This window comes from Theropithecus gelada, chromosome 2 (genome assembly GCF_003255815.1).
Source record: "Theropithecus gelada isolate Dixy chromosome 2, Tgel_1.0, whole genome shotgun sequence".
In the NCBI taxonomy this organism is placed as follows: domain Eukaryota; kingdom Metazoa; phylum Chordata; class Mammalia; order Primates; family Cercopithecidae; genus Theropithecus; species Theropithecus gelada.
The window spans coordinates 148,252,039-148,324,127 of NC_037669.1; the positions used below are offsets into that span (position 1 = coordinate 148,252,039).

General features: G+C 36.3%; 1 protein-coding gene across 4 annotated transcripts; it reads right to left on the reverse strand.

Annotated features, from left to right (window-relative positions):
• Positions 1–2,838: 2,838 nt before the first annotated feature.
• On the reverse strand, positions 2,839–29,344 carry C2H3orf58 (chromosome 2 C3orf58 homolog). 4 transcript variants are annotated; one of them, XM_025377307.1, is made up of 3 exons: positions 28,153–29,344; positions 9,027–9,330; positions 2,839–5,710 (listed from the first exon to the last, which is right to left on the reverse strand). In XM_025377307.1, exons 1-3 carry the CDS (start codon positions 28,807–28,809, stop codon positions 5,379–5,381), a joined length of 1,293 nt encoding a protein of 430 aa, XP_025233092.1. In that variant the 5' UTR covers positions 28,810–29,344; the 3' UTR covers positions 2,839–5,378. The 4 variants fall into 4 exon arrangements, with proteins under 4 accessions (XP_025233092.1, XP_025233095.1, XP_025233093.1 ...); XM_025377310.1 differs by having other exon boundaries at positions 29,243–29,338; XM_025377308.1 differs by lacking the exon at positions 28,153–29,344 and adding an exon at positions 27,580–28,061.
• Positions 29,345–72,089: the final 42,745 nt, after the last annotated feature.

The following is a 72,089-nucleotide window of genomic DNA, read 5'->3' on the forward strand; positions in this document are numbered from 1 at the left end:
AGTCTCAGAAAATAAGTGAGAGTGGGTATGTTTTCCTTACCACTCCTCCCACCCAAAAATATTACTAAGTGATTCTTCAAAAAATAGAAGGAAAATTTACATGGAGTCCTTAGGATACGGTTGAGTATAATTAGAGTAGCTTTAAAAAAAAAAATGAAAACATGACAAGAAACTAAAACTAGTAATCAATGACTTCAAGTACAAAAAATAAATAAATAAATTAGTTCACTTAATGATACTGGAGCACTATTGGTTTTGTTCCAGGATTAAAATGAAATACTAAAAGAGCACTGCATCTGCTACTCCTATCTTCATCTAATAGCCTATAGGTGACCTCTTTCAATATACTAAGTTACATAGACATCTGATATACAGACAGAAAAGGCAGGCTAAAATTAACAAAATAACAAGCCTGATTGAATAACTGTCAAGCATATTTTTAATCATCCGTCACTTTAAAAGGTAGTTTTTTTTTTTTTTTTTTTTTTTTTTACAAGTCTATACTCCTAGAATTTAGGGTATAAAGCATGGCCTGCAGTTTCAACACTATTCATAGATAAGGGGAAAGAAAAGGCCGAGGTAGATCCCTAGAGATAGAATACATTAGTAGATCCATGTTGAGAAGAGTAATCTAAACCATCTGTATACATATGTGAGAAGCCTCAAGTTTTGAGGTCAAAGGGAACAAGATCTTACCCTTTCTTTCCATGAGATGTTAATTCTCTCATTTTCTACCCTCTTCACCCCTCCCTCTAACTCTTTCTTTTTATCTTGTATGTCACTTGATTCTTCTACCTCTTCTTGTCTTCCCAAATCTTCCCTTCCCCTAATTTATAATAATTGAAGAAATTATTTTTTTTCTTTACAATTGTATGATTTTGCCTTCAACTATATACTTCTAGGACTTCAAGCTGAAGAACTTGGGCAGTAGAAAAATTGTTGAAGTCAATCAAAAAATCAATCAGAACACTGAACTCCAGCTCTACTACTACCTATTTTTGTGACTAGGGGCAAATAATCTTTGGGGGAAAAAAAAGGAACCCTACTAAATATTCTTACCCAAAATTTAGACTTACAGTTAACAATATAAATTAGTAAACTATGAGTTACTTAATATAAAGTAGGTACTTTGTGGTTTTTTGACATGTCAAGATGCAAAATTAAAATGGATGAGCTTACCCAAGACATTCACCTTATTGTTCAGTTGTTCAAATTTCAACTTTTTCAAAAAGTTGATTTATTCAAATAAGTATACAAAGGTAACACTTGCATTTTTGTGCTTCTTAAATCTTTTAAAAGTCCCTCCTCCTTTTCCCTACAACTTGTTAAAGAAAACCGAGTCATTTATCCTGTAGAATTGCCTGTTCAGAATTTTGTTGACTGCGCCCCCATGGTGTTCTTTAATGTGTTCCTTTGTGCTGTTCACTCTCCATTTACAGATAGGTGTAGGAGCTTGATTCGATTCAGGGGTTTTGTGCTTTGGCCAAACACTTCATAGGTGGTGCTGGGTACCTGCTGAGTCTTATCAGAAGGCACATTACTGTAAGATTGACCAGTGGGTTCAGGTATTGCCATTCTCATCTATCCTTACAAGGTTTCTCATCAGCTTTTCAACTAATACTCTCTGAAGCCATTGATGATCATTGCTTAGATTTGTCAATTTAACAGAAATTGGAAAACAGCGATATTCTAACACTTCTTCTGCATTTGTTAATTGCAATAATTCTATGTAGTCAACAAAATTTTCCCTTCATAATTTGATCATCCTGAAGTAAGGCAGGATAAATGTTTCTTTTTCTCCAAGTTAGCAGTTTTCAGAATGATTTTTTCAATATCCTTTCAAAGGTTATCGAGGTAGTTTGCTGTCTGTGGTTGCTGGTTTTAGTAGCATTTTGAATGCATAGGTTTACATATTTATAATAGTATGTTGGAATCAATTTCAGTTATTACTCTTACTGATCATGAAATTACTCCGTCCATACAGCCAGTGGTTCAGAATCCCTGTAGTTGGATCCAGTGTTTCTGAGAAAAACAATGGTGTTTAAGTTTTCCTCCTTTGGTGATACTGAGTTTGTATTGTAATTTTTTAGATGTAAAATAATATTGTAAGGCCAGAGCAGTGGCTCACACCTGTAATCCCAGCACTTTGGGAGGCCTAGGCAGGCAGATCACTTGAGGTAAGGAGTTTGAGACTAGCCTGGCCAACATGGAGAAACCCGTCTCTACAAAAAATATAAAAATTAGCCGGGCATGGTGGTGGGCGCGCCTGTAATCCCAGCTACTCAGGAGGCTGAGGTACAAGAATCGCTTGAACCCGGGAAGCAGAGGTTGCCGCGAGCCGAGATCGTGCCACTGCACTCCAGCCTGTGTGACAAAGCGAGACTCAGTCTCAAAAAAAAAAAAAAAAATAGTATTGTGTTTTACTAGGAGAAAATGCCTAATATAAATCTAATAATACATCTCAGATGTGCTTCAAAATAAGCTGGAAGCAAGTAGTTTAGAGATGAAACTAGTTTGGCCACATGTTTTTAACTTTTGAAGTTAGTGTAATGATAGTTATACTACTGTTCATTATGTTATTCTCTTGCATACATTTGAAAATTTCCATAATGAGGTTTTTTTTAAATTCCATTTTACTGGTAAAAATTTTTTAAAAACTCACTACTACAGAAAAAGGAAACACACACAACCTTAAAGCCTGGTGTACAACCAATCAGTAGTTCCCTCAAAATTCTAATTAAAGTGCATGCAAGAGGAAACTAGTAACTTATCTAACTCAAACTTACTTTCCACTCAAGAAAAATGTGAATATCTGAAATTAAGAAATAGTCTGAAAAGTGTCATTCTTAAAGTATTCTTTATTAAGATCATTAAAAGTTGTAGAAACAACTTCATATTATAAAGGCACAGGGAGACAGTTTGATAAAATATTCAAATTAACAGTAACTTACAGTACAAAAGACAATTTTAATGCACATACAAACCCCAAATGTCTGATTCAAAAATATTTTACTGCGTCTATTAATGGGCAATGATTAAAAATATAAATTGCTGCCATATAATAAATATCTGATAGTGAACTTCTTGATAGCAAAGTGAACAAAATATTTATTGCTTTTCACTTACATATTTTTCCCTGTAATTTTAAATTCCTAATTCTTTTACTATCTTCTCAACTTTTCCCAAAGATAAAATAAATTTCACATAATTTCATGGAGGGGAAATGGTAGTTATAAAAAACTACCTCAAGTAGCAATCACTGCTGGCAGTGTTTTCTCACTTTCTGTTCTGCAATTGCAATCACACTTCCAAAAAGAAAAGCAAATGTTTGCTAAACCATAGACAGACAACCTCTTTGTGACTGGTATTGTAAGATTTATAATGAAAACTTATCAAATATAAAAGGTGCTCCCTTTTCAAAATGTGTATTTTATTTGAAGTTTTGAGTAAGAGGTGTTTGGCAATTTTAACTACTCCCCTCAAAAATCTCCCAAAGTTGCAAAAAAGTCAGTTTAGTAAAATTCCAAGCACTTAAATGTTTCATTGAGGGCCAGTTGATATATGCAATGCACTAATATGTAAAAATTAACATAATGCAACTATTTTGTAATGGAGAGCTCTTACCTTTTCCTTCCAGTTTTTAAACTGGAATTAACTTTATTGACTTCATCCTCCTATTTTTATAGCAACCTAGTTTTAGATGGTACAAGTTGAATTTCTATCACAAGACAATAAAATAACATGAATGCATTATCCTAGTTAATGCTATTTCAACTTAAGAAATATGTACATTGAAGTATTTGATAATAATTGTAAAGTTACTTAACCGTATGTAATGTTCAGACAGTATGTAGCAGCTAGTAACGTGCCTGGCACTGAGTTGATGCTTAATAAATAGTTGCTGAATAAATGAAAAAGAAAAACGTGGCTTTGGTTGTGCGTACTTTAATCACTTTCTGATTTAGAAAAAGATCAGTCTAGAGCTCACTACTGCACACTACATCAAATTTTGCTGTAAACAAAAGTAACAACTTCAAACAGAAAAATATTACCTGTTAGTGATAGTCAACTTACATACCGTAACATTTTTTAAAGAGCCCACACATTTCTATGCAAATAATTAAATTTGATGTTTTCATGTTTAACCATTAGGTAAAGAAGACCAAAGTGGGCTGACTGGCTAACTTGTCTGCTTTACAGTAATAATGATTAGTTCCTCAACAAATAAAAGGTTATGATGCCCAATTAAATTCAAACAATGGCTACCATGTTACTTTTGCAAAACTACCTACTAGTAAAAGGTAGGATAACTTTAAATTACTTGAAAGCAGTAGTTTAACTTTCAACAGAAAGAATCATCAGGAAGATCTGAATTTAATAATGACAGAGCTAGAAAACTGGAAGTAGGGTGGTAAGAATAAGTAGGTGACCAATTCTATTTTAAATTCTAAACATGAGACTAGGTGTAATATTTCTTTGGCATATGCATTACTATCTTGGACTAGCTAACACTTTTTAGATACTGGGTTGTATTTTTTTTCTGAATCAAAATTAACATCAAGATACAGATTCTAGTATATTCTTCTTAAAGCCTTTAGTAAAAGATAAAATGACATTTTGCAACATATGCCAAACTTCATGTTTAGTGTATACTTGTAATTATTGGCATAGAGGGATGTAACTGTTAAATAACCTGAAATGATACCATGCAATGGTGAAACTACAGAAGGTGGTGAAAAGAAGTATTTACATAATATAATATTTAGCTTTCTTTAAAAAAAAAACACACACAGTAAACCTGGGAATCCTGCCCTAACAGTAAATACGTACCAAATAGCACTGAATGAGAACTAGTAAAAATTTAAATGAACACCTACAGTAACCTGAATTTTCAAAATTTAATTTAAAAGAAAAACAAAAATGGGAAAAAACCCTACACATCAGAAGGAAAAATCGGCCTATAAAACAGGCCAATCTGACTTGACATTCAAAGTAAATGCAAGAGATTCACAAAATCATGATAGTAAATGCAAACTAAGTACCAAGTACCCTTTGATACACAAGTCAATGTACTATCAGACTCAATTCCAATAGCTTAACAATATTCATTAATCCACTCAAGCATTCCGGTGTAGTGGGGAGCAGCTGATGACAGCTCAAGCCTCCAAAGTATAAGAACATACTTATTTGCAGAAGCATCATGTGATTTTTGAAGTAATGTCTTATTTTGATGGATGTTAACATTAAGATCTATCAGTGCAAGTTTATCATCCTCTGAATGTAACACTTCCAAATTTCATTTTTTCAGATAGTTTTTTGGTGGTTTAGTTTTAGCCAGTGCTGTTTAAATGAAGGAAAAAAGAAAAGGTCACCATAGACTACCTCACGTTGTTACTTAATTGTGCTAGGTATTCACGCAGTTCTTTTGCAGCCTGGAATCTGCCATAGCGCTTCTTTGGGTTGGCACACTCATCCAGCAAGGCCTCGAGCCGGCCATCTTTGGCAATTTCACTTGGTGGATCATGAAGGAGTCCTCCAGAAGTGCCACGCCAGGTGGCATGTCTGGATAAGAGGTTCTGACAAACAGCATAGTAATTGTGGTCCACAGTGGCACGAGCACAAAGAATTTCTTTTGAAAATGATAAGCAAGCCTCCTTATCACAGTCATCAAACTTGCTTTCATACCATACATCCCAATTTTCAGGTTTATCTGTGAAAGGAGGAAAAGCAGAAGTAGAAAAAAAAATTTTTAAATAGTTTTCATTGCTTCCAAAAATAGAATATTTCACTAATTAATAGTATTTGTTCTACACTTTTAGGTAAAAGTATATTATAACTTTAAACATTTAAATATATAAATTCATACAAACATTCACTGAGAGCCCACCAACGCTAAGCAGAAAGATTCAAAAAGGTCCCTACCACTTACAGGTTTAGTCTAGTGACTTTCCATGGTACACAGAAAGTGCCATAAAGAAAATGACACAATGCTACAGGAATAGTGGGGAATTCGCACTTATCCCTGGGGCTGTAGAAGACTGCAAAAAGGAGAACATCTGATTTAGGTCTTAAAAGTAACAAATCTGAAAAGAAACTAGGAAAAATAGCACTCTAGGTTCAGGACACAGTATATGCAAAGGCATGGACTTAAGAGATTGGTCCATTTGGTTGACGAGGCAATAAGTTCACTGTGGCTACAGTGTGAGAAAGGTAGGTGGCAAGGAGATACAGGTGATGCTAGAGGAATAGGTCGTAACTTGTGTAATCATGACCATAATTCATTTTATAGAAAGATAACTGTAGCCTGAAGACTGGAAGGATTAAGACCATGACAGCAACTATAGAGGGCCCAGAATGAAAAGCTAGATTGGGGAAACATTTCAGGTAAAAATAAGTAAGTATATGGGTAAAGTTTAAGGTTCTAATTGGATGACAAGGTATGTACAATTGCATAATAGTGTCAATATTTTATATATAGACAACATAAATATAAAGGAGCTATAAGGTATCAGGTGGCAGCATGTCATATGTGCAACTAGAACTACACTTGACACATGAGTTTGAGATAAGAGGGATAATAGGCATATTGAGAACACATAAGCACACACGTACTTGAAGGAGCCAAGGCTTGAAAAACAAATAGCTAGCTGTATATGGAAGGAAGAGACATTTTTGGAAGAGGAAACTGCATATGGGAATACCCAGAAGTGGGCCAATTCATTCAGGAAAACAAAAGACCATTGTAGCAGAAGCACTGAGGGCAACAGACAGAGGGGTATTAAAAATGAAACACTCGAAAAATACATACATACATAAGGCTGGGCGGGGTGGGCTCACATTTGTAATCCCAGCACTTTGAGAGGCGAAGGTGGGAGGACTGCTTGAGCCCACAAGTTTGAGACCAGTCTGGGCAACATAGCGAGATCCCACCTTTACAAAAAATTAAAAAATTAGCCAGGCATGGTGGTGTATGCCTGTAGTCCCAGCTACTTGGGAGGCTGAGGCAGGAGGATCACTTGAGTCAGGGAGGTCGAGGCTGCACTGAGCCGTGATCATGCCACTGCACTTCAGCCTGGGTGACAGAGACCCTGTCTCAAAAAAGAAAAAAAAAGAAAAAAAAGAATCAGAAGAGGGCCAAGTCACACAGATTACAGATTATGCCCTGGTAAGGTGTTTGGATTGTACTTCAAGAACAATGGGAAGTCATTAAAACCATTTAGGCAAAGGAGTAGTAAGATTAATGTTTTTTTAGGGTTACCATTCCAAAGGAGGAAAAAACTTCAAGAAGTTGATACTAGTCAAAATCACTTCACAAATTTGCCAATTAGGTGGTTGCTAATGGCAAGGCAGAGGTCTATGTCAGGTTTTAATGGACTAAGGAATGAACAGAGGCTGAGGAAGCAGAAAGGCAATAAATACTTTTAAATAAAACAGTGGACAAGCAAGGAGAAGCAGAAGAGAATCTTATATATACTTTTTATAGGGAGGCAAAAGAAACGTTGGATATTAAAGGAAGGAGGTGGGACACTGAAGAAGGTAACTGATGTAACAAATTCTCAAAGAATCTATCTGAAAAAGAAAGACCAATGTGTGTTGTTTTAATGAGGTTTAGACAATAAAGGACACTGAGGGAGTTGCCACAGCAAAATCTCAATTTCCCTGTGAAGAAATAAAATAAAGGTAATTTACTAGAAAGTGGAAAGAAAAGGGAGTGAATGAATAGACAGAGGCTTTTGCAAAGTGGCTACTTAGAGGACCCATGAGACATTTGAAAAGAAATGACCACACTTAAAGTAGCACTAGAGCAATGCTCACTGTATGAAATGCAAGAATACAGAAGCTATATGGTTGGATTCATCTAAGGTCAGGAATTAGTAATAATTATTCCAGGAATGTCTGCATAAAATGAATTATAAAAAAATTATTTTTATAAACACTGAAATAATTTTTTTAAGCTTAGGAAAATTGCACTCTGTGAATATAATAAAAACCACCTGCTTGTGTACACTTTAAAAAAGAAAACATAGTATACGCTGCTACAATATTCACAAATGTAGGAAGAGGTAAATAGAGAGTAGAATATTTCAGCAGGATATTCACCTCCCATAGGAGGATCTACAGGGCAAGTCAATAAATAATCAGAAAATAGTCTGGTAAGTATAAAATCTGAACAAAGGGGTGGGAAAATCAAGTATTTAATAGGATCATGCTAAGATCATGCAAAAAGTAAATGTCAACCTAATATATGGCTGTCACATAAACTTTTCCCCAGGTGCCACAAATTTTCAGCCTTTGTCAAAAGATATTCATATTACTTTTATTAGGGGGAAAGAAGGGATTAAAAAATATAAAACCCTCACCCTTTGGTTTTTCTAACTGAATTGGTTCTAGACCTACAGGCTTTGTCCCTGACGCTTTAAAACTTCCATGGCATTTAATTTTCAAAACACTTCAGACACTATCCATCTATCCTGTGAAGAACTCAAAAACAAACGGAGAGCAAAGTTTTGGGTGAGATGTAATAATCAGAATATCAAACCAAACTCACAGCTGCAGTGCCAGGAATCACCAAAATGGTTAAATAAAGTACAAACCATATTTCAAGAACCCATACGACCATTCTGTTTTTCACTTTCAGTACAGAATTCAACATATTACATGAATATAATTATATTCAACAGTTTATTATAAAATAAGTTTTACTTTATGCAATTTCCCCCAACTGTAGGCTAATGTAAGTGCTCTGAGTATGTTTAAGGTAGGCGAGGCTAAGCTATGATGCCCTGTATGTTAGATGTATTTCAAATAACAATATTTTCAACGTAGACTGGGTTTATCAAGATGTAACCCCCTAGTAAGTCAAAGAGTATCTGTATTCGTTTATTGACAGTGGTTATATAAAGCAAAGAAAGACGTGTAAAGTTGCCATCTAAGGAGGAAATTCAAGGCTCATTTCATACAAGTATAAACATTATATTGACATAGGAAAAAATGAGTAGAAAAAAGTCTAAAAACTATATACTTACTTTGTCTAATTAATCTTTTGTCAGCAACCAAAACATTTTCAGCATCCACAATGATTACCTTCCCATCTCTAGGACCAACTGCAAAATTGTCAAAGCTGACGTCCAGGAGGTAGAGTGCAAATTCAAAGTCATTGTTTGTAAGCTGTTCTGCTATTTCCATTAATTGCCAAGCGAGGTCAACTCGTTTCTCCCATGGCGCATTAAAGTAACTCCACAGTTCTTCTCCAACATAATTTACAGCCACCATTCTTCCACAAGCTCCAAGATACTTTGCAAATGGCCAACCTTCATCAGACGGAAAACTCTACAAAAGAATTATCTTAATATTACAAGAGATTCTGATGAATATATCCTAGGTCTATCCTCAGATCCTTTCAGTAGAAATTGCTACTAGGAATGACTTTGGATTTTCTTACTACATTCGACAGTTTATTAGAGACTAAATTCATTTTTTCCTAATTCATACCAGTACTATGGACCTGAAAAATATTTAAATAGAGAACTTTATACTATAAAGCTAAAATAGGATGACAAGTCTTGCTTATCAAAATCTAAGAACCAAATTGATCAATAAGAGGGAAGATACTGTCTTTATTACCAAATCTGAAAGTATTTACGCTTTCCCTTATCTTCTTCACTTGTGTAAATGTAGTCAACCAATCCTTTTATTTAAACCGATAGCACTGCAGCCTATTAACCAGCAGTTATTTACCAGGCATCAGGAACTGTGTTATGGTGGCAATTAAGGGTGAACCAAACAGTCTCCATTTAGCCATGGGCTTTTATTTTAGAAAAGCATGCAGACACCAAACAAATAATTATGAATATGAAAAGTGTTAGTTACTAAGCAGCAGTGCAGGTCCCAGGGGAGCATTTAGCAGGGGCCTTACCTAGTCAGGAAGCAGGTGGGGTGGAATTCAGGGAAAGATTCTTGAGAGGTGTCTTTTACCCTACATCCAAAGGTTTGGAAGGGACAAACTGATATCCTATTAATGCAACCTCCATTCTGAGCACATCTGGTCCAAGTTTATCTTGTTTCCCTTTCCCAGCCATATTTTCTGTTCTCCTTGGCCCAGCCTCAAAATTATTCTCATCTTAGCAAGGTTTTCTAATGGATTTTAAAACTACTGGGAGGATTATCATCCTAAATCAAAAGAAAAGTGTTCCATGGCCATGAACATTCATTTTCACCTTAAGTAAAATAATAGGCTTTATCTAAGGTACTTTCCACTGCTAAAATACATATTAGAAAATGAACATTGGAGAAAAAAAGGAATCAATAAATGTGTGTGTTCTGACTGATCCACCAACCAGCCGTTCCCCCAACTCTTCCCTCTTCTCGGGCCTCCCTGTTCCCTGAGACCCAACAATACTGAAAATAAGCCTATTAATCCTACTATGGCCTCTAAGTAAGCAAATGAAAAGAGTTGCAGGTCTCTCATTTGAAATCAAAAACTAGAAACAATAGGCATAGTGAAGAAGGCACATCTAAAACTGAGATAGGCAGAAAGCTAGGCTTCTTAACCCAAACAGCCAAGCTGTGAATGCAAGGGAAGTATTATTAAAAGAAATCAGAAGTGCTACGCCAGTGAACACACAAATGTTAAGAAAGCAAAACAGCCTTATTGCTAATAGGGAGAACGTTTTAGTGATCTGGGTGAAAGATCAAATCAGTCACAACATTCCCTTAAGCCAATACCTAATCCAGAACGAGAACCCAACTCTCCTCAATTCTATGAAGGCTCAGAGTTCAGAAGAAAAGTCTAAAGCTAGCAGAGATTGGTTAATGCAGTTTAAGGAACGAATTCATCACCATAATATAAAAGTGCAAAGAGAAGCAGCAAGTGCTGATATAGAAACCACAGCAAGTTATCCAGAAGATCTAGCTAAGATAACTGATGAAAGTGACTAATCAACAGATTTTTCAATGTAGATCAAACAGCCTTCTATTGGAAGAAAATGCTCCCTAGGACTTTCACAACTAGATCCAAGAAGTCAATGCCTGGCTTCAAAGCTTCAAAGCAAAGGCAGACTCTCTTGTTAGGGGTTAATGCAGCTGGTGACTTTAAGTTGAAAACAATAATTGTTTACCATTCCAAAAATCCCAGAATCCTTAAGAATGATGCTAAATTGATTTGCCTTCACTCTATATATGTAACAAGAAAGCCTGCATGACAGCACAATGGTTTACAGCATCCTTTACTAAATATTTTAAGCCTACCATTGAGATCTACTGCTCAGAAAAAAAGATTCCTTTTGAAACATTATTGCTCACCGACAATGCACCTAGCTACTCAAAAGCTCTGACGGGGGTGTGCAAGGAGATTCATGTTGTTTTCACGCCTGCTAACAACATCCATTCTGCAGCCCACAGATCAAGGAGTAATTTCAACTTTCATGTCTTATGATTTAAGAAATAATAATTTGTAAGGCTATCACTGCAATACATAGTAATTCCTCTAATGGATCTTGGAAGAATAAATTGAAAATCTTCTGAAAATAATTTGCCAATCGAGATGCTATTAAGTGTATCTGTGATTCATGGGAGGAGGTCAAAATATCAACATTAACACAGTTTGGAAGTAGTTGATTCCAAATCCCATGGATAACTTTGAGGGGCTCAAGACTGTAGTGGAGGCAGTAACTACAGATAGAGTGAAAATAGCAAGAGAAGCACAATTAGAAGTGGAGTCTGAAGATGTGGACGCTAAATTACTGAAATCTCACGATCAAACTTGAAAAGAAGAGGAGTTGATTCTTATGGATGAGCAAAAAAAGTGGTTTCTTGAGATGGAATCTACTCCTGGTGAAGATGCTTTGAATATTAGTGAAATGACAACAAAGGCCTTAGAATATGACATAAACCTAGTTGACAAACAGCAGTACAGTTTGAGAGTACTGACTCCAATTTTGAAATTCTACAGTGGGTAAAATGCTATGAAAAACATGGCAAGCTACAGAAAAATCCTTCGTGAAAGGAAGAGTCGACTGATGCACCAAACTACATTTGTCATTTTATTTTAAGAAATAACTGTCATAGCCACCCTGATCAGTCAGCAGCCATCAACATTGAGGCAAGACCCTCCACCAGCAAACAGATTACAACTCACTGAAGATTTGGCTCAGATGATCATTAACATTCTTTAGCCAAAAAAAAAGTGTTCTTAACTAAAGTATCTATATATTTTTTAGACATAATGCTTACATACTTTAGTAGACTACAGTATAATGTAAACAGAACTTTTATATGCACTGGGAAACCAAGAAATTCACATGACTCACTTTATCATGATGTTTGCTTTATTGAGGTGGTCTGGAACTAAACTCTTAATATCTCCAAGGCATGCCTGTATCAATACTCTATTGCTAGAAACTGAACAATCTACATACACTTAGTGACCCCAAAATCAGGCTCCTATTCTTGTATCTCTTAGGAAAACAGGCAATATTAATTTTGCCCTGAGCTTTATAAAACTGTCACAACTCAATATCCTTGCATTAAAATTTTATCAACTTTAAAACAAAAAACAAATCGAGAATTATACTTTATCCAGAATTACCAATTTCAATTGCTCCCTTTCAACTATAACAATGCACAATATCTGTACTTGTTCTTTGGGTATGTAACGTTTTTCTCTTAAATTTTAATATTGCAGCTTTGTGATGAAATCCTAATTATGTAAATGAAAAACTTAGATATATATGAATCATTAACCATAGTAATTTAATTGATTCCATTCTAGTTAGGAGGTCATAGGTACTGGTTCTTTAGAAATTAGAAGTAAACACATATCTAATTTTGTGCCTTGCCTGAGAATTTTAAAATTTATTTTGGGAATTAGAAAAAGAGATTACTTGTGTCCAATTAGAAAAAGAGATTACTTGTGTCCAATGTGCAATACAAAAACTGTTGAGGAACCAAACAGCATTCTCAGCTATTCCCCTAACTTAAAATACCTCCATGACCTTGAAATTTTTGTTAGACAATTACAAAAGATTTAACTATTTCCCAGAAACATTCAGGTATAAAGACCCTGACATAAAAATGAAAGCACTAAAATAAGAAATATGTAAGATTACACAGTTTTGTCATGCAAAAAGTAAAACAAAAAACTCCTCCATACACTACTGGTATACTATTCACATGCCATATTGTAGAACAGATACAAACGTATCTTTGTGAAAATAAAATGGTCTTTGACAACAGGAGAAATGAGGAACCGGGCCAACATCTGCACATGTATAAATGCTTCCTTGTTTTTGGAACCTTTCCAACTGACAAACGGCAGTCAAAACTACACTTCATTACCCAAGTTCCCTATAGAAGAGGGTAACATATATAAGTAAATGTCACATTGAGCAACTTTATATTCATAGAGTGCTTTCTGACAATGTTAACTGAAATTCTGTTATGCCTCATTTTAAGAAGAGCACTATAGTTCTTTCATATAGTTTGCTACCTAATCTTTCGGAAGAACTTTAATAAATGAATTCACACCATTTGCTCAGATGGTAAGAATTTTTCATTGTCTAATCAAAAGTCAGATTTCATTACTGATAATACAATTCTATCAAACACACTGTAGTCCAAACAAAATCCTCAAGGAAAGCCAAAAATTTGTAATTTGCTATTAATGCAATTCGGGCTTAGAACCAAATTACCATGGTCAAGCAGAGTTTGAGAGACAAAATTTATATACGTTAGAACTTGGATTTGTTAAACGTATCAAGCAGTCAGAAAATAACTTATTCCTGATTACCAAACTCCCACAGTGCATAAAACACATTAGGTAGGATAGAAAGTTTACTGCTAAGGTCTACATTTTTCTATTTAAAAAAAAATTTTAAATCAGATTTTTCAGATTGTCTAGCACAAGCATATAGTTTAAAGTAATAAAATAAAATGTGATTTTAATAAATTATTTACAACTGAACAAAATGTACAAATACTTTTCAAATGAAAAAAGGAACATTTAAATTTAGAATGATATCAGTCCTAACTCGGGATTGGAGGCACGTCACTTAATTTTGCTAGGCTTTTAATCAGGATTGAATATATGACATTAAGTGTAAAACATAGAATTTTTTAAAGTAAATATTAGTTAACGGTTGTACAAAGGCCCAAAACAATTATATATTTACTTTTCTATAACTGTATTTTTTTAAAAAATTAAGTTGGTAATAACTAAAGAAGATGTCTTTAGAAAAGCAGCATGGTTAACTGCTAAGAGCTGAAAAAATATTAAATGCTTTCACTTTTAATTTTTAAAGCAAAATTTGTTTTGAATTTGAAGTGTAATATAAATCATGTCTAGGCATCTTTTTTAAATTTGGTTACAAAACCACAACCTACTTCTTGGATAGCATACAACTCAAATAATACTAATAACAATATTGTACATACTGACAGTATCTGAAAGCCAAGATTTCAGAAACAAAACTACTAACGTCGCCTTAAGAGAAGGTGATATGTAATGTATGTAATCAATATTAAAGACTGGAAAATTTGGATACTTTATACTCTTTATAGGAATACAATATTTCATAAAATTTCCATATTTAACGGCCAATATAGTATATAAGTAGAAAAATGAATCTTAAATTACAATGCTAGATTGTGAAGTCCCTTCCACCCCTACATCTCACTAGCTATAACAATGGCAAAGCAGTAACTTTTCTGAGCTTTGGTTTTTTCCTCTGTAAAACTGGAATATTTGTATCACCATATTCATCAGGGCAATCTAAGGATCAAAGAAAAAAAGATATGAAAGGTACGTTGCACATTCAACACTATGTAGTAAGGAATTATTTACCGAAGTATTTACACTTTTATTATTATAAAGTTCTGGGATACATGTGCAGAACGTGCAGGTTTGTTATATAGGTATACACGTGCCATGGTGGTTTGCTGCATCCATCAACTTGTAATCTATATTAGGTATTTCTCCTAATGCTATCCCCCTCCCCCAGCCCCGTACCCCCTGACAGGCCCTGATGGGTCATGTTCCCCTCCCTGTGTCCATGTGTTCTCATTGTTCAACTCCCACTTATAAGTCAGAACATGCGGTGTTTGGTTTTCTGTTCCTGCGTTGTTTGCTGAGAATGATGGTTTCCAGCTTCATCCCTGTCCCTGCAAAGGACACGAACACATCCTTTTTATGGCTGCATAGTATTCTATGGTGTATATGTGCCACATTTTCTTTATCCAGTCTATCATTGATGGGCATTGACTGGGTTGGTTCCAAGTCTTTGTAGGGCATGTGCACCCATGCCCAGCTAATTTTTGTATTTTTAGTGAGACAGGGTTTCACCAGTTTGGCCAGGATGGTCTCAATCTCTTGACCTCATGATCCACCCGCCTCAGCCTTCCAAAGTGCTGGGATTACAGGCAGGAGCCACCATGCCCGGCCATAAATGTCTTCTTTTGAGAAGGGTCTGTTCATATCCTTCACCCACTTTTTGATGGGGTTGTTTTATTCTTGTAAATTTGTTTTTCCTTGTAGATTCTGGATATTAGCTCTTTGTCAGATGGATAGATTACAGAAATTTTCTCCCACTCTGTAGGCTGCCTGTTCACTCTGATGATAGTTTCTTTTGCTGTGCAGAAGCTCTTTAGTTTAGTTCTATCCCATTTGTCAATTTTGGCATTTGTTGCCATTACTTTTGGTGTTTTAGTCATGAAATCTTTGACCATGCCTATGTCCTGAATGGTATTATCTAGGTTTTCTTCTAGGGTTTTTACGGTTTTAGGTCTTATGTTTAAGTCTTTAATCCATCTTGAGTTAACTTTTTTATAAGATGTAACGAAGGGGTGCAGTTTCAGTTTTCTGCATATGGCTAGCCAGTTTTCCCAACACCATTGATTAAATAGGGAATCCTTTACCCATTACTTATTGTCAGGTTTGTCAAAGATCAGATGATTGCAGATGTGTGGCGTTATTTCTGAGGCTTCTGTTCTGTTCCATTGGTCGATATATCTGTTTTGGTACCAGTACCATGCTGTTTTAGTTACTGTAGCCTTAAAGTACAGTTTGAAGTCAGGTAGCATGATGCATCCAGCTTTGTTCTTTTTACTTAGCATTATCTTGGCTATACGGGCTCTTTTTTGGTTCCACATGAAATTTAAAGCAGTTTTTTTCTAATTCTGTGAAAAAAGTCAAAAGTAGCTTGATGGGGATAGCACTGAATCTATAAATTACTTTGAGCAGTATGGCCATTTTCATGATATTGGTTTTTCCTATCCACAAGCACAGAATGTTTTTCCATTTGTTTGTATCCTCTCTGATTTCCTTGACCAGTGGTTTGTTACTTCTCCTTGAAGAGGTCCTTCACATACCTTGCAAGTTGAACTCTTAGGTATTTTATTCTCCTTGTAGCAATTGTGAATGGGAGTTCACTCATGATTTGGCTATTATTGGTGTATAGGAATGCCTGTGATTTTTGCACATTGATTCTGATTTTGTATCCTGAGACTTTGCTGAAGTTGATTATCAGCTTAAGGAGATTTTGGGTTGAGACGATGGGGTTTTCTAAATATACAATCATGTCATCTGCAAACACAGACAATTTGACTTCCTTTATTCCTATTTGAATACCCTTTATTTCTTTCTCTTGCCTGATCGCCCTAGCCAGAACTTCCAATACTATGTTGAATAGAATGGTGAGAGAGGGCATCCTTGTCGTGTGCCAGTTTTCAAAGGGAATGCTTCCAATTTTTGCCCATTCAGTATAATATTGACTGTGGGTTTGTATAAATAGCTCTTATTATTTTGAAATACCTTCCATCAATACCAAGTTTATCGAGAGTTTTTAGCATGAAGGGGTGTTGAATTTTATCAAACGCCTTTTCGTCATCTATTGAGATAATCATGTGATTTTTGTCATTGGCTCTGTTTATGTGATGGATTACATTTATTGATTTGCATATGTTGAACCAGCCTTGCATCCCAGGGATGAAGCCCACTTGACCATGGTGGATAAGCTTTTTGATGTGCTGCTAGATTCAGTTTGCCTGTATTTTATTGAGGATTTTCACATTGTTATTCATCAGGAATATTGGCCCAGGAATACTGGCCTGAAATTTTCTTATTTTGTTGTGTCTCTGCCAGGTTTTGATATTAGGATGATACTGGCCTCATAAAATAGGGAGGAGTCTCTCTTTTCCTATTGTTTGGAATGGTTTTAGAAGAAATGGTACCAAGTCCTCTTTGTACCACTGGTAGAATTCGGCTGTGAATCCATCTGGTCCTGGGCTTTTTTTGGTTGGTAGGCTATTAATCACGCCTCAATTTCAGAACTTGTTATTGGTCTATTCAGGGATTCGGCTTCTTCCTGATTTCATCTTGGGAGGGTATATGTGTCCAGGTATTTATCCATTTCTTCTAGACTTTCTAGTTTGTTTGCGTACAGGTGTTTATGGTATTCTCTGATGGTAGTTTGTATTTCTAGCGGTCTACTTTTTTTAATATTTTCAAAAAACCAGCTCCTGGATTCATCGATTTTTTGAAGGGTTTTTCGTGTCTCTATCTCCTTCAGTTCTGCTCTGATTTTAGTGATTTCGTGTCTTCTGCTAGCTTTTGAATTTGTTTGTTGTTACTTCTCCAGTTCTTTTAATTGCAATGTTACGATGTCGATTTTACACCTTTCTCGTTTTCTCCTGTGGGCCTTTAATGCTATAAATTTCCCTCTAAACATTGCTTTAGCTGTGTCCCACAGATTCTGGTATGTTGTATCTTTGTTCTCACTGGTTTCAAATAACTTATTTACTTCTGCCTTAATTTCATTATTTACCCAGTAGTCATTCTGGAGCAGGTTATTCAGTTTCCACGTAGTTGTGTGGCTTTGAGTGAGTTTCTTAATCCCGAATTCTACTTTGATTGCACTGTGGTCTGAGAGACTGTTTGTTAAGATTTTCATTCTTTTGCATTTGCAGAGGAGTGTTTTACTTCCAATTTTGTGGTCAATTTTAGAATAAGTGCAATATGGAGCTGAGAAGAATGTGTATTCTGTTGATTTGGGGTGGAGAGTTCTGTAGATGTGTATCAGGTCTGCTTGGTCCAGAGCTGAGTTCAAGTCCTGAATATCTTTGCTAATTTTCTGGTCATTTATCTGTCTAATATTGACAGTGGGGTGTTAAAGTCTCTCACTTTTATTGTGTGGGAGTCTAAGTCTCTTTGTAGGTCTCTAAAACTTACTTTATGAATCTGTGTGTTCCTAGTATTAGGTGCAAGTATATATAGTTAGCTCTTCTTATTGCATTGATCCCTTTACCATTATGAAATGCCCTTCTTTGTCTTTTATGATCTTTGTTGGTTTAAAGTCTGTTTTATCAGAGACTAGGATTGCAACCCCTGCTTTTTTTGTTTTGTTTTGTTTTTTTGGCTTTCCATTTGTTTGGTAAATGTTTCTCCACCCCTTTATTTCGGGCCTGTGTGTGTCTTTGCATGTGAGATGGTGCTCCTGAATATAGCACACTGTTGAGTTCTAACTCTATCCCATTTGCCAGTCTGTGTCTTTTAATTGGGGCATTTACACAATGTACATATAAGATTAATATTGTTATGTGTGAATTTGATCCTATCATTATGATGTTAGCTAGTTATTTTGCCCGTTAATTGAAGCTGTTTCTTCACAGTGTCAATTATCTTTACAATTTGGTATGTTTTTGCAATGGCTCATACTGGTATTTCCTTTCTATATTTAGTGCTTCCTTCAGGAGCTCTTGTAAGGCAGGCCTGGTAGTGACAAAATCTCTCAGCATTTGCTTGTCTGGAAAGGATTTTATTTCTCCTTCGCTTATGAAGCTTACTTTGGCTGGATATGAAATTCTGGGTTGAAAATTCTTTTCTTTAAGAATGTGGAATATTGGCCCCCACTCTCTTCTGGCTTATAGGCTTTCTGCAGAGAGATCTGCTGTTAGTCTGACGGGCTTCCCTTTGTGGGTAACCTGACCTTTCTCTATTTAAAATTTTTTAATAACAATTCCAGACATTCATCAAGAGATATGCTTATTTTCATGCACCTACTAAACACCTACTAAAACGGCATCTACAAATAATGAACCCCCTTCCAAATAGAGTGAAGAATCACTAAATTAGAGAAACATCTTTACTGAGCTCTAGTAATTTCTAATTCATAATGAAATATATAGACTAGTCACTAAACCTTTAAAACCACTGATGCTATAAGAAATGTAGACAGCATCCACAAGCACTAAAAGTGCAAGAAATTTAAAAACTGGAAACATGTACACACATAAACACAGTATTTTAACTGGCTTTTTATTTATTACTGATAAGCACAAAACAAATTCCAAATGCTGAAATAACCTATAATCTACCAAGATCAAAATCAAGTATTTTATGTGATCAATAAAAAAAATGTAAAATCAAAGAAATTTAGAGTTTAATAGTACCTCAATTGTAAATCCCATTCAATCTTATTAGTACAGTGTTAAATGATTTACCTAAAGTCACACAGGTAGTAAGAAGCAAATTTAGGTCAAGCTATAATTACCTTTGCAAGAGTCAAAATGGATTCAAAAGATAGATTAATACAACCCCCTCAAGCCAATATCCTTCTGTTGAAGTTAAACTTTATTAGTTTGGGGTGGCTTTTTTGGGTTTTTTGTTTCTATTTTTGTTTTTGCTTATTTACCATCTATTTAAGAATTTTTCAGATTTTATAAAGGTAACAGGTTATATATTACATAGCAGCATTCCAGAAGCCATTATGCTGGAAAAATAATGTAAGATTGATTATTTACCCTAAGTGATCTCCACCTAGGCTGAGACCTAAAGGAAGATTTTAATATTAAGCAGACTGGAGATGGGGCAGTTTAGGCACATGAAAATCTTCTCAGAAATGAATAAAAGACCAAAGCAGCTGCAGTGAAATGAATGGAGAAATGACTTGAGGTAATGGAATCTGGAAAGTGAAGCAAGGACCAGATCATGTTGGGACTTACAGAATCAAACAGAAATCTTCAACACAGGCTTTACAGCGTGGTCTATGTGTATGTCATGCAAAAACAAACACATGTCAAAATCTTAATGTTCAAGATTATCTTACATACTGAAATCAAACAGTATGCTGTGGTATATTTATTCTAAAAAACAAGTCTTTAAAATATCACAATAATACCCTTTGATCAATATTCATCATCCTGCCAGGTTAATAAGGCCATTTCACTCTATCATGTTATAACACAGTCATGAAAAAGGTAGACATGGAATATATGAGTAAAGATACATAAACTAATACATTTTGGTTTTATTTATTTACTTACAAACAATAAATGACATAAGACTAATAGATTAAAATACAGTCTACTTAAAAGTGCTTGCATTCTTTTTTCTCCTACATGACCAAAAACATTATATACTAAATTTAAAAGATCAAAATTCCTTTTATACAATATAAAATATTTTATAATACTTCATTACCTCATACGATTCCACTAAAAGGAACATAGCTTTGCAGTTGGCCTTAAGAGAGAAAACGAATACAGACCAAGAGATGTGTTACCATGCAAGACTGATTTTTGTTAAAGTTGAAAGTTCTTAGTATAAATAAACTAACTTCAAAAAAACTATTAATAAAACATACAATCTAAAATGTGAATACCGATTTTCTACATAACTGGCATTTCTACAAAAAAATTAAAAAGTTTAAGCTTGAAAATACTCTTACAAAGTATATGTCATCAAAAGGATAGAAAATGTTTAAAGGGGCCAGGCACGGTGGCTCACACCTGTAATCCCAGCACTTTAGGAGGCCGAAGAGGGCAGATCACCTGAGGTCAGGTGTTCAAGACCAGCCTGGCCAACATAGTGAAACTCATCTCTACTAAAAATACAAAAATTAGCCAGGCGTGGTGGTGTGCACCTGTAATCCCAGCAGCTGAGGCAGGAATTGCTTGAACCCGGGAGGCAGAGGTTACAGTGAACTGAGACCATGCTACTACACTCCGGCCTGGGTGACAAAGAGAGACACCGTCAAAAGACAGACAGACAGAAAAGAAAGAGCGAGCTAACTTAAGTTTTAAAATTATTTTTTAAAGCCCAAATTTGAATGAAATCACATTGTAGTAACACACATGTTGTAACAGCTGTTCATAAAGATTAGTCAACTGTACTGGTGACAAACTAATGTGTTCACAGTTTGGTGAACTGTCTGGAGGGGAGATATAGTAAAATTACTGGGATGATTTAATGGTTACTGAATTTTTGCTAAAATTTCTCTAAGATCTTAGCTTCTTAATTTATACTGCTAAATAGCAGCCAAAATCCATGGCAAATACTGTAGAAGATTAACAATTTCAAGATTTTAAAGTCCTAGCATATGTCCTATTTATTTCATGAAATAATTTTCTGAATGCCATTTTCCACCCACCTCAAATTCCAACAATATTAAGCAATGCCTTGGAAATAGTAAAGTTGTGTTATTTTACTGAATATCATGTCCAACAGCTGTATCTAAAATTGGAAACTGATGTCAAAACACATTTTTAAAAAACTAAATTTAACAGAAATACATTATCTTTTAGAATCAATTGCTTAAGAAATGCTGCCCCCACCAAAAAAAAAAAAAAAAAAAAAAAAATCACTTGTTCACAGGTTTTAAAAATGCGTAAGTTTACTAGTGTCAACTGACCCTTACTGTGTCCCAAGGGTGTACAGATCAGTTCCTGGCGCTATTGACCAATTCCACATAATTACTGTCAGATCTTTTCACTTCAGAGTAAACCTCAAAAAAAGCATTAAAGAAAAAATACAAAGAAGACACTGAAGCATCATACTTACTTCAGATTACAAATATTTTAAGATTCTGTCTAAGTTCCAGACTTAACCTGTTTTTTTGTACTACCATTTACAAATGTACTAAATAGAATTATTAAACTATAATAATGATTTAGAGAAAAAAAAGTAACTATTTGCTTTTTATTTCTTAATCCTTATCTAAACCCTCTTTCCTAACATATTCATTCTATTCAGTATACTTCATATGAGACAAAACCTTAACCCCCTTTTAAACTGCTATTCTTAAAAAATTATAGCCTGAATAGGTACATATGATGTATGTATATGTAAGGACGGTGACATTTCAATGCCTGCAATAAGAAAAGTAGGATTTTTACATTTCTAAGACAGATATCAGCATAATGTACTAAAGAACTTTTAACTATTACAGCTGACTAAAAATGGAATAAGCTGATTTTCAAAGACATAATACACTGTAAAAAGCTTTACAGCTGAAAACATTTAACACATATTACTTGAATAATCCTTTCTCCTTTAATCTTTAAAACAATCCTGTTAGGTAAGTATTAACAACCCCATTTTACTGGTGGAAAAAACTTAGAATCTGAAACATTAAGTGACTTGCTCAATACCATCCAACAACTTTGTGGTAATACAGAATGTGAACCGGATGCTCTATCAGTACTGTCTCCTCCACCCTTCCTCCCACTCTCCACCTCCATCTATTGGCAAAATCTCTGAAACATTCCCTGGTACCATTCCTATCAATATACAATGAGATGTCCCTCCATGAGTCATGTGACAGTGTATATATACACCTTTTGTATAGGGCTTATTACATTACATGGATTGTATATTAATTAGTCACTTGTGTACCTACCTCCTACATAGTAAGCTACTTGTTTCCTAGGGCCGTTTTTCCATCTTTTCAATCCAAATGCCTTGTCACAGATTGTAAAATGAACAGACAAATTCAGTTCTTTTGGTTATAAATTCAAAGAGTTCCCAAGAATTTCACAGACAACTTCCTATCACCTTATACTAACCTCACCTTACACTAATAATTTTCAGTCATTTTACAATCATTTACTAAAGTTCATCAAGTGTATTAGAAAAATGCAAGATTTAAATTATAAGGCCATGATTTAACGTATAGGTAATGAGTGAAAGTGAAGAAAGAAAAAGTCAGCATTCTGTGAAGAGTCAGCAGCAATGACAGAAAAATAGGAAGTAAGCCAGAGACCACAAACCAGAAAAACAGAATAAAAACCAGTTTGACAATCCCCTGGGAAGCTGGACACCCATGTCCAGAAGACCTATAAAAACAAGCTTTCTATTTCCCAACATGTGTGAAGAATATGTGCTAACCTATGCAATGGAAATATAAAGAATAGTTCAAAGACTAGACAAAAGTATACAAAGAACAAAATTCAGAATGGTCAAAAAATATGGATACGTCCAGAAACTAGACCAGGATGCCAAATGACTTTGCTCTACTGATTCGGAAGTGATGCTTTCTTAAGAGTGATTGTCCGTTTCTAGGGTCTTTGTAAAATAAAAGTCCCCACCCCCTTTTTGGACTTGAGGTACACAGAATTGTTTTATTATTTTTGTTTATCTTGAACGGCAATCAAAAGTGTAGTATCAATGGACTCTCAGATGAAAAGCCACAAAAAGTCCATAAACTTACAAAATTCATTAGATTAAAAACTGCTCTACTAGGAATCATGTCCAATGTGTTTTGAAGCCGAAATCTAGGAATACAGTAACTAAAGAAACAGCCAGTGAGGGAGAAGTAGGTGGTTCCTTAAGCTGTTGTTTGAAAAGAAAAGATCTTGCACACTATTGCCTCACAAGATCCTTAGCTACCCTTAACTCCACATATTTCCCCTTAAAGGAAGGTTTTGGTTTTGGTTTTGGTTTAATCTGATTTCATGTGTGTAGGGGGTGAGAAAAAAGGCTTGAAAGACAGCATCCAACTCCCAATCCCCTTTCAGAAGAGCTTAATTAAACCCACTCGTTAAAAGTCAAGTTCAAAAGAAAACAACAACAAAAAAACCCCCAAATTTCTCAAGTCAAAAGTTTGGAAGCCCCAGAATGTTGGGGCTGAAAGGAGCTAATCCAATAGCTTCATTCTATAAAGAGGAGAGTGAGTCCAACAGTAAAAATCTATCAACTTTTCTAAAGTACCATTAGCTAAATAATCTATTTGTTTACTTCAAAAACTCTATTTTTACCAGTGAACTTAAAAAAATATGTTGTTCCCTATATAAATTACTTTTAAGGGCAAAAACATTCATTGGAGGTTTTCTACAAAAAAATAAAATAAAAATGGACAAAAATCAGTATAACTAAACTATGGTTGATATTCAAAATCACTGTTATTTTTAAGGTGATCCATACCCCACATGAGCTTCAAAACAGCTGATCAAATGCACCAGGCAGTTACAATTACCTTTATTTAATATCTAACATTTATGGAATGCTTACAATTTGTCAGATACTACGTGAAGTATTTTGCATGTATTACAGCATTTACAAGAACAGAAAAACAAGCTTAAAAGCCATAGCTTAATGATAGTCACATACTATAAAAATAAAGTAAATCCTACTAAAATTATGATTCAGAAAATGTAAGGCAAATGAAGTTCCACAAATAGTAAAACTCCCAGCTCTTCCCCCTAAACAAAGAACTTTCTCCATTTCCTACAAACAAGACCATCTTCACTACATCCAGGTTATAAAGTCAGAGACTCTGTCTGAACTTCAAGAAATCCAGACAGCATTTCTCTTTCTCTCTTTCTGTAAGTTCAATAGGTGAAATACAAATACTGATAGAAAAGTTATCAACCATAACTTGTCGTCTTGCCAATTACTTCAATAACTCAATTTTTGAATACTCCAAGACTCCTATTTACACAATATAAAAATCAACATAGTTCCTCTCCTCCATTTTTCTCCACAGGATTACAGTATACTTGGCACCAAAATACACCTCTTAGTAAAGTAAAAATGTGAAGACGAAAAGAGAGTATTAGAACAGAAGATAAAGGTACTACTAGCATTCTCTTGTTGCTTGATGTTTATAAACATTTTTTTGAAGACAATAATTCTATGGGTAAACTGTTGTAAACTAGTGAAACTATCCAACAATAGGAAGAAAGCCGTACTCTCAAGCCATTTCATATAGGGAAATTTATATTACAAATCTATACAGCCTTACATAGATAAGGTATGTGTGTACACATCTTACAGACACTTAGTATCTTTCACCTCTCCTTTCAAGGCATAATAGCAACTTCAAATTTTACTGTTTTTTTTCAAATCAGAAGAGGTGAGTTTAATGGATTAAATTCATAAGTATTTTTCAGTTCTTAACCACCTTCTCAAAAGAAATTTTTACATGCTTATTCTGAAGCATTCTTAATACACTGGAAGTTTTGTTAAGAATACTTTGATGAAGTCAGTTCGAAGACTTTTTTTCCCCTAAAGTTGTTAATTTCTGGACAATGTAAGAAAAATCTAGTTTGTCACCAGCTGTCCAAAAATTCGACAAGTAGCTCCCTCTCCTGGACGAAAAAAGTGAGTTCCTCTTAAAGCTGTAAAACATTTGTACTCTTAAAAAAAATTTTTTTTAATACATGAAGTAATAAACAGCCAAATCTGAGTTTTTCTATAAGTATCAATTAATATCTCAATATTATTGTAAACAGCTATAAACAGTTTTATAGAAACCTGTATAAATATTAAAAATGTAGTTTCCTAGCTAACAAAGGTAATGAACATCATAATTTGACTTACTGTACAGCAACCTTTGTACTTGACCACAGAATGTTGAGATACCTTCCATTTTGGTGGTTTTATACAATCATCAGTCCTCAAGTATATTGTTCAGACTTGTAAATTCACTAGCTTTTACCAAAGATCAAGTGATTCTACAAAGAAAGCGGCAGCTCTACGAAGACTTTTACTTAAAAATATCTTCTTCCTCTACTTGCTTGTTAATCCAGTTTTAAAAAAATAACATGCCTATATGACTGGTTGGTACTAAAGACCCCTAAATTATACTACACCACACGTAATTAGCTATAATTATAATACATATATTAGTATTAGTACTATTGCCAGGAACTGGGTTGTGTAAATTTAAAATGTAATTTACAAATCTCACACTCTAAAATGTTGAGACATGTTTCATCACATACCAAAAACAAATTGTTATCCTATGGCCCATCTATTTACCCACTCAGAGCAATTGTGCCATTATGTGTCATATATAAGAAAATAATTGTGCATTTTCAAAAAAGGCTGTTTCATCACTAAAGATGAGAAGAGATAAAGAGTACGTTTGAGGGAAAAGTTAAACAGAAAACAAGATAAAAGCACACTTTATCTCAACTACAAAGTAAACTGAGAATGCCATAAGTTCAAACTTAAAAAAATATAAAACCTTCCTGCACAAAGCACAAATTTACCTTAGCGTAAAATCAGATGCCAAAGTTTCTCAAATTTAATGCTATGACTACACTTACAAAGAACTGGCTACACAACGTTCTTAAAATATCAATTCTACTATTAGTTGTTACTAGTACACCACTATTCAAAATTACCTAATAAAAAAATCTTTCAGTAGGGACGCCAGCATCTTAAGTATAGTAAATGTATATTACACTAAGATAGCTCCTTGCTAAATTTTTGGGTCTCAGAGAATTTGTCCGGGTATCTACTTCAGCAAATTGCTAACACAATCTCCATGAACCAACCTTGTTAATATAAACAAGGCTTTTTTTCTTTTTTTAAAGATAGCTTAATGAGAAACTTCAGTTCAAGTGTATGTACATCACAGATATAGGCTAAACCTTTAGAGACTGACTAGTTTGGGAACTACTGAATAAAGAAAATTTCATGGAAAGTTTAACCAATTTTATGCATCCATTCAGTTAGGAGATACAGCAGTATTTAAAATACACTCTGACTTTAAAATTAACCCAATACACATAGCCTCTGATGTCCTGAAATTTATTAAGACCCACACTAAAGTTTCATTTGAGGCAAAATATTTGTTTTACATTATTTGGCTGAACTAATCAAACGAAGCTGGTTTTCTTTTGGCTAAAATGGATAGTGTGGAGCTTGAGAAAAGAAAGTAATATAAATAAATCTGCACTTTCCTATTCATGCATTTTAGATTAAAAAAAAACAAACAAACAACAACAAACACCCTGTACAAACCCTCCAGCCCTCAGTGACATTCTTAAAAACCCAGAAAGAATGTGAAGTATACCAAAATTACTTGTGAACTTTAAATCATTTTTTTCTCTTGTCATGGAAAGGAGCACGGTAACTTTTCCTGTAGACAGCAAGAGAAACCACAACCCCACAGCTGTAATCACTGTTCAAGGACACCGCACTGAAGCCGGGTGGGAATGTGCAGAAACAAGTAAATACTCCGAAAGTAAACAGTGTTTTTGTTTTTTGTTCTCTTTTTGATGTCACCAGTAAAGAGATTCCATCCTATTCCCCTAAAAGACACATTACTTTTCAGAATAAAATCAGACGAAAGCAAATAACGCAATTGGCGAAAGGCAAGAATCTCCTCCCCTGATACTCGCTCTGGCCTACTATTTCATCTCCCTTCAACTAGATTACCAGATGAATAGGGCAGGTCACAGGATCAGGATGAAAATGTCCTTCTGGCCTTAAGCCCTCCCAGCCAAGTCCGACGCTGCCTTACTTTTCCTGTTTCTCTGATTCTAATCCCACCCAAAGCTCGGCTCACGGATTAACCCCACCCCGGCCACTGTCCCATTCTCCGACTTCATCCTCCCCAACTTGTCCCCGAATTAGCTATCCAAATGACTGCCAGGTAAATGAGGGAAAACAAAGACTCTGAAACCGAAGTTAGGCCAGCCACCAGCGCCAGAAAAGAAGAGCGAACGCGGTGTAAAACACTTCAGAAGAACTAAGAAAGGGTCCAAGGGCTCGTGAACAGCCTGCGCCGCGGACCTGCAAGCCCCGGCAGATAAAAGCAGAAAGGCAGGGAAGCGAGCGGAAGGAAACTCGCGGCAGAGACATTTTGGGGAGCGTTAAGAGACGCACTCCCTCTGGCGTTGAAGGATCCGCAGTCAAATCCGAAATGCGCCCGAATCTAGGTGACAAGAGCATACTCTCCATCAGCCAGGTCGCCCTCGGCCTCCCTACACAGCCCCAGGGCTCCCCCGGAGCCGCCCCTTCCCAAGCCTGCAGCCTGGCCCAGCCGGGCCGAGTCCGAACTGGCGGCGAGCGCGGGCGGAGCCACTTCTCCCGACTCCGGTTCCCACGCGCGGCCCCTCCCAGGACGCCCCCCGCCCTGGCTCCGCGCCTACCTGTAGCACCAGCGGCTCGGGGTTGAAGGCCAGGGTCAGCAGCAGCTGCATGCGCTCCGAGTCCTTCAGGTTGCGGAGCAGGAAGCTGCCCGAGTCCTTGGTCTCCGCGTAGCGGCGCACCAGGCGGTCGAGAAGGCGCTGCGAGGGACAGTGCACCAGGTCCGACCAGCCCTCCACCGCCTCGGGCGTGAGCAGACGCACGTCGCCGTTGAGGCGCGCGAACTCGGTCCGGGGCATGGCTTGCAGCAGGTCGCAGCGGGGCCGGCCGGTGGCCCGCTTGCAGATGCTCTGGTCGAGCTGCGCCAGCTCGCGCTGCGAGCCAAGGCGCTTGAGCACCACTCGGCGGCGGCCGCCCTCGCGGGGCTCGCCGTACTGCGCGAAGTACACGTTCTTCACGTTGAGGAAGTCCAGCAGGCGCAAACGGCCCCACGCCTCGAACACCACCTGCCCGTTGAGAAAGCGGCGGCACCAGCTCGTGCCGAAGCACGCCGGGCACTTATTGAGCTGCAGGAAGCGCCGGTCGGTCAGCTCGTTGCGCTGCCAAGAGGCGAGCAGCGACGGCGAGTGCAACACCATCAGCACCAACAGGCTGCCCAGCGCCGCCAGCTTCAGGGAGCGGGACAGGCGGCCCAGCTTCGGGGGCACCAGGCGCCACATACCGCCCGCCCGCCCGCAACGGGAGGGCGAGGGCACCCCCGGGGCGCCCCCGCCGCGCCAAGACCCGGAGAGCTACCGGCAGGAACCCCGGGCGAGAGAAGGAGCGAGCGCGGGGGCTGGGGTGGAGGACGGAGTAGGTGTGTGAGAGAGGAAGACGGGGAGCGGGAAGACGCGGGCCTGAGCGGGCTGCGACTTCTCCTAGTCAGTAGTCTCCACAACTCTCGAGCTCCCTCCTCCTAGCTCCCCGCCCTCCGACTCCGGCGGCGCCTCCTCCACGCCAGCCAAGTTATAGAGGAGCGGGAGGGGGAGGGAGCGCGGGGGCTCGACGGCCGCGCGCCCGTGCCCGCGCGCACGCGCACTGCCGGCTTGGCACGAGAGCTGCGGCGGCAGCCAGCCACGACGAGTGGGGTCTGCGAGGAAAGGAGGGACTCACGGAAAGGGAAGAGGAGCTGGGATGTCTCACACCCACAAGCGGGAACGCACGTCCCAGAGCCGCACACCCCTGCTTGTGCGCGTCGGCTCTCCTGAGACCGAGAAGGGGGGCCGGGGGCGGGGCCAGGGGGCGGAGCTAGCGCGTTGCGCGCCGCCCGGAAAGCGTAAGCGCGGGCTCGCGGGAGCGGCTGTGGGGGCGGTTCAGTGAGGGCGAAGCTCGGGCTCTCGAGGTCTGGGCCTGAACTCGCGGTTTCTAGTTTCAGAAAGACTCTTAGTTACAGTCATCTTTTATGATTATTGTGGTTTACTGGTGCCTTCCTTTTACCATTGTGGAAACGGCCCTTTAAGGGAGGAGGGAATAAGAAGAAATGAACTGAGGAAGTCTATTGCAGTTCTTTTCCTCCGAAGGGCGCGCGAGGAGGAGGCAGAGCTGGCGCGATTGCCTCCCCCGCCTTATATGGGTTGCTTGCGCGCCTGGGGGCGGGGCGAGGCCTGGGAGTGCCCGACCGGGCTTGTGTTCCCCGCAGCTCGTGCGCCTCACGGTAGGGGGTGGGGCCTGCGGGGAGACGGTGGGAAAGGCGCGAGTGGTGGCTGGCTGGTTGGAGCTTCATCTTTGGGGTTGTGTGTGTAAAAGCATTTAAAATTTTCTTGAGTGGGCACAGAAAAAAGTTCTCAAGCCAACGTCTTAAAGGGAAAAATAGGATGAAGGGGAACCGACGCGGCCTGGTGTCGCCAGGACGTCTGCCTCAAGCGCCACGAAGAAGCCGGAAAGAGCTTGCCAGGCTTGCCTCTGCTCCCCGCTGGCTGCCACAGCCAGGCCCCGGAGCCCTGCGGTTCCTCTCCGCGAGGCGGATTTCCCGGCGCCGCCTCTGAGGCGGCGGGCCGCGAAGCGTTGCCCTGGCGGTAGCCCTGGGGACCCGGGGCCTCTTGGCGCTCCGCACGGTTACGTTGACTCAGTCACCCCAGACTGTGAAAGTGAGGTGCAGATGCCGCACGAAAGCACTGTGTTTAGGGATAAGTTTTAGGGGACCCAGACTGTTTAGGTAGCGCCAGTAGATTACATTATTATCATGCTTTTCACTTTTAGTGCTAGAATAGTTAAAATGAGAAGTGATTTTTAGTCTGAGAGACAGGTGGTTCCCGATAGGTTATTAAAACATCTGAGTCTTAACTGAGTTAATTTTAGGGATTGAACAGTGCTTTTAGAAGACCATGGTCACTGGTTATGTATAGATCAACTCTTTACAGCAAGTTAATAAGAAACATCTATACCAATGCTTTCAATATTGTTTGATTGTAACAGGTATTTGTTACAAAAAAAAAATTCTTAGAAGAACTAAGATTTTGAAAAACTTTGAGAAATTTAATAAAATCAAAACACGTGATTTTGTAACGATTTGCATTGAATACAGACACAAATTGAAATCTTCAAAGCTTTGTAGAAATTGACTTACTGTACTTAAGTTTGGCTGCTTCTACCTAGTGCCTTACGCTACCTTTGGTGGGAATTTTATTTAACTTGCTTTCAAATATTCCCAAACTCCATATAATATAGAGTTAAAAGCTCAAGTGAGATATTCTTAGGAAAAGGAATTTGGTGATGGTTCTGGAGACCTGTGCTGTAGTTCAGCTGTGAGGCTGCTGCTGCTGCTGCTGAATTGTAAACAAAGGGAGTTATTACTTAACTACAACTTTTTTTTTTCTGACATCTTTTCTATCTGCCTCATAAATTTGTTCGATTAATACTAGACAATCCATGTAGAATTGGTTTAAAACAATAAAAGTACTACATAAGTTGCCATTAAACTGATTAAGCTCAGAGTACCGGGGCATAGTGACACTATTTAGGTAACTAGTAACAGGATTAAGGAGGTACCTGTTCTGCTTCTTTGTATGGAATAGGTCTTTGGAGTTCCTAAACTATTCTCAGCCTCCAGATGCTTGGAATTGTATAGACATCGCTTGAAACATGGAAATAAAACGCGGTTACTAGTCTATGCAATTTGAATTTTGAAAAATGTTTGCTTTGCATCTAAGTAGTTTACATTTGTTTAAAAACTGATCTTCTCAGTTAAATTTTCTAGACGTTTATCAAGAAAGATAGTTTTCAAGAACTTAATATATTCATCAAAAGGAAAAAAGTCTTAGAACTATATAAGATAAACGTATAGTATTCTAAAGTGCCATATTAGGGTTTGCAAAAGATCTCTTAATTGTGGCCGGGTGCAGTGGCTCACACCTGTAATCCCAGCACTTCGGGAGGCCGAGGCAGGCGAATCACGAGCTCAGGAGATCAAGACCATCCTGGCTAACATGGTAAAACCCTGTCTCTACTAAAAATACAAAAATTAGCCAGGCATGGTGGCGCACGCCTGTAGTCCCAGCTACTTGGGAGGCTGAGGCAGGAGAATTGTTTGAACCCAGGAAGCGGAGACTGCAGTGAGCTGAGATCGTGCCACTGCACTCCAGCCTGGACGACAGAGCAAAACTCAATTTCCAAAAAAAAAAAAAAAAACTCTTAAGTGAAGGTTAATGTGCATTACTTACCTTTCCCATAAACTACAGGATGCTTTCAACCAGTGGATCATTTAAAGTTCTTGACCATTATTTTAAATAATGGTAAATAATGTAATTTTCAGTGCACTGTAAAATATTTTACAATAACTATCACTGTTTTAAATGTTATCAAATGGGATTAAATACCATAGTAGTTTGATACTAACATCCATTTTGATAGTCAAAGTTTTACTTTGTATGACTATTCTATTCTCTACAGCAGTGGTTCTCAGCAAGGGACTGTTGCCTCCCAGGGGACAGTTGGCAATGTCTGGAGACATTTTTGGTTTCATAAACTAGGGAATGGGATGCCACTGTTGTCTAGTGGGAACATGCCAAGGATGCTGCAAAATATCCTACATTGCAAAAGACAACCCCCAACAATAAGGAATTAACCCACTCAACATCTCAATAGTGTGCTGTTGAGAAACCCTAACTGACAAGAATTCTATGTAGTACAGTTTTAGGCATAAGCCTTATTGGTTATCCTTTCCTGCAGCAAAAAAATATGTGTATACTGTTGTCTCTTGAACAACACAGGTTTGAATTGTACTTACACACAGATTTTTTTCAACCGAATGAGGATCAAAAATATAGTATTTGCTGTATATGAAACCCAAGGACAGCTGACTTTTACTGTAAGCAGGTTCTGCAGGACTGACTGCAGAACTTGTGTATGAGAGGATTTTGGTAGACGGGAGACCCTGGAACCAATCCCAGTTATATACCAACAGACAACTGTATTTAAATTTTGTGCATATCCTGTGATCATAATCTTCTAAATGTTAACATAGGAATTTTTTGTATCATTACAACTATTATTAGTGTTCAGCTGATCAAAATAACATAAATATCCCAATTTGAATAAATAAATATAAAAAGTAACATTTTATTGAAATGTATTTCTTAATTAGCTTGGGCATTTTTTAAAATTAGATTTCCATGAAGAAATATTATTTATTGCTAGAGTCAAAGTCTAACATCAGTTTTCTCTCTTCTTCACTTTTAGACATGTAAGGGCCAAAACGTCTTCATTTATGTTGAAAAAAAAGTTTATATAGGAATTTCATTCATTTCTTTTTATTCTTTTTGACTAGAATCATTTACCGATGGTGATCAATCATCAGAATATTATTGATATGTATTATTATACATACCAATTAGGTTTTCCAAGTTAGTTGGATTTAGAAGCAAAGCATTGGAAGCCCATCTTGGAAAATGATTTTTTTACTTGGGTATTAGAATTATTTTCTCACATTAGCTCTGGCACTCATGTCCTGGGACAGTGCACTATAGTAAGATTCAGGATGGATAAGAGGTATTTGTTTTGTAGAGTCCAAAAAGACAGTTTCCTGTGTACTAAAGAACCCAGAACAGTGTCTGGTTTAAGTGGTTTGTTCCAGTAGTGGGTAGATGAACAATTGAAGAAATAAACACTTTCAGATTAACTATTATTGTAATAATCCAAACTAGAAATATGGGTATTAACTAGTTAAAAAAAAAAAAAAAAACTAGCACATTCTGGATGTATTGTGAACATAGAGCTAACAAAGTTTACTCAAGATTTTAATGTGAGAGAAAGGCAAGCATCAGGTATCACAGCATGGTTTTTGTCTTAAACTATTGTAAGAATTACCATTTGTCTAAGCCCTTTGGGGCTGCTGGAACAAAAATATCTTAGAGTAGTGGCTTATAAACAACAGAAATTTCTTTCTCACAGTTTTGGAGGCAAGCCCATGATCAAGGTGCTTGCAAATTTTGTGTTGGGTATTTTCCTCATTCATAAATGTTTCTGCTGTCTTCGCATGGCAGAAGGGACAAGGGAATCACTCTGGGGTCTCTTTTACAAGACTGTAAGTCATCTCCCAAAGGACTCACCTCCAGATACCATCACATTGAGGATTAGGCCTCAACATAAGAATTATGGCACAAGGGGGTGGAGGTGCAACTGACACAACCATTCGGGTCCTAGCACCGTGTACTGAGATGGGGGAGACTGAGAGGAAAAGGATGAGGAAGATGCGAGTACAGTTCACGTGTCCATATTCTTCAGTGTCCATTTATGTTTCAATTTCCTGATTTATGTGTTAGGAGATGTACCTTAAGGACCGGTTTTGTTAACAGGGTTTTTTTTTAAGCCATTTAGCATTTTAATCGAATTTTTAAAACATTTTATTGTATTTTAAATCCATAACTCTCTACATAGGTATTTTCTAGGACAGATTTTGTATCAAGCAGTTGGCTTCATTGGTTGTAAAAATAGAATTGTCAAACATATGCACTAAAACCATGATTTTGCTTGAAATAATTGAATCATATAATTTTCTGACCTTGTCAGAATAATGCAAATTAGCCCAAATGCAACTGTAATATTATAATTCATGATTTATATTAATTCCAAATAATTTGCAGTGTTATAGAGTTTTCCACATTGGCTAGGTTAGTAGAGAGGCACATTTTCGTTTTGCTCAGTAAATTTTTAAAACTTGTTTTTTTCCAGTTTGTTTCAGCACAGAACACAGTATTTACAAATATTTAAAAAATTAACACATCACTGAGAGGGGACTTACGTACCCACTTGTTAAGATCTTTTGAAAAGTCATGTATGTAGGTATAAACATTACAATCGTCTATTTTAAAGCTTGGCATACATCTGAAAGTGTGATTTATTTAGTTCCAACCATGTACAAGATTCTAGGCATGTGGGTTCTCAGAGTCCAGTGGAGGAGGCAGATATATGCATACCAATGTTCATTACGTGTTTGTGACAAATAGTGAGATAAAAGTAAATATTAAAAGAGCACAAACAAAAAATTCCTGTAGCTATAGATGTTGTCTTTGCATTTATATGACTCCCCTCAGGAGAATAGGCTGTGTATACTAGGAGAATTTTGCTGCTGCTTTGTCAACTGTTTTTCTCTCAAGCCTCACATCCTAAGTCTCCTACCTTTCCTCATTCTGACTTGTGCAAATGGTGTTCCTGCCACCTCTTTGGATGATGGATGCTACACAGCTCGTCTCTGTGGGCAAGCATGCCAGAGATCTTGGAGAAGAGCAGCTGCCTGTTCAGAGCAAAAGCATCCTTCTGTATACCAGAAGCGCTGCCTTGTTTCTGACTCAGTTTTCTTTAACAGGCTCCTTTTGTGGCAACCACTTGTATAGGTAAAAGAGCTGCTATAGTGTTCAATCTAATGACCGTGCCAGTTTTAAAGGTCAGCCACAGCTGGGAGAGAGAGGCCAGGTAAGTGTTACACTTGGATATCAAATACAATGTGCATTTAATGTTCAAAATGATATAGTCCAGAAATGTCCATTTTGTTTTCTTATTACAAAAGGACTTATAAAACTCTGTAGGCAAATAATTAAGATATGTAAATTTAGGGAACTAACTACAGAGATGTCTTATTATCCAGTGTAGTCTAATCAAAGAGTATGGCTAGTAGAATTACGGGTTCACCCAAGAGAGTCTCCATCTTTGAGCTATAATTGATACACTGGTCTATTTGATTTGACATATCATCTCCTACTCCTCTGCCCTTTGCAGCTTCATGCCTTTCTGTAGATTGATATCCAGGACATTTTTCTTTTTATATTTGGGAAATGGTAAAGCTCTAATTATTTTTTGAGAAATCAGGAATTAAAATTTACATCAAATGAAATAGAAATATGACATATTGTTTTGTTATAATTAGGTTTCCTTGAAGATTTGCCTGCTACTTAGAAAATAAAACTTGAATAATTATAAATAAGTGAAATATATTTTGTGCTGATTTAATCATAAGATAACCAGACCATAAGAACTTGTTGGCAAACTGAAAGTAACAATTTAATGGATTAAACTGTGATGTCATAATATATTTAATTATTCTAAGATAAAGTGACCCCTAATTGCAATCATCAGTAAGCAGATTAAATAAACACAGTTATTGGAGTTCTAAAAGGAACGTTGAACTCTATAAAAATCATTACATCATTCGATAGTTAACGTGTGTGTCTATCCATTTTTTGGAATGTATCTTCCTACCAAAATGACTACCAATGAATTACATTTTTACATTGTTTTTCCACATAACACTGGAAATAGATTGCAAAGGACATTTCGGGGAAAATTCTAAGAAAATAATTATTTTAAAAATTACTTTCCTCCAGGCATGGTGCCTGATGCCTATAATCCCAGCTCTTTGGGAGACCAAGGCAGGCAGATCTCTTGAGCCCAGGAGTTTAAGACCAACCTGGGCAACATGATGAAACCCTGTCTCAACAAAAAATACACACACATACACACACACACACACACACACAAATTAGCCAGGCATGATGGCACGCACCAGTAGTCCCAGCTACTTGGGAGGTTGAGGTGGGAGGATCACTTAAGCCCAGGAGGTCGAGGCTGCAAGTGAGCCATGTTCCTACCACTGTACTCTAGACTAGGTGACAGAGCAAGACCCTGCCTCAAACAAAAAATTACTTTCAAATTCCACAGATCCTTCTAACTCATGTATTAAAAGAAAAATATTTTTCAAATAAAACAGCCTATCTTTTTTATAATTTTTCTATTTGTTGTTGGCATATAGAAATAAAATTGCTTTTTTAATGTTGTCTTTGCAATTAGGAAAATTGCTGTTAATAGTCATCACGATTAACTACCGCAGTAGTTTCTTTTGGGTTTAACATACAAAAAATTATATTATAAATTACAATAGCATCATTTTCAAACCTTTCAGATACCTAGGAATAAACTGAAGGAAGAATGTACAACATCTCTACACTGAAAACTACAGGTCAGTATTGAGAGAAATTAAATATCTAAATAAGTGAAAGTGTATACTGTGTTCAAAGATTACTGGATTTAATACTGTAAAGATATCAGATGTAAAAATGTTAATTTACAATTCAATATAACCCTCATCAAAATTCCAGGAGATTAAAATATTTATATTGACAAGCTGGCTGGGCACAATGGCTCACGCCTGTAATCCCAGCACTTTAGGAGGTCAAGGGGGGCAGATCGCTTGAGCTCAGGAGTTCAAGACCAGCTTGGGCAATATAGTAAGACGCAGTCTCTGGAAAAAAAAAGTAGCAAAGGATAGTGGCACCTGTCTGTAGTCCCAGCTACTGAGAAGGCTGATGTGGAACGATTGCTTGAGCCTGGGAGGCAGAGAGATTGCAGTGAGCCAGAATCATGCCATGCACTCCAACCTAGGTGACAAAGCATGACCTGGTCTTAAAAAAAAAAAAAAAAAAAAAAAAAAAAGACAAGCTTAAAGTTTACATAGATATACAAAAGGCCACAAATAGCCAGGCCAATTTTGAAGGAGAGCAAAGCTGGAGGATTTAATGGATTTGAAGTACCATTATAAAGAATTAGTAATTGAGACATATTTGTTCAAAACAGTAAGATGAACTAATGTAACAGAATAGAAAATAATATAAAAACATACAGATCAGCTGATTTATGGCAAAAGTGACATCAATGTAGTGAGAAAAGGTGGTCTTTTCAATGAATGATGCAAGATGAAATGAATGTCACATAAGGAAAAAAATGTATCTTGACTTGTAATTCACATACCACACTGTGCACAAAAAGTGATTCTAGAGTGATGGCATAACCAAATGTGCATAACAACAAAGCCTTAAAACGAGGACATTTGCATGACCTTTGATAGGCAGCAGTTCCCCAAAACCCCCCTCAGGTTCAGTAATTCACTAGACAAACAGAACTCAGCAAAGTTATTATACTCATAGTTTGCTATATCAAAAGGTTATAGATTAAAATTAAATAGAAGGAAGCATATAGGGCAGGGTCCAGGAGAGACCACACAGAGCTTCCAGCTGTCTTCTCCCAGTGGAGTTGTGTGAACAGTGCTTACTTCTAGCAAAGATGTAATGGAACCTTATGGCAATGGAACCAGGGAAGCTCAACCAAACCTTGGTGTCCATTGTTTTTAGAGGACTGGAGGTGGGTGTGGGGAGGGTATCAATGGCGTAATTATGACTCACTTCTCACATTGCTGACCTTGGAGCTGCCAGCATCTCCAGAGGTCAATGTGGGGTACCCACATGACCCAAGGTCCCAACCATAAATAACAGTGTTAGCATAGACTGGTGATGCAGTTTGGGTATTTGTCCCTACGCAAATCTCACATTGAATTGTAATCGTCAGTGCTGGAGGTGAGCCCGATGGGAGGTGTTTAGTCAAGGGGAGAGATCCCTCATGGCTAGGTGCTGTCTTTGCAATAGTTCTTGCAAGATCTGGTCATTTAAAAGTGTGTGGCACCCCCCAGCCACTCTCGCTTGCTCCTGCTTTCCCATGTGATGGTTCTGCTCCCTCTTCTCCTTCTACCATGATTGAAATCTCCCTGAGGCTTCACCAGAAGCTGAGCAGATGTCAGTATCATGCTTCTTGTAAAGCCTGCAGAACTGTAAGCTAATTAAACCTCTCATCTTTATAAATTACCGAGTCTTAATTATGTCTTTATAGCAGTACAAGAATGAACTAACAACTGGCATGGACCAAGGCATCCAGGTAAACAAAGATACTCTCATGAAGCAGGACATTCCAAGGGTTTGCAGATTACCTGCCGGGATAAGGGCCATAGCTTTCTTTGGACAAGCTCAATCCTTTACTATATGTAGGCAAAGACAAAATAACCGTAAACATTTTTTAAACGAGCAACTGGCCTGTATTAAAGGTTGATAGATTTATTAGGCATTAAAAGAATGATTAGGCAACTCACAAGAGTGAAAGAAAGTATTTCCAATAAATATATTTGACAAAGGACTGGTATCTTCCAGACTATATAAAACACTAATATAAATTAATAAGAAACCCAATTAGAGGGTCCAGGAGGTAAACAACAGGTGAAAGATTTTTAAAGGCACTTCAGAAAAGAAGATATCCAAGTCTCAGCTTCTTTAGTTATCAGCCTAATGTAGATTAAAATGATAATGTAATACTGTGGCGTACCTAGCAAAATGGCTAAAATGAAATAGATGGACAGTAACAGAGTAGGCAGAGATGTGGAGCAATCACACCTCTCATACACTGCTGGTGGGAGTCTGAATTGGTACAACCACTTTGGACAACTGTTTGGCAGTATCTACTAAAGGTAAATATATGCATATCCCATGGCTCAGCAATTCCACTTCTAAGTGTTTACCCACGAGAAAATGGATGCATTCATTTGCCAACAGACATAAATTAGAATGTTCATAGAACACTCTTCATAATAGCAAAAAACTGGAGACTATGCAAATGTTCATTAATAAAGACAGTAATATTCCACACAGTGGAATACAATACAATGAAAATGGTCTACCACTATAAAATATGAATGAATCCCAAAATGTTAAGAAAAAGTCAGACACAATAGAATACCTTGTGATTCCATTTGTATAAAGTACAAAATCAGTAATTTGAAATGAGGATAGCAGTTATCTTTGGCGATACAGGAGGCATGAAGTGAGTGGAGGGTGCACAAAGAGTTTCTGGGATGCCATTCAAGTTCTGCTGCTTGAGCGTTATATTAGTTATGCAAGTGTTTTCAGTTTGTAAAAATTAAGCAGTTCACAGGTTTTAAAAACTTCATTAGTTAAATTTACATCTATCAGATAATATCATGAGAAACATATTCTAATGGAAACAGTCAGAGTGATTTACTTTGCACCTGATAAAATTTCAATTTCCGGTCCCCTCCCTATCACGAGACCCTGTAAGTGCAGGGAGTTTCTGGGAGTAGTGATGAGTCCTAGGTACAGAATGGAAGCCAGGTTTCAGTCAGAAGCATTTCTGTGTAAACATGCCTGGTTAAATTGCCCAAAGAGACCTCAGAAGAAAGGCATCTGAATTACCTCACTGATGTTTTCTCATTCTAAATAAATACTCACTTTAAACCTAATTTTGTATTTATTTTGTATTTTTTCTCTTAAATATGAACCACCACCACCACCATCCTCCGCTCTACACACACACACACGGTGTAAATTTCAGGTCTGGCAAATCTAGATCTCTAAAGAGAAGAGTTAGCTGTGGTTTGATTTTTTAACACTGTCATCAAATTGTTTTCATTATTTTCCTTGCGGTAATAGACTTCATTTCTGTTCAAGAAAATATCTTAAATACTCAGAATAAATAATCATACTTATTGTTTCAACTAAAACTATGAAAAAAGTCCCTATTTGAGATTGCAACTCAAAGAATTACACAAATGCTTTTCCTAAAGATATTGTACTTCAGTATTATTCATATTTGCCCTTCACACAAAATGTTAAAAGAATGTGCACTCAATAAAATGAATATTTATTTTTCTGTGTCTCATTCTGTCACCTAAGCTGGAGTACAGTGCTACAGTCATGGTTCACTGCAGCCTCAAACTCCTGAGTTCAAGTGATCCTCCCACCTCAGTCTCCTCAGTAGCTGAGATTACAGGCATGGAACACCATGCCCGGCTATTTCTTTTTTTTTTTTTTCTTTTTTTTCTTTTTTTTAATTTTTTGTACAGACAGGGTCTTGCTATGTTGCCAAGGCTGGGTCTTGAATTCCTGGTCTCAAGGAATCCTCCCCCCTCCGCCTCCCAAAGTGTTGGGATTGAAGGCATTAGCAACTGTGCATGACCAGTAGATCTTAGTAAGCTTTTAAAAGGCATTTTCAAATTAAACTGTTGTTTTGTTTTTAAATAGCTGATGTTCAAGGAAAAATACGATGACTTGATGCATGCTAGCAGTTTTACTCACTATTGTTTTTGAACCATTGATGCAAATGTCAACACAGGAGTTCTGAAATAAATTATGATGTTCAAAATATTTATTTAACATGTTAATATTTTAGTGCAACTTGCATTTAATGCCAAATATTCAAATAAAAGATATTTGATGATTACTTGGTGCTGATACTAGACAAATACAAGCAAAAGAGCATGTCCAGCAAAATCTGTAGACCTGTGCATTTTTAGAAACAATTACAATTCTATAGACATCAATCCAGTCTTCATGTTTGTAATTAAATCTTTCATTCAAAAAGTTACTGTATTTGGAAAATGGAGCTTTCCTGATTACTTTCAGTGACTTTTCATCCAGCAGGCATTTAACACTGTAATCTGTATATGGTTTAGTATTTTGTTGCACTCTAGCCAATGCTATACAATAATTCATCCTGTAAAATGTTTCAGTAGCTTTTTCACTTGTAATTTCAAATGCCATAATAATTTTTGGTTTAAGGAGCTTATCTCTGTTTAAATATTCAATTTCTTTTTCATAAAACTGTGATCTCAAAATGAAAGTATAACTTATCTGGAAAGGTTTCTTACATGAGACACAATAAGATGAGGGCAAGGAAAATATAGCTTTTCTCATATTTTTTATTTCTTATTTATATTATACCCAGTTTATTTGAGTAGATTACTTCCTTCTATGAATCAGAGGACTCTCTTATATCTGAATTTTATTTTTATTTTTTTGGCATCATTAGACATAATGCAGATGCAGGTTGAAACAGCAATTCTTCTTATCTCCCTTTTTAAATCAATGATCCATCTATTTCCCATGCTCCTCATGTAATGTCCATCTTGTGCATTTTTCTTTTGTATTTCTTCCTTTACAATTTCTGGTAATGCAGTCTGTTAATGATGCGATTTCTCAAGTTTTTAGTCTGATAAAGCATATCACCTCAAGTTTTGAAAGATATTTTCTCTAGATGTAAAATTGTAGGTTGACTTTTTTCAAAACAAGATTTTCTTTCATTGTCTTCTGCCCTGCTTAGTTTCTGAGAAGTCTGCTCTCATCCCTAGCTTTATTCCTCTGCATGTTATGTACCTTTTTTCTCTGCATTAAATTTTTTTTTCTTTATTACTGGTTTTCAGCAATATGATTATTATGTGCTTTGGTGTGGTTTTCTTCACATTTCTATTTGGGAGGTATTGAGCTTCTTGAATATGTAGGTTTCTACTTTTGTCAAATTTGGACATTTTTTACCCAATATTTCCTTAAATGTTTTCCCCATCTCTTCCTGTGATTCCAATTACACATAACATAGCTTTTTTGAAATTTTCCCACAAGCCACTAACACTGTTGATTTTTTTTCTCAATCTATTTTTATGTTTCATTTTGGATAGATTGTATTGCTATGCCTTCACATTCACCAGTCTTTACTTCTGTAGTATCTAGTCTGCTGTTAATCCCATTCAGTATATTTTTCATTTCAGATAAGTATTTTCCAACTCTAAAAATGCTATGTGATTCTTTTAAATGCACACAAAAATGAACACACAAAAACTACTGAAGTGAAATACCATGCAAGTAACTACAAGAAAAGATGGCCATAAAAAACAGAATAACCCTGTAGACAATGAAGCCACACTAGAAAGATAAACTCAACATATGAAAATCATTTTAAAATGAATGAAATGATGTTGAGAAAACAATATGAGACGTTAAAAACAACATTAAATCAGAATTAGAAAAATTCAGAAATGAGCTGATTACAGCTCACAAAAGAAAGGATTAATGAATTAACCAGAAAAAATATAAAACAAAACATATGTGCACACACGTATGTCCACCAAACACAACAAATAATTCCTAAGGAATAATAAAGGGGGATTTTTAAAAACCAAATACAAGATGAAGAAGCAAAAAGGATTTGAGAGAGAATGACAAAGATTGAAGGTAAGAAGATACAATGTACCTATATGAGTCCCCACACTCCCCCAAAAAAACCTAGGGAATAGAACAATTATTTAAAACTTGCTGAAAATACCATTGTGAAATACACATTAAAAGATCACACTCTTCTCTGAGAATAGCAGTCCAGGAACAAACAGAACCAATACATATCCTAGAAAAATTACTAGACTTTAAAGAAAAAATAATTCTTTAGGAATCCAGAGGAAAATAGCACATGTTATGCAAAGACATCAATATTATCAAATAGTCTTAATTTTCATAAGATATTCAACAAAAGAAAATTTGAACCAAGGATTTTATATCCAGCAAAACTAATCTCAAGTATAAATGACAGAGTCAAACTGTAGAACATGAACTCGGAAACCATTTTTCCCATGAGCACTTCCTAGGGAATCTGCCAGACAGCAAGCCTTGGACATCCAAAACGACTTGACAGAGCTATCCAAGGACTGGAAAAGAGTATTAAAAATACAGTTACTTTTAGAAGTAAGAAGAAATAAAAGCTAAAAGGAGAGATTATAGTATGTAATAGCTATATGATCTGAAAGAGTAGAGAATATTTTTTAAATGGAGGAGTGGTGAAGAATAGCTAAAACATATGAAAAACCACTTTTGTTTAACATTCAATAATCATAATTGTAGTTATGCTATTAATAGTGTTATCTTAAGCCTGTTGTATTATAAAATTGGATAAAGCAAATGAATAATTGTATTCTAAATCTATCATTTTCTGTGACCTTGAAAACCAGAATTCTCACTGTGGAAGAGAGGAGATACAGATGTAAAATAAAAGAAATAAAAGCCCTGTAGAAAAAAAATTTCTATAATCCTAGAAAAAAATTGTAATTTCTAAAATCCTAAAAGAAAAAAATCACTAAACAGTAGCAAACAGCAACACTAGCTACCAAAATTGCAATAAGAATATGTTCTTGTTACTGGATTCTGGCCAAAGTAATGTGGTGGAAGTGATATACCCACTTCCAGTTTTGGCAATAAAATGTTTCATGAGATCTTCCACTTTCTTGACAAGCTAAAATCAGTATACAAAAATTTCTGAGAGACCATAGGAGATAGCTTGAACTAATTTGTTATTTTCTAAATATGAATATATCTAGTTGATAACTTATATTTATTTCTCTAGAGGGCATAGCCTTTTATACCAGAAGGTAGCTTCTTCATGGGTAATTTTCTAGTTTCTGAGGCCTGAGTATGCTCAAATCCCACTTATCATGTATCCTTAAACTTCAGGTAAAAGGTAATACTGAAGTATTGCTGGGAAGTTCAAATAGAAAACATTTTCATTCACCTACCTTCTACCGTGTAGTAATCCTGAATCACCAGCACCTTCCAACTATTAATATTTTTAAGTCAGCCCAATCATTTGATAATAATCTCATTCCAATCTTCTCCCTTTGGACAATTTGTTTTTCAATACTGTGTACTGGCTTTTGACTTAGGGTTATTGTTTCTTGTTCTTCTGGATAAAAACACAGCTAATCTTTGTATCCTCATGGTATTTTAATTATAAACTGGTTGCTAACTCCTGGTTACCACTTTCTGTTACTACATATATCTCACTTATTGTTGTTTCTTGAACCCACTTTTGACATAGTTGTTTGTTTTTTTTTTCTTCCCCATAAAATGAGGTTTTCTGGTTTTTCTCTTAAACATCTAAAGAATTTGTGGCTATGGCATTTATACATATTTTTTCAGATTGGTTGTTGTAACTAGTGATAAAGTGCTGAATTATATCAATGTATTAAAATGTGCTGTAAGCATTTAAATAATGCCACATTTTAGATTTCAAAGTTCTATTGAACTGCTCTGAAATCTCAAGCTTAATGAAATCACTGTTGACAAAATGATGAATGTTATACTTCTTTAAGAGTTTCCTTATGGGATTATTTAAAATTCTCCCTGCCTCCTCCCCCATCTGTCTGGAGTGCCTATACTACCTTGACCAAATCAAATACTGTTTTAGGAGTTTGGGTAACATAATAACCTCCTTTGTCTTTTAGGCCCGTGGCTCTGGTAAAGTTTGAAAGTACATTATTGGATGTTAAAGCCTCCCTTGTTACACTTGTAACACTAGCTCATATTCTCCAGGTTTATGTGTCTGTATAATTCTCTATCTAGAATCACACTATTGTTCTCTTAAAGTGGAAAAAATGTGCTTTATTGCGGAGAGCTACTGAGAAGTCCAAGATCAGCGCACAGGCAGGTTCAGTTGTTTGGTGAGGGCTGCTTTCTGTTTTCATGACATTTTTTTTACTTAAAGATTGTACTATCTGATTCATATTTGCCTTTCTGCCCCTCGTAACTGCTTCTGGAAGACAGTAGACATAGCCCCTTTTCCAGCAAATCCCCACAAACAGTAAATCTTCCTAAACAAATAATATGCCTTGTTTACATCCGTGGACTTTATTGAAATAGTAGCTATATTAATTTCCTAGGCTGTCTTAATAAAATGTCACAAACTAGGTGGCATCAAAAAAATTACCCAGAAATCTATTTTCTCAGAGTTTTGGAGATACCTCAAACCAAGGTGTTGGCAGGCTTCTACTCTCTTTCTGAAACTTGTAGGGAAATCCTCCCTTACCACTTCCTAGCTTTTGGTGGTTTGTCAGCAATCTTTGGCATTCTTTGGCTTGTAGATGCATCACTCCAGTCCTTTGTGTCTTCGTGTAGTTCTCTCCTTGTATCTCCTGTTAGAAGCATTCCTCCCTTTGAAACTCAAAACTCTGAACCAGCAAAACATAAGGTGCAGGAATTGCTATGCTTTCAATGTGTCCCCTCCAAGACATAGGCATTGCCAAGTGATAGTATTAGGTGGTGGGATCTTTAAGAGGTAATTGGGCCATGAGGGCTGCTCCCTCATAAATAGGATTAAGTGCCTGTATGAAAGAGCTTCAAGAAAGGAGTTTGTCCCTCTTGCTCTTCTACCTTCTGCTATGTCAGAACACAGTATTCCTCCCTCCAGAAAATGCAGCAACATGGTGTCATCATGAAAACAGAAAGCAGCCCTCACCAAACAACTGAACCTGTCTGTGTGCTGATCTTGGATTTCTCAGCTTCCAGAACTGTGAGATATAAATATCTATTCTTTGTAAATTACCCAGTCAGTGGTATTCTGCCACAGCAACACAAATGGTCTACTGCAGAAAGGGAAGCAAAAATCTTGCTAGTGTATCACTAGAAGTAACTGGTGCCACTTCTGTCTAGGAAGATGTTTGTATCTAAATCAGTTTCCAATATATAGTGTCTTTTTCTTCCACAGCCAGGATTCACAGCTCCAGGAAACAAGGGGTAGAAATGGGAATTAACACTATTACTGTTCAATGCAACCGTTTCTGTATTCTAGATGTTGACTAACAATAGAACTTTACTGACTAGTTAAAATTAACTCTCAAAAGAAAACCTGTCAGCTATAAACATATCACAGTTACTAATATAAATGTATGATTTGGTTGTTTATACTGTTGAATTTAAAAGAGACTTGAGTTGCAGTTTATTTGTGCCTTATCAGATGTCTTTATAGTTATTTTATTTCTCCCATCAGTCGGTGGTTAATTTTCAGTCTATCCATCTCAAATACACATGTTATTTCTCCATGAGAGAGGAAAAAAGGATAAAACCAACCACATTAACAGCTCAAAAATAAATAATAAACTATCATCATCAGAGAAACAATTACAAAAGGGGGCATGCCCAAGATGGCCAAATAGGAAGAGCTCCAGCCTGCAGCTCCCAGTGTGAGCGACGGGTGATTTCTGCACTTTCAACTGAGGTAGCAGGTTCATCTCACTGGGGCATGTCAGACAGTTGGTGCTGCTCCACAGGTGCAGCCCAACCAGCGAGAGCGGAAGCAGGGCGAGGCATTGCCCCACCTGGGAAGCGCAAGGGGGAAGGGAATTCCTTTCCCTAGCCAAAGGAAATTGAGACACACAACACCTGGAAAATTGGGTAACTCCCACCCTAATACTGCGCTTTACCAAGGGTGTTAGCAAACGACACACGAGGAGATTATATCCCACACCTGGCCCAGAGGGTCCCACGCCCATGGAGCCTCCCTCATTGCTAGCACAGCAGTCTGAGATCTAACTGCAAGGCTGCAGTGAGGCTGGGGGAGGGGCACCTGCCATTGCTGAGGCTTAAGTAGGTAAACAAAGCCTCAGGGAAACTAGAATTGGGTGGAGCCCACCACAGCTCAGGGAGGCCTGCCTGCCTCTGTAGATGACTACTCTGGGGACAGGGCATAGCTAAACAAAAAGCAGCAGAAACCTCAGCAGAGGTAAATGCCACTGACAGCTTTGAAGAGAGCAGTGGATCTCCCAGCATGGAGGTTCAGATCTGAGAACGGACAGACTGCCTGCTGAAGTGGGTCCCTGACCCTGGAATACCCTAACTGGGAGACATTCCCCACTAGGTGCAGAATGACACTTCACACCTCACACGGCAGGGTACACCCCTGAGACAAAGCTTCCAGAGCAAGAATCAGACAGCAACACTTACTGTTCAGCAATATTCTATCTTCTGCAGCCTCCGCTGCTGATACCCAGGCAAACAGGGTCTGGAGTGGGCCTCAAGCAAACTCCAACAGACCTACAGTTGAGGATCCTGACTGTTAGAAGGAAAACTAACAAACAGAAAATACACCCACACCAAAACCCCATCAGTATGTCACCATCATCAAAGACCAAAGGCAGATAAAACCACAAAGATGGGGAAAAAGCAGAGCAGAAAAGCTGGAAATTCAAAAAATCAGAGCGCATCTCCCCCTCCAAAGGAGCACAGCTCATCGCCAGCGACAGAACAAAGTTGGACGGAGAATGACTTTGATGAGTTGAGAGAAGAAAACTTCAGCCAATCAAATTTCTCAGAGCTGAAAGAGGAACAACATAACCAGTGCAAAGAAACTGAAAACCTTGAAAAAAGAATGGATGAATGGATAACTAGAATAATCAATGCAGAGAAGACCTTAAAAGGACTGATAGAGATGAAAACTACGACAGGAGAACTATGTGACAAATGCACAAACTTCAGTAACTGACTCAATCAACTGGAAGAAAGAGTATCAGCCATTGAAAATCAAATGAATGAAATGAAGTGAGAAGAGAACGGTAGAGACAAAGAGTAAAAAGAAATGAACAAAGACTCCAAGAAATATGGGATTATGTGAAAAGACCAAATCTACGTCTGATGGGTGTGCCTGAAAGTGATGGGGAAAATGGAACCAAGCTGGAAAACACTCTGTAGGATATCATCCAGGAGAACTTCCCCAACCTAGTAAGGCAGGCCAACATTCAAATTCAGGAAATACAGAGAGCTCCACAAAGATACTCCTTGAGAAGAGCAACTCCAAGACACATAATTGTCAGGTTCACCAAAGTTGAAATGAAGGAAAAAATGTTAAGGGCAGTCAGAGAGAAAGGTTGGGTTACCCACAAAGGGAAGCCCATCAGACTAACAGCAGATCTCTTGGCAGAAACTCTCCAAGCCAGAAGAGAGTGGGGGCCAATATTCAACATTCTTAAAGAAAAGAATTTTCCACCCAGAATTTCATATCCAGCCAAACTAAGTTTCATAAGTGAAGGAAAAATAAAATCCTTTACAGACAAGCAAATGCTGAGAGATTTTGTCACCACCAGGCATGCCCTACAAGAGATCCTGAAGGAAGCACTAAACATGGAAAGGAAAAACAGGTACCAGCCATTGCAAAAACATGTCAAAATGTAAAGTCCATTGATGCTAGGAATAAACTGCATCAACTAGCGAGCAAAATAACCAGCTAATATCATAATGACAGGATCAAGTTCACACATAACAATATTAACCTTAAATGTAAATAGACTAAATGCTCCAATTAAAAGACACAGAGGGGCAAATTGGATAAAGAGTCAAGACCCATCAGTTTGCTGTATTCAGGAGACCCATTTCACATGCAGAGATACACACAGGCTCAAAATAAAGGAATTGAGGAAGATCTACCAAGCAAATGGAAAACAAAAAAAGCAGGGGTTGCATTCCTAGTCTCTGATAAAACAGACTTTAAACCATCAAAGATCAAAAGAGACAAAGAAGGCCATTACAAAATGGTAAAGGGATCAATTCATCAGGAAGAACTAACTATGCTAAATATATATGCACCCAATACAGGAGCACAGAGATTCATAAAGCAAGCCCTGAGAGACTTACAAAAGGACTTAGACTCCCATACTATAATAATGGGAGACTTTAACACCCCGCTGTCAACATTAGACAGATCAACAAGACAGAAAGTTAACAGGGATATCCAGGAATTGAACTCAACTCTGCACCAAGCGGACCTAATAGACATCTACAGAACTCTCCACCCCAAAGCAACAGAATATACATTCTTCTCAGCACCACATCACACTTATTCCAAAATTGACCACATAGTTGGAAGTAAAGCACTCCTCAGCAAATGTAAAACAACAGAAATTATAACAAACTGTCTCTCAGACCACAGTGCAATCAAACTAGAACTCAGAACTAAGAAACTCAATCAAAACCGCTCAACTACATGGAAACTGAACAACCTGCTCCTGAATGACTACTGGGTACATAACGAAATGGAGGCAGAAATAAAGATGTTCTTTGAAACCAATGAGAACAAAGACACAACATACCAAAATCTCTGGGACCCATTTAAAGCAGTGTGTAGAGGGAAATTTATAGCACTAAATGCCCACAAGAGAAAGCAGGAAAGATCTAAAATTTACACCCTAACATCACAATTAAAAGAACTAGAGAAGCAAGAGCAAACACATTCAAAAGCTAGCAGAAGGCAAGGAATAACTAAGATCAGAGCAGAACTGAAGGAGATAGAGACACAAAAAACCCTCCAAAAAATCAGTGAATCCAGGAGCTGGTTTTTTGAAAAGATCAAAAAAATTGATAGACTGCTAGCAAGACTAATAAAGAAGAAAAGAGAGAAGAATCAAATAGATGCAATAAAAAATGATAAAGGGGATATCACCACCGACACCACAGAAATACAAACTGCCAGCACAGAATACTATAAACACCTCTATGCAAATAAACTAGAAAACCTAGAAGAAATGGATAATTTCCTGGACAATTACACTCTCCCAAGACTAAACCAGGAAGAAGTTGAATCCCTGAATAGACCAATAGCAGGCTCTGAAATTGAGGTAATAATTAATAACCTAGCAACCAAAAAAAGTCCAGGACCAGATGGATTCACAGCCGAATTCTACCAGAGGTACAAGGAGGAGTTGGTACCATTCCTTCTGAAACTATTCCAATCAATAGAAAAAGAGAGCATCCTCCCTAACTCATTTTACGAGGCCAACATCATCCTGATACCAGAGCCTGGCAGAGACACAACAAAAAAAGAGAATTTTAGACCAATATCCCTGATGAACATCGATGCAAAAATCCTCAATAAAATACTGGCAAACCAAATCCAGCAGCACATCAAAAAGCTTATCCACCATGATCAAGTGGGCTTCATCCCTGGGATGCAAGGCTGGTTCAACATACGCAAATCAATAAACGTAATCCAGCATATAAACAGAACCAAAGACAGAAACCACATGATTATCTCAATAGATGCAGAAAAGGCCTTTGACAAAATTCAACAGCCCTTCATGCTAAAAACTGTGAATAAACTCGGTATTGATGGAACGTATCTCAAAATAATAAGAGCTATTTGTGACAAACCCACAGCCAATATCATACTGAATGGGCAAAAACTGAAAGCATTCCCTTTGAAAACTGGCCCAAGACAGGGATGCCCTCTCTCACCACTCCTATTTAACATAGTGTTGGAAGTTCTGGCTAGGGCAATCAGGCAAGAGAAAGAAATCAAGGGTATTCAGTTAGGAAAAGAAGAAGTCAAATTGTCCCTGTTTGTAAATGACATGATTGTATGTTTAGAAAACCCCACTGCCTCAGCCCAAAATCTCCTTAAGCTGATAAGCAACTTCAGCAAAATCTCAAGATACAAAATCAATGTGCAAAAATCACAAGCATTCTTATACACCAGTAACAGACAAACAGAGAGCCAAATCATGAAAGAAATCCCATTCACAATAGCTTCAAAGAGAATAAAATACCTAGGAATCCAACTTACAAGGGATGTAAAGGACCTCTTCAAGGAGAACTACAAACCACTGCTCTGTGAAATAAAAGAGGACACAGACAAATGGAAGAACATACCAGGCTCATGGATAGGAAGAATCAATATTGTGAACATGGCCATACTGCCCAAGGTAATTTACAGATTCAATGCCATCCCCATTAAGCTACCAATGACTCTCTTCACAGAATTGGAAAAAACTGCTTTAAAGTTCATATGGAACCAAAAAGACCCTGCATTGCCAAGACAATCCTAAGCCAAATGAACAAAGCTGGAGGCATCACACTACCTGACTTCAAACTATACTACAAGGCTACAGTAACCAAAACAGCATGGTACTGGTACCAAAACAGAGATATAGACCAATGGAACAGAACAGAGTACTCAGAAATAATACCACACATCTACAGCCATCTGATCTTTGACAAACCTGAGAAAAACAAGAAATGGGGAAAGGATTTGCTATTTAATAAATAGTGCTGGGAAAATTGGCTAGCCATAAGTAGAAAGCTGAAACTGGATCCTTTCCTTACTCCTTATACAAAAATTAATTCAAGATGGATTAGAGACTTAAATGTTAGACCAAAAACCATAAAAACCCCAGAAGAAAACCTAGGCAATACCATTCAGGACATAGGCATGGACAAGGACTTCATGACTAAAATACCAAAAGCAATGGCAACAAAAGCCAAAATTGACAAATGGGATCTAATTAAACTAAAGAGCTTCTGCACAGCAAAAGAAACTACCATCAGAGTGAACAGGCAACCTACAGAATGGGAGAACATTTTTGCAATCTACTCATCTGACAAAGGGCTAATATCCAGAACCTACAAAGAACTCAATTTTACAAGAAAAAAAACAAACAACCCCATCAAAAAGTGGGCAAAGGATATGAACAGACACTTCTCAAAAGAAGACATTCCTACAGCCAACAGACACATGAAAAAATGCTCATCATCACTCCCCATCAGAGAAATGCAAATCAAAACCACAATGAGATACCATCTCACACCAGTTAGAATGGCAATCATTAAAAAAATCAGGAAACAACAGGTGCTGGAGAGGATGTGGGGAAATAGGAACACTTTTACACTGTTGGTGGGACTGTAAAGTAGTTCAACCATTGTGGAAAACAGTGTGGCAATTCCTCAAGGATCTAGAACTAGAAATACCATTTGACCCAGCCATCTCATTACTGGGGATATGCCCAAAGGATTATAAGTCATGCTGCTATAAAGACTCATGCACATGTATGTTTATTGTGGCACAATTCACAATAGCAAAGACTTGGAATCAACCCAAATGTCCATCAGTGACAGACTGGATTAAGAAAATGTGGCACATAGACACCATGGAATACTATGCAGCCATAAAAAAGGATGAGTTCATGTCCTTTATAGAGACATGGATGCAGCTGGAAACCATCATTCTCAGCAAACTATCGCAAGAACAGAAAACCAAATACCACATGTTCTCACTCATAGGTGGGAACTGAATAATGAGATCACTTGGACACAGGAAGGGCCCTATTGTGGGGAGGGGGTGGGGGAAGAGGTAGCATTAAGAGATATACCTAATGTAAATGACGAGTTAATGGGTGCAGCACACCAATGGCACATGTATACATATGTAACAAACCTGCACATTTTGTACATGTACCCTAGAACTGAAAGTATATTAAAAAAAAAATAAGAAAAAAAATAAGTAAATGACGAAATGAGTGGATACAGAGGGGAAAAGAAAAAGAAACAATTACAAAAAAGAAAACAGATAAGACTTTTAGACTTCATGCTCTTTAGTTTAAAATACTTTTCCACAAATGTATCCTAGTGAGGGTAGCATCATTGCCATTTGCCATGAGTTCTTGAGTACGAGATACATGACATTTACTAATAGAAAAGAATGCGGACAGTATTCCTTGATTTGTTGTATCTTTTTGTCATATATAATTTTGTTGTTTATAAAATGCCTTTACAAGATTATTTTACTTATCATCACAGGAGACTTTTGAGATAGATTGCCTTCTTACAAATAAAGAAATTGAGGTTCAGGGAAGTTAAACAATTTGTCTTCAATCACGCAACAGTTTAGTGGCAAATTTGAAAATTAAAGTTCTGGTTTTTTCTACTATAACTCAGCTTTTCAACAATTTTACAAACTGAATATCCTCTTGTGACTATTATAATAGAATATACTTGATGTATTAAAATTCTCCATTCAAGCTATCAAAAATAATGCTACTTTTATGAACTAATTTTTAAAATAGAATTACATAAAAATTAATTTTTATTCATAATTTATTTACTAAAAATACTTTTGTATTGTTTGCAAGTTAAAATATGGGATAAAACCATTTTAAGAGAAAACACAGTTATAGCTGAAAATGATCATTTCTTTGTCATAAGGAGACCTTTCTCATTATAGTCTAAAAAGACCTCATGCATCATCCAATGTATTTTTCATAGTTGCTTTACATGTGCCTGCCAATAACATTTTAAAATTTGTAGGGGACAATTGTTTCTCTTATGTACATTTTCTGTAGTAAATAATTGTAATTATATTATCAAGTGCTAGTATAATTTAGAGGTCATAGGTATAACTCCTAGAGAAGGTAATTCACTGTGAAAGGAAATGACTGTCCCACTTCGTTTAAAAACAGTCCAATTTATGTTAAACTTGAGAGAAAAAAAAAACCACTCCTGTTTGTATAGCCGATGATCTAAATTTATTTCTGCAGCCCTGATTGCTTCTCTGAACTCCAGATATACATATCTGCCAAATGGTCCTGCCAACTAGGATGATCATTATGCAACTTTAATTTAACATAGCCCTACTAGAACTCGTGTGTCAGCTTGTCATCTCCATCTTGGAAGATGGATACAATGAAAACATTCTTATTTCTTCTTTCCTTCACATCCACATTCAACCTATCAGCAAGTACTGCTGTACACTTTCAAAGTCTATTCTAAGTCCAGGCACTTCTTGAAACCTTGACTGCTACCACCCTAATCCAAGTTACTGTTACCTCTCACCTGACCTACTGAAGTTGTCTCCTAAATGTCTGCCTGCTTTTACCCAACCATTACCTAGCACCAAGTCTCTAGATGGAAGCCAGAGTGATATATTTATTATGTAAATTAGAACATACCTGTTACTCCACAACCCAAAATTTTGAATGGTTTCCCATCACATCTGGAATATGACTCAATGTCCTTACCTTGGCCTAAGGGCCTACATACCATTCTGGCTTCATCTTGTACTGCCGTCCCCCTAACACTGGCTTAGCCATGCTGTCCTTCCAACTCTTACTAGGAACACACCTAGCTGGCTCAAGTCTCAAGGCCTTTCCACTTGCTATTTCTTTTACCTGTCTCTGGAGATGTTTGCATGATTCAGTTCTTCACTGCATTCATGTATCTGTCAAGTGTCCTCTATGAAGCTTTTTTTCTGATTGCTTTATTTAAAATGCAGTGCTCTCCACCACTCAATTCCTTTTTACCCCTTTATTCATTTTCTTCCTTACAAGTATTTATTTTCTGTGTTCATATGAATTGTCCCTCCTACAGGAATAGGAGCTTTGTGTTTTCCATGGCTCCATCCCCAGTGCCTGGTACGGTGCCCAGTGCTTGGATAGAAATAAGTATTTTTGAGTAAATGGATGAATGCATTTATTTAAATAATTCGTAGTTCTAAAATTGAGGCAAAATGGTTTAATTTTAAAATGTGTAATGCTAGCTTAATAAAGAGTTATTTTGCTTTGGAAAAATTTCAATCGGCTAAAATTGTAAGCCAATTTGCTTCTCTGAAAAGAGTTGATCTGCTCAGTGAAACAAGCATTAATTGGCACATCTGGTGGCAGGTGCAGGCTCTGCAAAGATAAGGCCTAAGAAAACCTAATTTGTCTTCATCTACAGCAAGTGGCTTGCAACTGTGGCCACACATTAGAATCACCTGGGGAGGTTATAAAAGTCTGATGAGTAGGCAAAACTTGAGAACAAGTAATTCAGAATATTTGAGAGATCCAAATGGGGCACAATTAACTTTTTTTTAAAGTTTCCCAAATGATTACAATAGATTGAGAATACTGAGATTACAAGATTGAGAATCACAGATGTGTTCTATGAAGTATGGGGTTTGTGGGAAACTATTCTTGATGCTAACACCAGTATGAAAGGTATTTAGATACCTACTAAATAAATTAATGAGTGAGTGAGTGAATGTAAAAAGTGTTGTATGCCAGTTTACCTCGTGAGCACTACTTGAAAAACCATTCAAAGACATTAGCCTACTGATGCAGATGCCAGATTTAGCAAATAAAAATACAAGACTCCCAGGTAAATCTGGAATTTAAATAAACAAGGAACTCTCTTTAGTAACATATATCTCAAATATTGCATGGGTCATACTTATACTAAAAACTATACTATTTGTCTGTGATTATTTGACTGGACATTCTGTATTTTATCTGGCAACTCTACATACTGATGAGGGAACAGCTAAGGTTCTCTTCTAAAAATCAGCATGTTATTATAAATTTTAAACAATATACTGTGGTATATTGTAGAAGTATTAATTTAATCTCTTCTGTCTTCAGCAATACAAAGCTACTATGAAAATGTCTACACTTAGGAATAAATTTAATTTTGCCTTTTAAAGCTTTTAATGTAGTAATCATAAAAATGAGTTCTTGTGCATTATGAATTTTCCAGATTAATTTGGAATTTAAATTCTTCAGAATCTGGTTTTGAATTGTCAAATCTAATACTCTAAAATAGTAAACAAAAAAAAAAAAAAAAAAGGAAATTTCAGTGCTTTTAAGACCTATGAAATCCACTCTCAACATGACCTCTGAATCAGGAACTGCATTGCAGATACTATATCTTTAGTTCTCATTATGCTCCTAGGCAAAGTGAGAAAGACAGGAATCCCCCAGGCTATAGAACTTTACCTTAGTTATTTTAAGCTCATTATACTGACCTGCTAAAACAACATTCACATGGTAATAATGAATAAGACCTGACTGTGATGCTGAAAAAATAAAACTATTGGAACAAATCAGTTGAATCATTAATAATGCAAGCAGAAGCCTCAGGATACTGCTTTTTTCTTAAAGGACCCAAAAAGTTTCCATCGATCTTTTGCAAATGCCTGATAAATACTTATCTACCACCAGGTGGCATGCTCACATGTTCAGAAATTCTCCAATGAGTGGGTGACACAAAGGGTCAATTATGGTACATTATGAGTATAGAAAGAATGGAATCATGAGAATGCAAAACAAAAAAGAAAGACTAGTCCTTAACTATTTGCATTTCTAGCATTTTCTTTCCAGGTTGCAAGGTATGGACTAGTCTTATGCTTCCTGCAGAATTTGCAAAGTGGCTTGCTTAGAATGGTCAACAAATATTTGATTTTTTTTGAACACTGTATTTTATTATTTGAAGACATTTTCTTCAAAACTTGTCCAAATGTAATAAAAACCAAAATTCTTCAGCAATTTTCCTGCTATATGTAATTTATTTACAGAAATTTTAGCAGCCATGTAAATAAACAAAAAATCAGAAGAGAAAAAGATGTCTATTCAAATAGAAATTCTAATCCATCTATTCCATAATATCGACTATTTGGGTAAAGGCAGTCAGGCAAGCTATATATTTTCTCATATCACTTGGGCTGACAATCTGCAGTGAGGTTACAAGAACACAGGAACTCAAACTGATTTTTCTGACATTAAGTACATCTGGCATCATGTTCTTTCATAAACATTACTACACCTTACTTTTTCAGCGCTTGAAAATTGACAAGGCCCATAATAGCTTTGGGCTTTGTCAGTTCTCAGCAGCACATACTATTTAAGATATTTGATGTAAACACAAACATAACTTTGAAATAAAAAATTTCAAATTTTGTTATTTGAAGGCTTAGGGAAGTGGATCCAGAGGTGGAGTGTTTAGTTCTGTTTCGACTTTTAGAAGTTGTCTTCATATCTACTTTGCAATTCAGTACCAAGTTGGATGCTCTCAATTCAAGAGATTATACTTAAAACTATTTGGTTCCCTAAATATGTTTGTCAAATTTCAAACATATACTTCACTGTGGTTTTTAGCGCATAGATTTTTGTTTAACTGATACCTGTGGCAATAATAATAATAATAATAATAATAATAATAATAAAAACAACAACAACAATACCTATGCCTTACTGAGGAGTATAGTAAAAGTTAAAGGCAAAGGACCTGGGAATTTATCTTCCTGGATTCTGATCCTAGTTCTGCCTCTTACTAGCTGTGTAACTTTGGCAAACTATTTAACCTCTTTAAATCTTAATGTTCTCATTTGTAAACTGGAGATGATAATAGCATCTACCTCCTGGCACTGCATGCTATATGAGAAAATATATACAATTTCCCCTATCCCAGCATGCAGTAGGCACTAGACGATCAGGAGCTGCTCTTTGTAAACTGGAAGTTAACACCTCAACTAACTCATCTGTGAATTAGGTATAATAACAGTAAAGTATATGACACTGAGCTTAGTGGTTGGCACACAGTTGATAAATAAGAGTTATTTCATTATTCTTTTTCAGGCACTATACATACCACCTCTCCAAGAAAAGTATTATCCAATATTATCTCCATTTTATTGGGTGGAAATTTAGGTTCAGACAAGCTAGAAAGTAGTTGGACCAACAGTCAAGCCCCAGTTGGGTCCAAAGCCCCAGATCCTTTCAAATTAATCTATTTGGCTCTAATGATATATTGAACCAAACACCATTCTGACATTAAGAGAACTGACATTGAAAGACCAAGAAATATGTTTTATTTCAACTTAAGTACTCAGAACACTACTCATACCACTTGGCTGATACTCTACTATATAATAAATGAAAAATACATTGTTTATTCTGAGTTTTTAGGCCTTGTGTAAAACATCACAATCATTTCTTCTATCATTCACATAATTAAAATGCAAAGATTGTGTCACCAAAGAAAGAAAAGAAAAAAGATAATATCAAATTCTTTAAATTTTCCAATATCTCTGACAGAGTTGTCTACTTGTTTGTACCTCTTGGTGTACTTTAAAAGAGCAAGAAAGCTTATATTTTAAATTAGAAATATTTTTTACAAAGATGTTACATGAAATTACTATTTTTACCTGTAAGGCTTTGTTTTTAGGTAAAGTGTTTATAAAATGCACCTGCCTAAATATAAATGATTTAATCAGGTGGTGTTCTGTATCTCTTGGGAAACATCCAGATGTTGTGGTCTTAAAAAAAGATATTTTCAAAACATTTTATTTTGCCACTTTTCAGCTGCATGTGCTAGCCTCACTATTACAAACTTAACAATAATTTGACTTTTAGTGTAAAATATTCTGAATTGTTTCAAAAACAAATCCAATTCAAAAAATATAAACTTTAAGTCACTTCCAAAACATTCTGGTAAATTAGAATAGAAGAAAAAAAAGTCTGTCTAAACCAGGGATTAGCAATCGTTTTCTGTCAAAGACAAGATAGCAAATATTTTAGACTTTGTAGGACACATAGTCTTCTTGAAACTACTCAACTTTGCCTTTGTAAAGTAGACAGGTGTGGCTGGATGCCAATAAAACTTCATTTACAAAAACAAGCAGCCAGTCATGAGCTGCATTTGTTTGGCCCAGTATAAAATACTGAAGATATCAGACATACTTTATTTTGGGTAATCAGTAAACATTTGCCATAATCTATAAGGGAGAGAAAATTTCAAAATGGTGGCATCAATCACAATCTAATTGACTTTGAAGATATGCTGCTTATGCTTCATTTGCTCCTACCTCCCTACTCTCCCTTTTTTACTCGCCACTGTCTCCTGGAAGGCTGACCTTAGACTGTATCACCCTTGAGTTTTGGTTGGCATCAGTAGGAGATGAGAAGCCAGGAGGATAGAGAAACTTCAACTTTGAGGATGCCTTATCCAGACACAGATTCTTCACTGCTTGCCAAAACTGGACTGCTGTCTCCTGAGGGAAGCTTGTACTGTGCACAAATCTTTCTCCTCTCTTCCAAACTAAAGCTTATTGCTTCTCTATTTCTCCAGGACAAGTTGCCTGCTGATTCTCATTTAGAAAACATCTGATAAGTCTACTAAGTGTTAACTAATCCTCAGGGTAGAACTTTCTTTTTTTAGGAGCCTCCAAGAAATGCCTTAAAAAGTAAGAAAAGAATTTATAAAGGTGGGACCTAAAGCTGCTCTGCAGAAAGTGAGGGCAGAAGAGCCATTCTGGAGACTTACCATGGAGATAATTGTCCGTAAAGTCAACCTTGATGCTGTCAGTGAACCAACATTTGGGGCATAATTTTGTTTTATTCCCTCACCAAATAGCATTATAGCTTCAAAAATAAGTGGTATAATGTCTGCTCACATTTGATAATACTTTAGTGTTCTAGAGAAATTTTAAAATTTCTCTGGATTCTCAGGTGTTGCATTACCCATGATATAATTGAAAAATTATAAAATGGAACTCAGGTGTAGTGATTTTTTTCGTGTTTTCTTAAAGACAATTACAGATGTTACTGATTTGACTATGTGTCTACAAAGACTCTGCTCTTGAAAAAAATATATATTTTAAAATTATGTTAATGAGCCATTTGGACTTCTTCCTGAAGTTTGCTTCTTAGAACACTAATTCTATGAGTCTCTGTAGAAGATCTTGTACATATAGCCCGCTCTGAAAAGATCACAATGCACAGGAGCAGATTTAATGCCCTGGGAAGAATTGCAGTAGCCTATTGATTTTCCTCATTAAATATTTTCAAGTTTACTTACCCAAGAAATCTTGATTTGAATGTGATATTAACATTCCATGGAAGTTACTTTGGTATATGCTGTGATACGGTTTTGCTGTATCCCCACCCAGATCTCACCTTGAATTGTAATAACCCCCATGTGTCAAAGATGGGGCCAGGTGGAGATAATTGAATCACGGGGGCGGTTTCCCCCATACTGTTCTCATGGTAGTGAATAAGTCTCACGAGATCTGATGGTTTTATAAATGGGAGTTCCCCTGCACAAGCCCTCTTGCCTGTCACCATGTAAGATGTGACTTTGCTTCTCATTTGCCTTCTGCCATGATTTTGAGGACTCCCCAGCCATGTGGAACTGTGAGTCAGCTAAACCTCTTTTCTTTATAAATTACCCAGTCTCAGATATGTCTTTATCAGCAGCATGACAACAGACTAATACATGCTGGCATAAGGTATTAAGATGTTTTATTTTGATCTCTAGCAAAAAAGACACTATTTCACTCAGTTTTTTGGCATTTATAAATTGATTTGAATATGGATACTTATTACTTCAAATGCTTGTCTTTGAAAAGATTTATAAGGAAACAAGAATAATAAGACATTCTCCAAAATGTCTGTAAACACAGCTTTTGCCTAACCTAAGTGTTAGGTCTGCTAAAGTCAGGTCACCAATACTGCTTGACAATAAGTACTTCCTACCCGTGTCCAACATCAAACTCAAGTATCACCACTGGGAAGCTTTTTGAATCCATTACCTAGTGACTTGCTACCTCCTTTGTGTTTCCCTTATTGTAATACTTAATGGTAACGTTTACAGTTAGTGATTTACTTTTCCAATCGCATTCCTACTGGACTATAAAATCTGAAGGCAGAGACTATAATCATCTTTTTGTTTCTAATACTGAACACAGTACTTGCTTTTAGTAGAAGCTTAATAAAGTGAATTATTCTGCAAATTCCGTAGAATTAATTTCTAATCTCACTAGGCATTTAAGTGGTGATGTTCTGGAACTGGCGTGTACCAGATCATGAGAGCAGGTTTTTAAAATTTAAGGAATTTTGTAAACCACTTGATTTCACATTAGTACCTTGATGTTGGGCCATGATAAAAGTATTTACATTACAGAAATTGGCAAAAGATACAAGGCTTTTCTTTTTCCTAGAGCATCAGTTCTTAAACATTTACTAGCATACCACTATATGTGATTATCATATATATCGTATCCATATATTATCTATATAATATATATTATGTATTCTCTTATTTTTTCATTAGATAATTCAATAATAAAATAATGTTTAAGTGTTTTACATTTTTTAAAAATAAGTGGTCTAGTCTCCTCATTTAGATTGCAAAGTCTCTGGGGAAAAGGTTGGTACTTCTGTTTGAATTGCCTCAGTGCCTAGGAATTTATAGACACTCAATAATTGTATGTGAAGGGGTTGACATCTTAAATAGTCTTTGTGTTTTGAGCAGTGGGTGCTGGTGGAGAGTCAAAAAAAAAGTGAAAAATACAACAAAACGTTTTGAGTTGACTCCCAACACTGAATTTTATACTCACAACTTATAAAGATTATAAGATTATATTATATATAATATTATATATTATAAAGATTATAAAGATTATACCATATATTACTTTTCCCTTCTATTTTTAAATTCTCAAATTTTCTATATATTGAAACAGTTGTATGAAAATCAGTGACATAAACATAGCCACAACATTATAATCTCTGAGATGCAGGATTTTGTTATGGTTGGACTAAAAAGATACACTTTTGCTGCCAAAATAAACTGTAGCAAAATGAGATGGAGTTACAGAATTCCTCTAACTTTTCATTTTTTAAATTTACCTTAAGAAATCATTAATTTCCAGGGATAGTAATTACCCTTATCTAGTTAATTGTATGGAATATGATGTTCCTCCAGAATTTCAATATGAGTTTTTGTCCATACACAAAGAAAATATAGTCCAGCTTCATGCCCAGCTAAAACTTATATTTATATTCTCCATTAAAATACCAAACTTGGATGCCTATTTCATGCCATATATTATTTCAATTACCAATCTAAAATCATAACATAATTTTCTTTCAGGGAAATTGAAGTTTGAGGAAACATGTTTCTTAAGTTGTTTTCCTACATGGACATGTATTTATTCACAATGCATTTTGAAAACTATTTATTCATCAGTAAAATAGCTCAATGAGCATGCTTTCACTTTACAAATTCATTATTTAAATATTAAGGTCAAATGCATTAAACATTGGTGAACAGGTTTAGTAGTCTTCAAAGTACTGTGCACACACCTCAGTTGCTATGCAAATGGATTTAGTGTGATGCGTGAAGAAAATATTAGAACATATGTTTCTTGTTAATTTTTTTAAAAGTTCACTCATTTAAAATGGCTATTTTTATGAATTCCCATAATATGTAAGATATTAGTATAGAAATATGTGTATGTAATTTGTAGATAAGTTATATTTAATGGGTATGCTGGTGCACGATTGAATTTCCTAATAGCATTGCGCAATTTAAAAACTTTGTAGATCTATTTTAAACTTTGAGGAAACTTTATAGTATTTTTCATAATGGCTGTACCAATTTACATTCATATCAACAGTGTACAAGCATTCTCTTTTCCCCACATTCTAATCAACAATTATTTTTGTATTTTTGATAATAGTAATTCTACAAAATATGATGTGATATCTAATGGTGGTTTTAGTTGTACATTTTCCTGATGATTAGCAATGTTTAGCTCCTTTTAAAATATCTGTTGGTCATTTGTATGTCTTCTTAGAAATGTTTACTCCAATCCTTTGTCCATTTTTTAATTGGATTATTTGTTCTTTTGCTATTTAGTTGAGTCCCTTGCGTATTTTGGATATTAACCCTTTATCAGATATATGGTTTGCAAATACGTTCCTTCATTCTTTAGCTTTAGTTTTCACTTGATTGCTTCCTTTGCTGTACAAAAGATTTTCAGTTTGATGCAATCCCACTGGTCTATTTTTGCTTTTGTTGCTTGTGCTTTTGGTAACATAACCAAAAAATTGTCAAGACCAGTGCCAAGAAGATTTCCCCTGTCTTTTCTTCTAGTTTTGCAGTTTCAGGTCTTACAGATTTTAATATATTTTGAGTTCATTTTTGTATATGACAGGAGATAAGGCTCCAATGTCATTATTTTACATGTGAATATCTAGTTTTCCCAATACCATTTATTGAAGAAACTATCCTTTCCTTGATTATGCATTTCTTGGCATCTTTATCAAAGATCAGTTCACCATAAATATATGGATTTATTTCTGAGCTCAATTCTATTCTGTTGGACTGTATGTCTGTTTTTAAGCCAGTATACTGTTTTGTAGCTTTGTAATGTATTTTGAAATCAGAAAATGTGATATTTCTAGCCTTGTTCTTGCTCAAAATGGCATTGGCTATTTGAGGTATTCTGTAGTTCCATACGAATTTTAATTTTTTTTCTCACTATAAAGAATGCCATTGGGACTTTGATAAGTATTGCATTCAATCTGTGGATCACTTTGGGTAGTATGGACATTTTTATAATATTAATCCTTTTTTCATTTGTTATTTTTAGATTACAGTCTTGAATTCTTGGGCTCAAGTGATGTTTCTACCTCAGCCTTCCTAGCAGCTGGAAATAAAGGCACATGCAACAATGACCAGCTAATTTTTAAACTTAGTATTATTGAGATGGGATCTTGCTGTGTTGCCCAGGCTTACCCAGAACTCCTGGCCTCAAGCATCCTGCTGCTTTAGTCTCCTAAATAGCTGGGTTTACAGGCACAAGCCATCACTCCCAGCTTAATTCTTCTAATCTATGAACACAGGGAGGTTTTTTCATTTATCTGTGTCATCTTGAGTTTCCTGCATCAATGTTTTAGTTTTCAGTATACAAGTCTTTCGCTTCTAAATATTTCGTTCGTTCTGTTGCTGTTGTAAATGGGATTGTTTTCTTAATTTTGTTTTCAGGTGTCTTGTTGTTAGTATATAGGAATACCACTGATTTTTGTATGTTGATTTTGTATCCTAAAACTTCAGTGAATTCATTCATTCTAACATTTTGATGTAATGCTGAGTCTTTAAGGTTTTCTGCATATATGATCATATCATCTGCAAACAGATAATTTTACTTCCTTCTTTCTTTGCATGACTTTTCTTTTTTCATCTCTAATATGTTCTGGCTAGGACTCTCAGTGCTATGTTGAATAGAAGCAGCTAGAGTGGGCATCTTTGCTCTGTACCAGATCTTAGAGGAAAACCTTTACTTTTCCCCCATTGATTATGATGGTAGCTGCAGTTATTTCATATATGACCTTTCCTGTGTTAGTTTCTTCTATACCTGTTTTGTTGTGTTTTAATCATGAATGGGTATTAAATTTTGTCAAATGCTTTTTCTGTATCTTTTAATATGTTCATGTGGTTTTTATCTCTTATTCTCTTAATGTACCACATTGATTGATTTGAATGTTAAACCATCCATGCATCCCAGGGATAAATTATACTTGGTCATGCTGTATAATCCTTTTAGTGTGCTGTCAAATTAATTTTGTTAGTATTTTACTTAAGTTTTTTCTATCTATGTTCATAGGGATATTAACCTGTAAGGTTTTTTCTTTTTCCTATGGTAACTTTATCTGGCTTTGGTATCAGCGTAATGCTAACATCATAAAATGAGTTTGGAAATATCCCTCCTATTTTTTGGAGGAGTTTAGGAGTTTAAAAAGGATTGGATTAATTCTTTTTGAAATGTTTGATGGAATTCACCCATGAAGATGTCTGGTTCTGGGATTTTCTTTAGGAAATTTTTATTACTGATTCAATCTCCGTATTTGTTAGCGGTCTGTTCAGGCTTCCTATTTCTTGACTGAATGATGATAGGTTTTGTGTTTCTAGAAAATTATCCATTTATTCTAGGTTATCCAATTGGTTGCCATATAAGTGTTCATAATAGTCCTTTATGATCCATTTAATTTCTGAGGCATTCATTGTAATGTCTTCTCTTTCATTTCTGATTGTATTTATTCGAGTCTTCTCTCTAGCTAAAGATTTGTTGATTTTTGTCATTTATTTTTTTAAAAACTCATAATTTTATTGATTTTTTTCTTATCATTTTCTATTTTTTTATTTCCTCTCTATTTTCTGCTTTTTTTTTCTGATAATTTTAGACTTTTCAGTTACTTGAGGTACAAAGAACTGAACCTTGTAAATTGGGTTGCTTATTTGAGACCTTCCTTCTTTTTTAATGTAGGTATTTATTGTTATAAGCATCCCTCTTGGTGCTACTTTTGGTGCAACACATTAGTTTTGGTATATGGTATTTTTGTTTTCTCATTTTTCTTGAATTTTTTAAAAAAATCCTTTTGATATCCTCCTCGACCCAAAGGTTCTTCAAGATTATGTGGTTTAGCTCCCACATATTTATTAATTTTTTCATTTCCATATAATCCAGCAATCCCACTTTTGGGTATGTGCCCAAAGGAAATGAAATCAGTTTTTCTTTTTAATTTTTATTTCTATTTTAAGTTCTGGGGTACATGTATAGGATGTGCAGGTTTGTTACATAGGTAAAAGTGTGCCATAGTGGTTTGCTGCAACTACCAACCCATCACCTAGGTATTAAGCTCAACAGGCATTAGCTATTTTTTGGAAAGTTCTTCCTCCCCCACCCCCATTCCCTGACAGGCCCCAGTGTGTGTTGTTCTTCTCCCTGCGTCTATGTGTTCTCATTGTTCAGTTCTCACTTATAAGTGAGAACATGAGGTGTTTGTTTTTCTGTTACTTTGGTGAGGATAATGGCTTCCAGCTCCAACCATGTCCCTGCAAAGGACCTGATCTTGTTCCTTTTTAGAGCTGCATAGTATTCCATGGTGTATATGTACCACATCCTTGATGGGCATTTAGGTTGATTCCATGTCTTTGCTATTGTGAATAGTGCTCCAATGAACATATACATGCATGTATCTTTGTAATAGAATTATTTATATTCCTTTGGGTGTATACCCGGTAATGGGATTGCTAGTTCAAATGGTATTGTGGGTTCTGGATCTTTGAAGAATCGCCACACTGTCTTTCACAATGGTTGTGCTAATTTACATTCCCACCAACAGTGTAAAAGCGTTCCTATTTCTCTGCAACCTCACCAGCATCTCTTGTTTCTTGACTTTTTAATAATGGCCATTCTAACTGGCATGAGATGGTATCTCATTGTGGTTTTGATTTGCATGTCTCTAATGATGAGTGATGTTTAGCTTTTTTTCATATGTTTGTTGGCCGCATGAATGTCTTTTCAGAAGAGTCTGTTTATGTCCTTTGTCTACTTTTAAATGGGGTGGGTTGTTTTTTTCTTGTACATTTGTTTCAGTTCCTTGTAGATTCTGGATATTATACCTCTGTCAGATGGACAGATGGCAAAAATTTTCTCCCACTCAGTATTTCAAAGAGATAGCTGCATTTCTATGTTCATTGCAGCATTATTCATAATTGCCAAGATATGAAAGCAACCTAAATGCCCACCGATAGATGAATGAATAAGGAAAATGTGGAATATCACATGTCAGGTCAAGTTTTAGTTTTTCAAGGAACCTGCAAACTGTTCTCCATAGTGGTTGTGTAGGGGAACATAGGGAGATGTTGATGAAAGCGTACAAAGTTTTGATTGTGCAAGATGAATGGGTTCTGCATAGCTAATATACAGCATGGTGACTACAGTGAACAATACTGTATTGTATACTTGAAATTAGCTAAAGAGTAGATCATAAGTGCTCTCACTGAAAAAGGAAGAAAAAGGGAGAGAGAAAAAAGAGAGAGAGAAAGGAAGGATGAAAGAAAGAAAAATAGTTATGATGTGAGGATCATAAATTTGTTAATCAGCTTGATTATGGTGATCATTTCACAATATATCAGAGCAGCAAGTGTGTATCTTAAATGTATATAATTCCTGGCTGGGCACGGTGGCTCACACCTGTAATCCCAGCACTTTCGAAGGCTGAGGTGGGCGGATCACGAAGTCAAGAGATTGAGACCATCCTGGCCAACATGGTGAAACCCCATCTCTACTGAAAATACAAAAATTATCTGGGCATGGTGGTGTGCACCTGTAGTCCCAGTTCCTTGGGAGGCTGAGGCAGGAGAATTGCTTGAAACTGAGAGGTGGAGGTTGCAGTGAGTCGAGATCGCGCCACTGCACTCCAGCCTGGCGACAGAGTGAGACTCCGTCTCAAAAAAGAAAAAAATGTGTACAATTCCTATTTGTCAATTTTACCTCAATAAGGTCAAAAAATATTAAAACAGAAACAACAAAGCCTGTTGGAATTTTGATAGGAATTGCTTTGATGTCATACAGCAATTTTGGGAGAAGTGACATTTTCTTATCTGTGATGAGCATATGTCTTTCTATTTTTTAATGTTTTTCAGTAAAGATCTGTAGTTTTATCAAAAAAGATAAATGTGAGTATTTAACTTTGCATATTTCGTTGACCACAGCTTACACCTTGGTGTCTAGCTGTTTAAGTATGTTATCATCCCAAAAATATAATAAGTTCCTTGAGGGTAGTGACTGTAACTCATTTCTCCAACAATATTTATCTCGGTGCTCAGGTCTCATAAATGTTAATAAATCCTTCTGTCCTGACTAAAATTGAAAAAAGTAAGATTCTAGCATTGACCAGGAAGTGATAAAAATGTCAAATTGTAACCTGATTAATAGTAAATATAAGAAGTAAGCTCAATAATATTAAAATATATAACTAAAAATGAAAACAATATTTAGTCAAATCACATTCTGAGTACAATATAATTCTCTGCATCATATGTCTTGTTGATTATCATGCAACTCTTAGTAAACTAATGTTAAATGTAAAAACAAAGAGTTTGTAGATTTGTAAACATTTAACTCTAACTGTAAGCTTGTTCTCTCTTGTGGCTGGTATGTAATATAGTGCTTGACATAGAATAGAGATGCTCAGTAAATACTTGTGAATTAATAATTAATAAGAATGGGTAGAGAAGGACTCCATGCATTATTTACATTTTGGAATGCTATAGAAATAGACCCAATTCACAAATAGAGTCGATGATGTTTCCTATACCTGTTTGTTTTTGTTAGTTGTTTTTTGTTATTTTTTTTTTTGACACATAAACTTAGTGTTTGCTGTAATACTGTATTATCTCAGAAAGTACAGAGACTTCTGAAATGCATTCCCCTATTTTTTTTTAGCTTTAGTGTAGAACAAAAACAAAAATAAAAACAAAAATAAACAATATAAGTACATAGTTGATATGCTTGAATTCCATTTGGACTTAATGAACAAGAGGTTAGGGAAAATGTTTGCTATCGAATCTAAAAATGTTGAAAGGGAGCAAAAAGAGGTGTTACAGGAAGACTCACAAAAGACATATCTTTTACTACTAATGTTCAGAACCTCAGCTTTCAAGAATAAATGTCATTTTACTTTTTAACAAGACTGTATATCTCTAAGTTTACCTAGGTTTCTAAAATTAAAATTAAGCATAAGGAGAAATAAAAATTTAGGAGGAATTCTTTTTGAAAAGGAATGAGTAACTGCATAGCTTCTTACACAGAAATTATAGCCCTGTTATTTTGGAAGGAATTGTAGTATTTTCTCAGAAACCTGCAGTTTGGGTCTCAGCAAGGTGTAGGAAATGAAGGATATAAGATTGTTAACAAACTTGAAGACCAAAGCAGAGAGTATAATCCCTTAGGTATGTGAAGTCAATGGAAAGAGAATAGTCTTGGCAATTCCAAGTCTGACTGAATCATCATGGTCAATGAAAGATTATGCCAATAATGGGGGTGATGCTCAGTCAAAGAGCACCTATGTAGTAGTTGGACTTCAGAGTATGTCATTTCAGATGAGTTCTGGTATATCTACAGATGCAGGGAGTATAACCAATGGACATTTAAGGGGTTTTTTTGGTTTTTGTTTTTGTTTTAATCAAGACCATTCTTATCGAGAAGTTTAAGTTAGTGTCTCTGCTTGATAGGATTCCATCCCAACAAGGGCCTCCTCCTGATTTGGTTGCTTACATGGGCACATGTACTAATTAAATGGGCTTAGGTCCTTTCTGATTCCCTTGATAATGGTTCTTAAGGTGAACTAATCAAGTGGCTTCTGATGGTGTTTGAATTCAGGCTGAGAAGATGACCATAGTAGAAATGTAGGCATTCTAAACCATGACGGGGAGTTCTTGTTAACATTCTAGTGTCTTTTAGCTGAGATTCACTTTAGGAACCAAGAAACTTGCTCAGGTCTTATCACTCCTGTGTGAAGATAGAAAAAGTCCTCATTTTTCAACACTAAAAGGTTTCAATATAAAAAGGCTTAATATTGAAAGCATTTTTCAATATTAAAAGGTTGACCAAAAGCCAAGATTTCGCAGTTCAGTGAGCTCCAGCCAGCCTCCACTTCAAGAACCTAGCTAGCTACTTCTATGTTCTCTTTCTCTTAACCCAAAAAGAATTTTTACACAAAACACAAAGTCAGACGTCTACCTCTGCACAAAATAACAACCAAATAAACTACAAAAGACTAGAACAAGGTGGGCATTTGCTTTGCAATTTCCTAAAGGGGTGGCACAGTAATCTCAGACTGCATCATACAACATCGACATAAAGCTGTGCTCCAAGTTTTCACACTTGAAACAGCTGTTTTAAAGTCAGTCTCTCTTCACCCCCATGTTTTTGCAAGTGATCCTCTCATCGACACCCCTTGCATTTCATAGTCTTTAGCTCAGATTCTACCACTTTCAAAATCTACCCAAATTCTGACCTACACTCCCTCTGAGAAAAGCAGTTGTTTCTGAGTGTTCTCTTAGTAAACAGTCCCCCTGAGATTCTGGAGAATAAAATCCTCTACCTCAGTACACTTGTAGGAACAAAAATAGCCTTAGAAAGTCTTTGAAATGATGTATCATTTTTGTTTTAAAAAGTAAGTATTGAATTGCTATTTTTATTTTGGCATAGGCACAAATTATTTAAATATAAGAATAACATATTGAGAGAAAATGATTATTTAAACCCTTGAGTTTGATAGTAAATTACCCTATCACAAGTAAAAAGGGAAAGGGTTTGACAAGAATTCCAAGGGATATTTGAAAATGTTTGGTAATGAAATAATACTTAGGATTGAATTTATTTTTGGTATTACATAATTGATTGCTAGATAAACATTCTTCTTAATCTCAGGTCATTACTCAGGTTATTGTATTTTGCTTTTATTCTAAGGAAACTCATTTGGATGGACTTGACTCAATTCTTTTATTTCCTGGTGATGTGATGCTAGCTAAGTCATTTCATTTCTTGGAGCTGTAGTTTTTTCACCTGTAGCATAGGGTTAATATTTGTACTGTTATCAAGAATAAATGGTATAATTTTCTATGTGTAATAAGAAAAATTTTAACAACTGACATCACAATTCATCCTAGTAAGAAAGTTAAGAGACAATTGCCTATATGCTAGAACATAACATGTGAGTTTCAGTTTCTTCCTTAAAATTATTTATTCCTCAAAAAAAAAAAAATAGCGATCTTAAAGTCCCATGTTATAGGGCATTCTTTTAATAGTTTCATGTTGAACAACAGAAAAACTGTTTGGGGAAGATTTCTGAAACAGCCTCAATCAATGTTAGTTTCAGTTGTTTATAAAGGTTACCCAAGAGAATTGGTTACAAAAAAGGAGGCAAATAAATTTAACCCAGCTATAGTCATTATTCCCCAACCACAACTGTTCAATTGCAAGTGTTGAATGTCACTGAAAATAAAACTTAAAGGTCACTTGAAAAAGCAATAAGTGGTTACATCATGGAGAACATAAATAAGTGTTCATTTTGGCATTGTCTAAAATTTCGGTAAAAGCAGCCTGCTTGGATTAAAAATGCTACACTTGGAGCTAGTTAGAAAGAAATTAACTTGTGTGTGGTGGTTAATACTGAGTGTCAACTTGATTGGATTGAAGGATGCAAAGTATTGTTCCTGGGTGTGTCTGTGAGTGTGTTGCCAAAGGAGATTAACATTTGAGTCTGTGACTGGGAGATGCAGACCCACCCTCAGTCTGGGTGGGTACCATCTAATCAGCTGCCAGTGCAATCGAATAAAGCAGGCAGAAGTTGGGAAGAGACTTGCTGAGTCTTTTTCTGGACTTCATCTTTCTCCCACGCTGGATGCTATCTGCCCTCGAACATTGGACTCCATGTTCTTCAGCTTTGGGATTCTTGGGCCACAAGCAGGTGGGAGTTGGGAGCACTAAAGCGTCTCGTAAAGTTAAGATAGTATTATTCTCAGTCCGATAACTTGTATCAAAAATTTAACATCTTCTATAAGTACAATGGAGTATTTTGTGTCCAATTATATGACTTAAAAAATTAATTTGAGGCATTTGTGTATTTTTATAATTCAGATTAATTCTCTTATCTTTTGAGCTGTATTTTCAAATAAGGAATATTTGAGTAACCAATTGTTTATTTCGAAATAAGTATTTTATGAAATAAGGGGAAAGCATCATGTTTTTAGTGAAGACAAACCTGTCACTGAGATAACAATTGATTTGAATCTTCCTTCATTTTTACATGAAATCTCCATGCTTATGCTAGAGCCACAAGCTTGCTAGATTTCTTTGCACACAATTTGGTAGTTATTGCCTTCATTTTAAAAGAGCCATATTAGAAATTCAACTGCATTATTTACTTTATCAGGGAGCTTTTCTCAGGAGCATAAATATTAGGTGTAGAGAACATGTGGATCACAGCACCTAGGTAGAAGGCGGCTCAGGCAAGATCTTTAGAAAAATTGCCTTTAAAAGTTAATGGAAAAAGCATTAACTTCTAGAACTGTAACTTAAAAAAAAAAAAAAAGCATGAGAAATTAAAACATTCTAATTGTATCATAAAATGATGTCATATCTATATATATCTATCTATGTCTATATTTCTATATCTCTATATCTGTATCTCTATATATCTACATGTCTATATCTATATTTATTTATATAGAGATATAGAAATATATATCTGGCTTCCATAATAAGAAAGCCTTCATCATTTTTGGTAAATGAAAGTGGCATTTTATAAGCTTTAGGTAATAAAAGCAATTATGTGAAGTTATGTCTGCCAGTAACTATTGCCAAATTAGCCAGTCTTATTTAAGCTACTTTACATCTTAAATAATCTTAGGGATGTATCTGTTTTGAAAGCATAAGTCTAGTTTATGCAAGACTGAATGATAAGAATTCAAATTGAAAGCTGAATGTGCTTTGTGGTTTACTGTCTTCTGCAATAAGAATTTGTCTCCACTTAAAATGGAGGAGTGGAGAGGGGCAGGATACCACTTCCTCAATCACAAAGGGTTCTTACCATGTTCCTTATGTCTCTTGTTATCGTGGATCTATTCCTGTAAAACTTGTAGTCATTATTTTCTAAAAAAAGACTTTGAGGCCTAACTGCTGACATATAATCATAGTAGAATTATTATGTATCTTGGTATAATCCACTGTAATCAAAGTTGTATACTCTCTGATTACATGTGCAATTGTCCTACCAGTTATGAAACAGTTGCTGGGAATGTTCTTGAGAACCAATTTTCCCCCTTATCAGTCCTTCATGAAATCTGCTTCTGCATTTACAGTAAAAATCTTAAAGACTTTGTTCCCTCAAACACTC

Bases quoted from the DNA above. Each gene is read 5' to 3' on its own strand.
- C2H3orf58 (XM_025377307.1), bottom strand. From the start codon at position 28,809: ATGTGGCGCCTGGTGCCCCCGAAGCTGGGCCGCCTGTCCCGCTCCCTG. The intron at 9,331-28,152 runs GTAGGCGCGGAG...ATTCTTTTGTAG, and splicing joins CCGAGCCGCTGGTGCTACAG to AGTTTTCCGTCTGATGAAGG. The intron at 5,711-9,026 runs GTAAGTATATAG...CTCCTTTCACAG, and splicing joins CAAAAGATTAATTAGACAAA to ATAAACCTGAAAATTGGGAT.